Raw genomic sequence first — 72,089 nt, 5'->3', positions numbered from 1 at the left:
AAAATATTGTGGAGATACTGAAATTTTGAGTCTTACCAAACTGAGATACAACTTCTAACTTGGATATTCCTGATGGATTGACCCTTAAATTTTTAAATGGTTTTGAAGATCCTGTAGCTTTCTGGTTGTAGTGGCAGTCATTTTCTCAAGACTCCTCTGTACTCATGAAAGTAAACTGGAGTCCGAGCAGCATTCACTTTGGATGGGCTTTTGAAAATGTTTCCTGCCATTTTTACAGAGGTACCATGATTTATGGTGTTTATGTCACAGGTATACAATGTCCCAACATCACACTCACCGCCAAAGGGCCTCTTTTCCTCTTTCAGTGCTTTTTTAAAAATAATTTTTTGTAATTTGCAAGCTACTAGAGTATCCTGCCCACACAGCAGAGCCTAGCAAGCTGCCCGTGGCGTATTCGATATGCCAAAAACAGTAACAACAAGTCTCACAACAGAGACGTTACTGGTGCCTGTTCAAGCAAATTGATGAACAACTGGATGACAGACAGTGCTAATTTGCAGGGAAATTTTAATAGGCATTATTGGAAACATCCTAGATACATACATACCATGTTTTATTATTTAGCAGATATCACAAGTGGTTTTCATGTTGTTCATTTTTATCATAATGAAGCCATTGAATAAAAGTCCCAAGGGAGGACAATAATAGTATTTACCTTTGCTGTTATTGTGAGAAGTGTAAAATATGATTTAAAAAAAAGAGTAGTCTGGAGCACAAGAGAAATTCTCAATCAGTCTTAAGTTTGAGTACATGTAACTTTTTTCCATGCCTAAAGGTTTATTCACAACTACTTATAATGCTCAATAATGCCATGATGAACAGCTTGCTACATAAGGAAATTTTTTGGATTATCTGCCAGAACAGATTCTTAAAAGCGTCATTAGTGGTCAACTTATGGCTAGTTTCACGTGCTTTGCTTTCCCAGAGCACAGAGCCTATTTTGCAACGTACTTTCTCTGGGTAAGTGGTTCCACTTCACTATCTGTTGTGTCTATAATTTATTGGCTGTGCAAAAAGTTTCTGTACCTGATTTTACTATTTAACTTTTTTTTCCATCTTAAATAAGACACCTACTTACACTTAAGTAAGTCACCTATTACTTAAATAGAAGATGGGTCTAGGATAATATTTACACTTACAAAATTATTTGGCATTAACATCAACCATGTGACTTAGGTCCCATCACTATCATTGTTGTAATTATCATTATATCCCCATTTTACAAATGCTAACACCAAGATAGAGATTAACTAACTTGGCCAAAGGCACCAGTAACAGATGGACGAGGCAGATTCAACCCAGGCCTTCTGGTTCCAGCATCCTTACATTTACGCTCGCTGAGTATTCCTGTTTTCTCTTTGGCACACTATGTGGTCCTCTCCACTGCCCACTCATCCTCTGAAGGCTGGTGTGCTTTTAATTAAGTGTTGGCCAATGCCCACCAACAGATGAATGGCTAACGAAGACGTCTGCTTATTCAATGGTGTATTACTCTGCTATAAGAAAGGATGAAATCAGGCCTTTCGCTACAACTTGGGAGGAACTTTACTACAACTTGGAAGAAACTTTAGGGGGCCTGTCAATGCTAAGAGAAATATACAAGGAGAAAAATCACAAAAGGATATCACTCCTGTGTGGTAAATAACAAAGCAAAATCTGGGTATACGTGGTATGCAATGAAAACAGCCTTTAGCTTCTGACCACAGAATTGAGGTTATCTAGCAGGGTAGGATTTGAAAGGATCCCAGAGGAGGGGTACTGGTAGATTGATTGTGAGGCTTTGGACCTTTGGACCTCTCATACACATTGACATTCCTATAAACCAATCTTATCTCAATTAAAAAAAGCATCTTAAAAGTCTGTTTGGGGAGAAGGAAAGAGAGACAGACAGACAGACAGACACACAGAGACAGAGAGACAGTGAGACAGAAGAAAGTGCCTGCCATGGAAATATACTGGAGGGCAAGAAGCGAAACTGGGGACATTAGTGGTGGGAAATATTCACTGGTGGAGGGATGGGTGTTAGAACATGGTATGACTGAAACCCGACCATGAACAGCTTTGTAACTGCACCTTAGTGTGGTTCAATTGAAAAAAGAAGTCTGTTTTGTTTATATTAATCTTTACATGGTTATTAGAAATCTAAATAAAGAGCTTGAACAGGGAGTTGGAATCTAGAGTCCACACAGGTTCTAGCATTCTAATTCTCTGCTGCTTTACAGTAAGCCACTCCAAAAATCAGTGGTAAAATCCTGCTTTCTTGTTCCCTTATTCTCACGGGTTTCATGAGTCAGAGTCTCATCATGAGTAAGACTTACCCATGTTCTGTGCTATTTGAAGACAGCTGGGAAAACTCAGAGTGAGGCCTGGCCTGAATGACTCGGGTCAGAGCTAGCTGAAGGCTTTGTACCTCTCTTCTCCAGCCCTCAGGCTGAATGCTTCCAGGACTGGCTCCACTGGTGCTATTGACAGGAATAATACATACATGTGGCCTTTCCATGTGCCTTGGGCTTTCACACAATCTAGGGGCCAGAGAGTAGTTGGCTTTGCTCACTGCATCCCTAGGATGCAAACGCATATGTGTGTGACTGGGACAGGAGTAGAAAATGCATCCGCCCACTGTGATCTGGGCTCAAATTCACATCAATCACTTTCAGGGTGATGGACTGTCTTTCTCAAGGCACTCACAGGTCACCCCAAGTCAAGGAGAGGGGATATACATACCACCTGCCAATGGCAGGAGTGTCAAAGAACCCACAGTTGGGGCAGATCTCTCCCCAATCCTTGTCTTCCACCCACCACCCCCTAAAGCCCCTGCCTGTCAGGGCAGGCCTAGAAGAGCCAAAAAAAAGGTCACTGTCAACTGAATTTTTAAAAATCATCTTCATGAGAGGGGCCAGAGTGCTAGTACAGTGGGTAGGGTGTTTGCCTTGCATGCGGCTGAACCGGGTTCAATCCTTGGTGTTCCATATGGTCCCCCAAGCACCGTTAGGAGTAATTCCTGAGTGCAGAGCCAGGAGTAATGCCTAAGCATTGCTGGAAGTGACCCAAAAAGCAAAAAAATAAATCATCTTCATGAGAAGGGCCGGAGCAATAGTACAGTGGGTAGGGCGCTTGCCTTGCATGTGGCCGATCTGGGTTCAATTCCCATTGTCTCATATGGTCCCACAAACACTGCTAGGAGTAATTCCTGAGTGCAGAGCCAGAAGTAACCCCTGAGCATCGCTGGATGTGACCCCCCCTGAAAAAATGATCTTCATGAGAGAGATTTTTTTTTAAAGTCAAACCACAATAGGAAAGGAAGAAAGCAAATGTTGGTACTAACAGTGCTGGGAGGTAGAAAGAAAAACTGGAGCTTTCAGTTTAACATGTGGCCACTCTAAACTGGTCATGTTTAGGAAAGAGCCTCAGCAAGGCTGTTCTCCTGTACTTCCTATCATTTCGCTCTGTCTCTTAAGCATAGCTTGGGCAAACCCCTTAGCTTTACCAACATTTTTGACACTAAGAAGAGTTTCGTTTCTGTGTACTCAAAACTCCAGGATGGACACTGCATGAAATAGAGGTCCCGTTTGTTGAAGATTGAGGAGCCTTTCAGATAAGATGTCAGCATTCTGACTTCTTCTGCAAACCCAAATATCTGGCCCTCCCGAACCCGGGCTGCATTACGGAACAGGAACGCAGGAGAGTTCGCCCTTTGGACAGCCAGTCTTCCAGCCCTCAGCCCTTGATCCATAATTCCATTAACTTCCATTGCTTGTCCTCATGCTCTGCCACTAGCCCCTGGCACTCGACACGTGGTCTTTCCTCTCAGACTGGCTCTGCGTCCCTCCTTCTTGGTGGCCCACGTGCAGTTCTTACTTTGCTGCTGAGCCTCTCTGTCAAGGCAGGAAAGCAAATGTCGGCTCACCTCTAGAAGGACCATTTGTAGCCATTCCTCCACCGGAACCTGGGTGAGGCATTTGCCAGTCACCGCACCACCCAGACACCTATCCTTCCACACAGTCACAGACGTTGGCCCTTGTCATACAGGCAATCCTCGGATGGCTCTATCTGCCTCTTCTCTAGAGCATAACCTTGGCCATAAGTAGCCAAGATGGCTGTTCCCCTGCCGCTCTCTCAGGCTCGACTATCCCTAAGGGGCAAGAGAGTACAGTGGGTAGGGCACTTGCACGCACCCACATGGATATGATCCCTGAGCCCACCAAGAGTGATCCCTGAGCACAAAGTTAGAAGTAATCCCTGAGTACTTCTATGTCCCCCACACCACCCCCTACTCCCCAAAATAGATTCTCCATTGAGGACAGGGGCCACCCTCTTCACACAAATCCCCTCCCAATTCTGATGAGCACACATCGAGCTCCCGAAAGGGTCCTCTCCTACTTAGCTCTAAGAACATGTGAGAGCATTCATGTTTTGGCAGCTCTAAGAACATGTGAGAACATTCATGTTTTGGCAGCCCAGGCTGGCCCCTCCTCTCACCCTACAGCCCCTATTTTACGAGTCATTCGCCTGGTGTCCTCTCTCAGCTATATAGTCCTGTCTAGTTTGATAAACATTCTTCAGAGAACCAGGTCTTTTGGTGAATCCCATAAGCTTTCTCTTAAGGAAATTTTAAAACTTTTTCCACTCAGAAATCCCCAGAGAAATTTTTACATACCTCCAGGTCCATAAAGTACACAAATTAAACACTTACTGATAAATAGAAAGTTTAAGATGGCTGTTTCTTGACCCTCACATTCAGCTATGTGACATACGTGGTCGCAACCCACAGCTTGAGAGATAGAGAAGCAATGGCAGCACCATGGCAGGCTCATAAAAGAAGCCAGGAGAAGCTAGGCCTAGGTTTCGGTTCCAGAATTCCTGGAATTGAGCACTGATACCTGGAATTGAGTCATGATTTCCCCGAAGTGAGATAGCTGTGGTGAGGACAATGAAGGGTTACCAGTCAGATGCAGGTAGGGAAGCGCCCCCTATGCAAGCCTTATGTAACTCTAAGTACAAGTGGTAGAAAGCCCCTCAGACTGAGAGCAAAAGGGTGGTCCACGGAAAGTCTGTTATATAATGCTATGGTATAAAAGCCCCTCACTTTTGAGACTTGAGGCCGCTCATTTCGAGAAGGCTGCCACTGTGCTGATGAGCCAGGTGAGGACCCTAGCTCGAGCTGACCAATAAAGACCTTTTGCTTATTGCATCACAACTTGTCTTTGTGTGATTCCTCTGGGGAGATCTCAGCCCCGTTTAACAAGCTGAAGAAGTGAAGATCTAGGATAGGGACCAGAGAGTCTGGGCAAATGACTGACTTTGCCATCAACACAGGACTTGCTTCGATGTGTCTACAATGTTTGTTTGGTTTTTGTTTGATTGCCGGTGGCTCAGGGCTTCCTGCTGGCCCCATACTCAGGAACCACTCCTGGCAGGGCCCAGGGGGCCCCATAATGTAATGCTGATCAAACTCAGGATCAAACAAAAACAAAAACAAAAACTCAGGATCAGCCTCTACAAGGCAAATAACTTACCTGCTGGACTATCTCCCCAGCCCCTGAATATGTCTATGCTGATATCTGTATCCTCAATTTTAAGGCCCGAGCTGATATCCCAAAACAACAGAAACCCTTTCTGCTCCTGCTATGTATATATACTTTTTTTTTCTTGGATTTACCAAGGTTAGACATTCTAGTTGGCACTCTTTGATAGAACATTCTACAATGATGTGAATGTTCTATATCTATACTGTGCAAAACAGTTGCCACAGCTATATATGGCCATTGAGAATTTAAAATTTGACTGCGAAATTGGATTTCTAACATGATGCTATTTTAATGAATGTAAATTAAAATAGCCTCCTATGGCTGGTAGGTACCACAGTGAATGGCATCTTTCTCTTTAATCAGACTAAAACAGATGGGACAGTCGCTCCTGATGGGAACTTTTCAACACAACTTCATTTGGTCCTTACTACAACCGCACAAACTTCCTATTTTCCCCGCTATTATTTATCACCTAAGTAACAAATAATTTGCAATGTCTAATCAATAAAAACTACTTCATCTCCTTCAGTTCTTCTTCCCAGATAACTGACACCTTATTTAAAATAGCAACCTCTATTTCCTTCAGCGCTTATTTTATGCATGCTTAGATTTTTTTTTTTTTACTAAAACACCGTGATTTCTAATTACTCATGGTTGAAATTTAGGCATACTATGTTCCAGCCCCAGTCCCATCACCTGGGCTAATTTCCTTCTACCAGGGTCCCCAGGTTTCCTCCCAACCTTCCTCCCCAACCCTGTCCCCCAGCCTGTTTCCTAGATCACACCTTTTATTTTCATTTATATTTTTTTTATTTGTGAATCACCGTGGGGGTACCGTTACAGACTTACAAACTTTTGTGCTGTGTTTCAGTCATACAATGATTGGATACCCATCCCTCCACCAGTGCCCATTTTCCACCACCCATGGTCCCTGCATCCCTCCCACCACCCCCATCCCAATACTCCCCTCAAACCCCGCCCCCCACGTGTCAGGGCATTCCCTTTTGCTCTCTCTCTCCTTTTGGGTGTTGTGATTTGCAGGAGAGGTATTAAGTGGCCATCATGTCCAGTCCATATTCTACTTTCAGCCCGCCTCTCCCATCCCGAGCGGGCCCTCCTAGCATCCTTTACTTAGTGGTCCCTTCTCTATCTGAGCTGCCTTTTCCCCCAGCATTCAATGCTGGCTTCTAAGCTGTGGAGTAATCCTCCTGACACTTACTCTCTGCTGTTTTTGGGTGTTAGTCTCCCATTCTGTTACTTTACATTCCACAAATGAGTGCAGTCTTTCTATGTCTCTCCCTCTCTTTCTGACTCATTTCACTTAACATGATACTTTCCATGTTGCTCCACCTATATGCAAATTCCATGACTTCATCTTTTCTAACAGCTGCATAGTATTCCATTGTGTAGACATATCAAAGTTTCTTTAACTAGTCATCTGTTCTCAGGCACTCGGGTTTTTTCCAGATTCTGGCTATTGTAAACAGTGCTGCAATGAACATGTAAGTGCAGATGTCCTTTCTACTATACTTTTCTGCATCTCAGGGATATATTCCCAGAAGTGGTATTACTGGGTCAAATGGGAGCTCGATTTCTAATTTTTTGAGAAGCGTCCATACTATTTTCCAAAAGGGCTGAGCCATTCGGCATTCCCACCAGCAGTCTGTTCATGGTTGACTTCTATCTTCCATGCATCATAGATCACACCTTTTAAAGTTTGGTCGTTGTGCTTTGATCTCCTACTTCAGTGTTGCTCTGTGGGTTGGCTATACAGCTGTACCACCCTTCTAACCACCGATGTGCCCAAGGCCGTTGACTCCTGCCACCTCCACCCATTACTTCCCGTCTGCCTCTGCTTGCTAGCCTCTTTGATTTCTTTCCTTCTCTCATTTTTTATGTTTCTTTTTCTTTTTTTTTTTGATGATTGAATCATTGTGAGTTAGACCCTTACAAAGCTGTTCATGATTAGGTTTGCTATACAGTATTCCAACACCCATCCCTCCAGCAGTGTGCATTTCCCAACACCAGACCAGTGTCCCCAATTTCCCTCCCACCATCCCCACCCCAAGCCTGCCTGCCTGACTCTCTCTCCTCTCTCTCTCTCTCTCTCTCTCTCTCTCTCTCTCTCTCTCTCTCTCTCTCTCTCTCTCTCTCTCTCTCTCTCTCTATCTATCTATCTATCTGTCTCCCCGCCCTCCCACCCCCTTTGGGGGCACTGTTTTGCATGCAATACTGAAATGTTGTCATGTAGATCCCTTTACCTACTTTTATTATATGTTTTTTTAATTGTCTAATGTATCTATGCTTTTCTGTTCTTTTGTTCTTTTATTCTGATTAGAACATACGCCTGACTAGAACATATCCTGACTAGAATACACCCTAAGGCTGGAGCGATAGCACAGCGGGTAGGGCATTTGCCTTGCATGCGGCCAACCTAGATTCGATTCCTCCATCCTCTCTCGGAGAGCCCAGCAAGCTATTGAGAGTATCCCGCCTGCATGGCAGAGCCTGGCAAGCTACCCGTGGCATATTGGATATGCCAAAAACAGTAACAAGTCTCACGATGGAGACGTTACTGGTGCCTGCTTGAGCAAATAGATGAACAACAGGATGACAGTGCTATACAGAACATACACCCAGCACAGGCATGGTCTTTGTCTCCCTCCCTCCTTCCCCCTTCTCTCCCACTACCCCACTCTTCTTCTCACTCTCCCCTTCACCCCTGGACAGAGCACTGTAGGATACCTCTTAGAGATCACCATATTTCTTTTGTGGAGGGCGGAATCAGGTGCACGCCTGGCAGTACTCAGAGGCTATTTCTGGCTATATGCTCAGGAGTGACCCACAAAGCGCTCAAGGGACCCTATGCAGTGCCAGGAGCAGCTACATACCAAGCAAGTACTTTAGCTCTTGTACCATCTCTGGCTCCACCTTTTTTAAGAGGGCAAACAGGGGTGTTCAAACAGTGCCAGAGATCAAATTTCCGTCTCTGGCATGCAAAACCAGCCCCTTGAGCTGTCTCTCCAGCCCCTTGCTGGATTTCTGTTAAATTCATGTATGTGCTGCCTTGAACCCAGCTCACATCCTGTTCCATGAAATACCCGCTGCTCTGCCCAGCTCCTTGTGGGTGTGAAAGTTCTCTGAAGTAAGTGAAGGTTCTCTGAAGTAACTGACAGTTCTCTGAAGTAACTGAGGGTTCTCCGAAGTAACTGAAGGTTCTCTGAAGTGAAGGTTCTCTAAATCTGAACTCAGAGGTTGAGTCTAAGGAGATTTGATCTGGTCCACATATTCCAAACAGAATGTGGGGATCCCTCAGGCAACCGAGAGAGATGCCACAGGGATGGCATGAAACTGAGTCATGATAGTGTAAAAAACTAAGGCACACCGACGGGCATGTGCACTCTCGGGCTCTCTGGGTGGCTCTGTCTCACCGCCCACGCTTGGTGCTCTGGAACCGCTGTGTATGGGCTGGATTGGGACGGCTGTTGGCCAAGGACAGGCGAAGGAAGAACGAGGACCAAGCTGGTTGCTGATTAGTTACCGTTTATTCAATCTTCCATCTTTCCCATCTCCCACACTCCCAGCTCCGGCCTCTCTCTGGATCAACTGCAGCATCTCTCACTTCTCTCCTCCTACTTCTCTCTCCCACCTCTAGGCTACCCCCAGCCAGGTAGCAAAATCAACATAAGAAAGCCCTTCCTGAGGGCAGGGCATTCCAAAGCCCTTCCTCACTCTTAAGGTTTTTTTCCTTTCCTTAGTCCAAACACTTATTAACATCCTAATACTAGTTATTTTTGTATGGACATAGCAAGAGATACATTGAGGCTTGTAGGGCAGCTCTCCTGGCAACATCTTGCCAGACTCAGACCACAGCACTCAGGCCAGATTAATCATTCCTCACCCTAGCAGGGTCCAAATCTAGTTATCACTGTTTGGATCATGACAACATTTGTCCATGATCAAGCTCTTAACTTATAGTTAAGCATTAGGCACTTTGGCCAGGCCCATCTCGATGCCAGGGTAGCACACAACTCACCGCTTGTCCTGGGTCCGTCTCGTCCCTCATCGGGACCCTGCTTTTGGGGGTGCTAGGAAGTAAGGGAAGCTGAGGCTTAGGGTGAGAACAGATGCCCAGGAGGAAAATATCATGTAGAGTCAAATGACATAAGGTTACAAAAGCACAGCATTTGCTTAGTCTTCCTGTGTCCATACAAAAAGGACATGGCTCTGAATAAACTATGCAAAGGACTCAAGGAGAAGAGAAAAACAATATTCACACGTCAACAGAACACTAAGAAAGAAGCTACAAATAAACACAGAGGAGTGGGAGCACTGTAATGGGAGTAACCCAATAAACCTAAGCTACCTGAGGCTATGTTATCCTACAGATAGGACGTTCGAGAACTCATGAAAATGTGCTCAATGGATGAAAAAAACTCAGTGCAATCAAAAAGCAGGTAGGGCATGTGCCTTGCACAGGGCCAACCTGGGTTCGATCCTTGGCATCCTATATGGTATTCTGAGCATGAGTGAACCCTGAGGGTAGAGCCAGGAGTTAGCCCTAAGAACCCCTAGAAGTGCACCCCCCAAAATCAAAAAGAGCATATTAATAAATTAATAATTTCCTTACTTGCTCATTTTGGTGAAGCTAAAGTGGTTGGTTGGTCCAGTGCTTCTATCAACAATGTACAAGATGCAGCATCCAACAACTCACAAAATACCGTGTTTGTAACTACCTGGGTGGAAGCCCACATACTAAGGCAGGCTGACCAGAGACTCTCTCCTCCGGCCCGGTCGCTGACAGACTCCTGACCCAACCCTCCCCACTTAGGGAGGCTTGCAACAGCTACATGCGCATCAGCTGGCTCGGAGTTGCATAGAATGGGGACAGAAGAATGGCCAGAACTAAGTAATTTTCTAGAATGACTCAACATCAAAGCCAGGCTGCAGAGCTAAATAGAACTCCTGAACTCTGGTTCCACGCTCCTGCTTGTCCTCATGGTCCTTTGTTTTCTAAAAGAGCTTTCTACTTGCACCCAAGTCATACCCTAACTGGGAGTTTGATAAAGTGAGCCCAGAGTGACTCAGCTGATAACAAGACATGGGATTATCGCAGCATTTGTGTCCTGGTCTTGAAAAGAAAGATGCTTTCCAACCATGGGAGCAGTTTTCTGCAGGGAAATGTTACTTTCATCCAAGTCAGACCCTGAGTGTCGGCACTGTGGGAAGACCCCAGTGACACGAGGCTGGGAAACCTCACGGAAACCATCCTTTCATCCACTTCCCTGATGGCTGCCCAGGCCCACCTCCTGGAACTTCTTTGTGCACGAAGTATCCACGGGTGGAGTTTCCCCCACCCCCTTAGACTCCCCTTGAAAACAGAGAGGTGCTAGGAAGGAAGTGGGGCCATAAATGGGTGTCACAGAGCAGGCCTGGGAGCCCCGTCCAGTGTGAGCCGCCAGCATTCAGGCTGGGCAAACAACCCAGCATATGTCAGTGGCCACCGGCACCTTCCCTGGCTTTGGAGGAAGAACTGGAGAACAGTATGTGCAGCTTCAGCCACTGTCGAGGCAGCTGCCTTCCAAGGGCTTGTACGATTCCCACTTGTAGTGTGTGTGTTGGCGGGGGGGGGGGGGGGTGCGGGGGGACCAGCCTATCACCCAATGCCTCGACTCTCGTCCACCCCAACCCTCATTCCATGCTGCATTCAGACCTACGGAAGGAGCATGGATGGGGCTGGGGCACATGAGCTCTGAATTGATGTAAATCCACAGGAAGAAAAAAACTATCCTGAAGCACCCCGGAGGCTCAGGCTGAAGCCTGGAGGGAGGGAGCACTGCAGACACAAGGCCCCTAGGGGGAGCCCTCACTCAACTGGTTTGGGGTGCCAGAAGCAACTGGGGAAGCCGCAAATAAAAAGGCATGATGGAGCCTAAGGATGGATGAACTTTCCCCACACCCCCTCCACACCCAGCGGTGCTCAGGGGAGCACCTGGGTTCCCAGGGGCGGCTGTGTGCAAGGCAAGCTACTCACCCACTGTACCGCATCTCCTTCCCACCATTCCTACTGTGTCGCTTCGTTATGACCAGAATATCGTGATCCTTGTTAATAAAGTCTTCAAACGCTGGCAACCTACCTCATCACTGAACAGCTTCCGACAGGTTCTACGGTCCCAGGAGGCAGGAGGGAATTCGAGAGGGGAAAGGGGCAGAAATTCACTTTCAGTCTGATTAAAAACTAACTCAGAGTTCGGTGGCTGGAGCGATAGCACAGAGGGGAGGGTGTTTGCCTTGCTTGCAGCCGACCCCGGTTCGATTCCCAGCACCACATATGGTCCCCTGAGCACCGCCAGGAGTAATTCCTGAGTGCAGAGCCAGGAGTAACCCCTGTGCATCGCCGGGTATGACCCCAAAAGCAAAAAAAAAAAAACTTCCTCTGAGTTCGAGTTAACTTGCAGTTATGCTGTCCTCAGGGGGACGAAACCACCTACTCTCCACTGACAGTCCCAAGGAGGTAACCCTCAAGAAGCAGAGGCTGGCTCTGGGGACAGACGTGAACTCACAAATGTGACACAGGTTGTTCTCCTCCAGGCTCTTGGCCCCGGTTGATTGGACACAATGGTGAAGCCCAATGTTGACAGAAAGGCAGAGCAGCAAGAAAGCAGAGAGCCTTCTGGAATCCTGGTTCCGGCAGGAGGGGCTTTCCTTCTGGGGGCTCCTGGTCTCTGGATCTCAGTACCTCCTTGGCACTGCGGGTACTGAGTAACTCTGGTACTGAGCAATCGGAGGGACATGTTGGCTCAGCCAGCCACCAGTCTTGGGATTTACTGACCTCCAGAGTCTGCTCTCCCAGGAAGTCTACTTCTTGAAGAGAGAGAACAAGGAGTAGGGAAAAATCCGCTGTCTTCTAGAATATTCTTGGAGCAAATTTATGGGGCTGCAAAGCCAGCCTGGCCTTCATGAGCAATAAGAGCTCCACCCGCCTCCTGCGTCCACGGAGTCACCTCTCTCCTCTTTATTTCTCAAATGATCCAACACTCCTCCTGGACGTTAGCTGCTGCCTCCTCCCCTCCTCACACCTCAACAAGTACTATTTATATGTGGTGTTCCTAAAAGGCCTGACTGGGTGGGGGCTAGGGCTCCTCAGCAGTGCTCAAGAGCTATTTGGACAATCCCTATTCGTCCTCAAGTCTTTTTCAACTTCAGCTGACATCCCAACATTTCTATATATAACCATATATACACACTTCAAACATAACCAATAGGTCTTACTTACATCATTGGGAAATTAAAGTGACAAATTTAAAATTACTTTTAATGTTTTATTTTATATGAACACATATAAATACCAATTTATTCATTCACAAATGTATAAATACTTGTCATTTTCACAAAATGATACTTTGTAAAGCAATTTTATTAACATTCTCCGAAAAGGGATGTAAACCTGGTTGATCATCCTGGTTGATCATGGCAAGTTTTACAGTTCCAGAATTTGGGGTTCAATGAGAGTTTTTCTTCCTTCAAGAAATTATTTATGATGTGAAGCTTCCCATCCAAATATTTTCTTATAAAATGGTGATCACAGATACATGGGTGAGGAAAATGTCCCACGAGCTGCATGCCTCAATTTTCAGAAAATTAAAGTGCTCGTTTTCCTTGTATTCTATAGTTTGTGTAAAATATATGCATTAACCATTCCAACTCCTCTATCCTCTTTGTCGGCGGGTGGGGGCTATGCCTCACTGTGTCACGCGTAACTTCTGGTGTGGCTCCAGGACGTTATATGCTGCCAGGACTGAAACCTATCACTGCACTATCTCTCTGATCCCAAGTCACAGCTCATTTTTAAACCCCCAAAATAAGCTTTTTTTCCTTCTTCTACTGGTGGCACAATGTTACGATCATCATGAAGTGCAGTAATCACCTTTTTTTTTGCTTTTTGGGTCACACCCGGTTACTCCTGGCTCATGCACTCAGGAATTACTCCTGGCGGTGCTCAGGGGACCATATGGGATGCTGGGAATCAAACCCGGGTCGGCCGCGTGCAAGGCAAACGCCCTACCCGCTCTGCTATTGCTCCAGCCCCAGCAATCACCTTCTAAATCCTTTCATATTTGTTAAGAGCAAATTCATCCTCACAGCGACCTTGCGACAACTCATTTCCAATTCCATCTTCCACCATGGTGAGCTGTGCATTTTAATTTGGGAGGGGGGGGGGAGAAGAAAGAGACAAATACTGAAATCAACCAAAAACCAGACATGGGGATGATCTGCTGCAACTTAAATCTCAACAGCAACACTATTTTCCTTCTTTCGGACAGAATGCTGTGGCATGCCTGACAGACGGACACAGTCAGTCCCAGGGAGGAAGAATGAAAAGGGCTAAGACGCCAGGCTTCCCTGTGCCAGCGGCCACCTCTCCCAGGACTACCTATCCTGATGCAGACTGCAATCCTTCCAAGTCTGGTGAAACTGCACTTCTCTGACGCTCTCGCCTTTAAACTCTTGTAGTCCCCGCACTACCACAAGGGACAAAGCATCTTCTCACATTTCTTCATCGTTGGCTAAGGTTTCTCCACCTGAGCCTGAGTCACACCTCGGATGGGTAATCCCTCGTTGCAGAGACTGCATTATAGGATGCTTAGCAGCATCCCTGACCTTCATGCACTATTTGCCAGATCCTGCGTATCCTATCCCACTCTGTGTCTCTGGGAAGTATGTATCACACCTGCAGAGCCATGCCCAGGTGAGACTCACTATCCTGGCCCAAAAGGCCATGCTGTGGATCACCAGTGAGCCCTGGCTTACAGTCTGATTATAAGGTGAATGTAACATGGCAGAGTTGACCCAGGTTTTTAAAATGTAAGGGCTGATAGCATATATGGTATTCTTAAGAATTTCTACATCCCTATCCAAAGATTGTCACTGTCACTGTCATCCCGTTGCTCACTGACTTGCTCGAGTGGGCACCAGTAATGTGTCCATTGTAAGACTTGTTACTTTTTTTGGGCATGTTGAACACACCACGGGAAGCTTGCCAGGCTCTGCCGTGCAGGCTAGACACTCTCGGTAGCTTGTTGGGCTCTCCGAGAGGGGCGGAGGAATCAAACCCGGGTCAGCCGCGTGCAAGGCGGACACCCTACCGCTGTGCTCCAGCCCATCCAAAAATTGAAAATAAGTAAAGCCCATCCAAAGATTGAAAATAAGTAAATCCCATCCAAAGATTGAAAATAAGTAAATCCCATCCAAAGATTGAAAATAAGTAAATCAGGAGAAAGATTTCCTTAAAAAGTTAAAAGCTAGGGTTTTTCTTTCAGATATGATAAGCAACTCATTTATAACTCCCGGTTCAAGTACCAGGAATCACATAACCGCTAACCAAAAACCTGAAATTAGTAAATTCACTTAGGTGGTGAGAAAGTGGAAATGAGATATCTGACTAGTAAATTAGAAGCAATTTTAGAGGCTTTGCATTGATCAATAGCCACCATGTATAGCTTTCCTACATCTGACAAAGTGTACTCAGAAGAAAGGGATTTTTTCTTTCAGACATAATAATCAACTCATTATAACTCCTATTCAAGTGCCAGGATCACAATGACCACTAATTAAAAACCTGAAATTAGGAAATTCATTGAGGAGAGAAAATGGAAATCAGATTCTGACTTTCCTCAATGAGAAGCAATTTTAGAGGCTTCGATCTGTCGAACTATTGATCAACACCTACTATGTATAGCTTTCCTACACCTGACAAAGTGTATTCGGGAGAAAATGTACATTAAACCTTTTGAACATGTGCTTTGGTTTTGTTTGGGGGGTCATACCCAGAGCTTCCTCCTGGTCCTGCTGAAGGATGACTCTCAGAGACGCTCCGGAGACCCTGGGTGGTGTCAATCACTGAAGCACGATCAACCGTGCACAAGTCAAGTACCTTGTCCTCATGCCCGTAGACTATTTCTTCAGGCCTTAAAAGTTTGCTTTAAATGAAATATGATCTTAGTAAGTTTAGTGGTTTTATTGCAGTGTTCAAAAACTGTTATGAAAGAGAGCAAAAAAAATAGATATTATATTTGTTTATTTTACAATCAGTCTGCCATCCTTTACCATTATGGCTTTAAATTTTCATTCTGCCCAACAAGTTTCAAAGAATAGTTTATTACATGCCTTAATAAAACATTTAAAATACTTTACAAATTCAAAATAGATGTTTCATAACTGAAAAGGTTCACCTGAGAATTCATTAGAACATTGCCATCTGACTTTTTTCCCAAGTTGTTAATGTGGCTAAATGTCCACATGCAACCTGTATCGTCCACTACATCAAATATATTCAATTCCTTATTTAAAACTGGTTAAGTATTCCGCTACAGGAAATGCCTTAAAATTTATAGATGGAGAAACCAAGATTTATATCCACATTTTTTAAATATAAAAATTTAACAAATTATTTACTACAAGCTATAGAATTCATAATGAAAATAACAATTTAATGCAATATTAATTTACTGAGTTAGACATAACAGTTCTTTTTTAAAAAAAATCAATCAAGCATTGAGAAAGCCAATTAATAAAATAAGGAACAATGATCACATATATATATATATGATATACAAACTAAAAACCACCTTTCCAAAATTATGCATGAAGGAAAAGATATACACTGTATACACATAATCCTGTCATTTGTCTTAGGCAGCCTCAAAAAAAAAATACCTGAAACTATTTTTTTTTAAGAAAAAACTTCTTTAGAAGTTAAATGTTAAAATAGGCAAAAGTGTAATGTTATGCAATTATCTAGAAAACATTTCCACCTATGGCCAAAAAAGACAAATGTCTTTTTTTGAAAAAAATTCTGTCACTTCGTATTACAACTTGAAAATTATGTAGGTATGAGGTAGTGTACTTGTATTACATGCTGGTTATTAAAATTAATGCTATATTTTAAGAAATATTACACTTGGCCAATAACCAGAATATCATCAAAATAAACCCTTAATGCTAAACTTATGTAGAATTTATGTTTGTATGTAGAAAGAAATTTAAACCAGGTGTCTTAAAAATCATATTTAAACTCTCGAGACATTGAGGGTTTACCATAAAAATAGTTGGTAACCTTTCAAAGCGGTTATTTACAGTAGCCATTAAAGCAAAAAATCATTTGACATTAGCACATACCAAACTGATATGACAAACAGTTGAGTATACACTGAGGTAGGAAATCAAGAATTCCATTGGCTTGTATTGATTTTACATTTTGTAAACCAAAAAAGTTTTTTATATTATTTTATATTCTGAAGTTAAAAATTACAAGTATCAAAGAAACAGCTACATGGTTTTTATATATATATATGTACACACACATATATATACACAATTTTTAGTATAGGTGTATCATTATGGAATAATCCTTCTCCCTGACAAATTCTTGAGAATTCCTATGAAGTAATAAGAAAATAAGCCCAACTAGTTTTTCTTGCAGTAACTAAGAGCAGAGATTATAAACTATCCCCCGGTCTCCTCACTTCAGAAAAAGATAACGTTTGAAAGACTCAGTCTGGCCCCCCGATGCTCTCCGATGCTCACTCCTGCGTGGTGGAGAGTGGATCACTGTCCCCCACGACAGCTCCGCAGGCTCACCCCTAAACTCCGGGTACAATCAAGAGTGTTTCTCACAATTGTCTGATCAGATGAAGTGAAGGCATTTCTGACCCAAACACTACCAAGGACTCTCTCCTGTGCTTTAAAAACTAGGGTAGCAAATGTTTCTGTCAATGCAAAATATGCATTTTCAGCTGTTGAAAAGGTTCCAAATTTTGACTCTCAGAAGTCTAATCTAACAGCAGAATGGCTAAAAAACCTCTGTAAAATATTATGGGACAGATGATAGCGGTTGTATTTCAAGTACAGGAGTGAATCAACCCAAAGACCGATTTTAAAATACACAAGTCACATTGGTGTGTGGGTCCTAGGACATCAGAGTCGAGGAAGAGAACTAGGATCGAGTCTGATTTCCAATGACCAAGACCAAATTCCAACCTACTTCACAAACCTGCATGATCACTAGAGGTGCATTTTCATTTACCATAACGTGGTGGGTTTGGTTTGAACAAGTGAATTACGAGACTTCAAAATAGTGAACTGCGACACCTGATAGACCTAGGCCCTCTTCCTTCCCTGGGATCTGGTGTTCTCACCTGGGCGCTGTCCAGAATTCTAAAGCCTAAGACCCTTGCCAGCCCTGCTGCTCTTTCCAAAGACATGAAGGTGACTGCAGAGAGAAAGGAGAGGACTCATCTGGGCCCCTCACGCAGCCTGCCGTGCTGAGAGAGAGCAGGATGACTCCCAGGGCAGTTTAGGGAGGACGGTGCAAACCAATCAACCACTGATTCGGGAAGCAGCTGAGGAGCAATGATCTCTGAGGCTGTTATTTATTTTAACTTCAAGATCCTATTTTGCACACTGACGTCCCACACCAACACTCCTGAGGAGCTGAGGAATAGAACAGACCTTAGTACTCGCTTAGTACTTCCTGGGGAGAACTTTTCCCTTACACGGGGATATTGCAAAGGGTCACACTAATAAAACTTGTGTAGGCTACTTCTTTAGCAGGAATTATCTGGAGATACTTTAAGTTGTGAAACCATTTATTTTTCCCATAATGCCGCTAGCTTTCATTCTCATGTTTATTTTGAATACTGGGAAAAGTTATGACTAATGTTATTCTTTGAAGCACGAGTTTTAGAACCTTACTACATTTTCACGTGTGATTTTTTTTTTTTTCAGTATCTAGGAAGCGAAATCAAGACATCAGGTTGAATTCAGAGGAATTCCCTTAATAGCAAGCCATGAGGGGGGGTTAAATAAAAAACAATATGGTTAAGAGACAGATGGTTATATGGAGCGTCCGAACAATGTCAAAACCTGAACAGGAAAATCAGCCGGTCTGAAGGAAATGGGTGCAAGTTTACTCGTCAGTAGTACATTTATCAGTCATCTGCTGACAGAAATCCGAGATGCTGCCGCTGGGCCGACACTGTTCCACAAACCCGGCCTGTCCAGTGCTGGCCGCGGGCCCCGGCTCGCTGCCCCCGCCGGTGCTGGGATAGCCCGGGCTCTGCTCCCCGGCGGGCGGGGGCGCCGAGGGAGGCCCCTCGGGTAAACTCAAGACAGACGGGAAGGCAAGCTCGCCATCGGTAGTACTCTTCCCTTTCTCGGAGATGAGAAATGACAGTGGGCAGTCGGAGGCCGAGTACTTGGCGAGGATCTGGATCTGCTCCTGACTCAGGGCCGCTTCTTTACAGACCTGCTGGCAGAGGCCGGTCAAGTTCTGCTTGGTCTCGCCCAGGGTGGACAGAATGTGATCTCGCTCCTTCAGCAGGTTCTCCTTCTCATTTTGCTGTGAAGGCGGGGCAAGAGAGAACGAAATGACTTCTATTAGTTTATTAGTGGCAGACACGGGCCTAAGGGGATCGAACACAGCTACAGTTCTTCTCACTTTGAGTACGATCACATTCCTCCTCGGAATTCGGAAATCTTCCGATTCTTAGCAATGTCATCGAGGCGCACACATTATTTCTCTTGGAGGGTCTAGGGTAGCAAGCACCCCTACTGCCAAATTCTCTTTACACTTCTAAGAAAAACACGTTAAAATATCAAGTCATGCAGAAGGTTAGGATGAAGACTCCACACAGCCTATCCTCTGTCTGTGTCAAATTCTTGGCTAAGAGATTTGTGATAAACTTGTATGGGTTTTCAGAGCCTTCTAAGTTTTCGAACTGCAGATAAACAAGTGGGGAACTTGACACCTGGGAGATCCTGAAACAATCAGGGTGGACACAGGAAGGACAGCGGAGCCCAGGGTTGAACATTGCCAGAGTCATAATGCCAGTGGCTGATCACTGCAGCGTGAAGAGCCAGGAGATGGGGGTGGGGGAAGGGGGATCATTTTTTTTTTCCTGGTGTGTCTCACTCCTGGTGCTGTGATCATTAACTGTTTCCGCACACAGGAAAGCCTTTTGAGGCAGTTTCCAAGGGTTTTTCGGGTTTCCCCAGTTCCTGCCTTCTGTTCTCCCACACAGGCCACTGCTGACACCTCATTCTTTTCCCTCATTCTTCCTCATCTACCCCCGGACTGCTTCGTGTCCACGCTGAGCCAAGCCAGCGAGTGTTCGGGCCATTTCTGTGCTGGGTCAGCACAGGCTGACGGAAGAGCAAAGGTTTCTCTGGAGAACCTCTGACAATTCCTGGGTTTCTGATTGCTGACGGGTTCTAGAAAGCTGAGGCTTGTCTATTATCATTTAGATTTATTTTTAAGTACTTATTCTTGGCTTTGAGGTTACACAGCAGCAGTCAAAGGCTACTTCTGCCTCAGTGCTCAGGGGTTGCTCTGAGAAGTACTTGGGGAACCCTGTGGAACCTGGGCCTCCTATGTACATGATGCACTCACCGCACGAGACGACTGTCTCTTTCCTATTTTATCCTTGGGGGCGGGGGTCACACCCAGCGATCTCAGGGGTTACTCCTGGCTCTGCACTCAGGAATCACTCCTGCTGGGCTGGGGGAACCATCACCCGGGTCGGCCATGTGCAGGGCAAATGTACGACTCACTATACCATCTCCCTGGCCACAAAGTGAGGAGGTTTTTATGTTGCTGTTTTTTTCCTGGAACAAAAATAGCTAAAATGGTAAAAATAGCTACAAGGGTGAAACACTGTTACTATTTTAGTTTTTCTGCAAAACTGAATGAGAATCTACTAGTATTCTACTACTACCTTAGTATTTTAAGGGCAATATGTTTTAAGAAAATGTTAAATATAAATTACATTTTAATAATGTAAAGTAGCCTGATTTTATATGAAATTTGTTCAGATTTTTTTTTTTTGCTCAGATTTTTGTAAACATCTTGTTTTGGAAAAAAATTAGGGTTATGTGATATGTAGATAAGTTCATGTACAAATGTGCAGATATACACAAGAATACACAAAGCAATGCTCAATGCTCAATAAGTACATTTCTCTTGAGAATCTGCCAGTTGTAAGCCAAGGGGATGGGGTGGGAAGGTCTACAGTGGGTCAAGGATGAGCAAAGTGCCAGCTGCTACCCTCAGGGAAGAAAAGAAAACATCCATACAATCAGCATCTACTGCTTTTTCTCACACACTGATAAAAGTGAAAAACAAAGCTTTCAGAATAACAAGTATGTCTCCTCACTCACAACAGGTCTTAGAACTCAACTAGAATCGGAGTATTTGTCTACACAGCAGACAGGCCTTCAACAGTGCTACATGAAACAAGATTAAGAGAAAGACTAAAGAGCTGAGCTTCCTTCCTCAAATCAGAACAACTTAACTTACAGATATTAGAATCACTGTATCACTGTATCACTGTTGTCCTGTTGCTCATCGATTTGCTCAGGCAGGCGCCAGTAACGTCCCCGTTTGTCCCTGTCGCGTTCAGGGTCAGGGGAATTAAGCCTATTATTGTTACTGTTTTTGGCATACTAAATACGCCACAGGCAGCCTGCCAGGCTCTGCTGCGCGAGATTCTGATTGTCAGGTATTAGAAAGATCACAAATATTTTATAACTTGTATATCTGTACATAAACCACATGATCCTTAACTGTCCTTACACTCCAACCAAAAAAAAAAGGATACCACTATAATCTACCCCATAGCACAGCGGGTAGGGTGTTTGCCTTGCACGCGGCCGACCCGGGTTCCATTCCTCGCATCTCTCTCAGAGAGCCCAGCAAGCTACCAAGAGTATCCCGCCCGCATGGCAGAGCCTGGCAAGCTACACGTGGCATATTCGATATGCCAAAAACAGTAACAAGTCTCACAATGGACACGGTACTGGTGCCCGCTTGATTGCCTGTTGAATTTTGATGAACAGGACTACAGTGCTACTATAATCTTTAAGTACACACCTTCTCCCTAGGTGGCTTACCTCTCTACAACTAAAAACAACCGGTAAACCCTAGAACACATCCATGATTATTCCTAAAAAGTAAATGGTCCCATAAATTCCTTGCATTTGAAGCCGCCCCCTACATGGCAGCTAGCTGGTTTTTCCATTTCACTTTAAAAACACAAAATTTACTACAACCAGTTTTGCTAAATAAGTTTAGTTAAATAAATCAGTTTGGCAAAATAAATAAAAATAATTCAACTTAGTCACTTCATGATATATGAGCTCCTTCCCTACCAGTATCTTATTATGTATTTCTAAACATATTTTTATTTTCTTATTATGCAACTGCATAAATCTTACGCTTTAAGTACTGTAGCCTTAATCACAGATCATTAAAAATTGAGTATAATCCATACTCTGGTCCCAATTCAGCATTTTTTTAATAGCAAATTTACATCTAGAGCTACATTTTAGCTTCTAGTATGCAATATTTATTCAAATTTAGTAAGTTTTTTTTTTAATTCTAAATATAACCGACCCAGTACAAGATAAGGAATGGAAGAATGCAGCACGAAAAAAGCCATGTGATAGTGCCTTTCTTTAAGGTTAAAGAATACTCAACTGTGAGGAAATGGTGACCAGTTGCTGCTTCCAAAATGCCTCTGAGCAGGTGACTCAGAGAAATACCTAACTGTCCCTTGAAAATGTACATCAAAGAGAGTCAATTTCACTTCTAAGAGAAGCAGAATTAAAAGCTCACAGGAGACACCAATTCTCACTATCACAGTGAAAACACTAAATTCTTTGCTGAGGTTCTGAGCTGGCAGACACCCAACACCTACCCCACTTAGAGAAGGGTGAAATCCAACAACACATACCCACAAGAATTCAATAATACCTGACAGAACGTACTCCCGATCAGCTATGTCACTAGGAGAAATCTATCGTAGTGACACGTCTTCTTAAGCATGGAAACACAGCTCGTAATCACCCACCTCTGCTAACTACATGTCCACCAGTACAGGCCAATTTGAACAGTCTGTGCTAAAACCACACTGAATACTAAGTACTTTAAGCAATTTTGTAGACCCAACCAATCAAAACAAACAAATAAATAAATAAACAAACAAACCACTGGTAGTTAACAGAGTGTGTTAACACTTTCAGAAAGTGACAATCTTTATTTTTCAAAGAGGGAGATATCTGTCATACTCCTTCCTAGTCTCAACTATCTATACTACCACCGACAGACTTTCACTAGAGCATCAATACTGCCAGTAATTCCATCCAAAGAAATTTTTAAAACGCTCCTGAACATTACCCAGTAATCAGGGTCTTAAGAATACTTGATAAAGTTCATGACTTCATCCTTTCTAACTGCTGCATAGGGATGGGCTCTCAAACATTGTATGAGGGAATAACAAGAACAAAAATGTGTGAATTTGTAACTGTACCCTCACTGTGACTCACTAATTTAAAAAAATTTTAAAAATTAAAAAATTTTTTAAAAAGAATACTTAATAAAGCCCATGTTCGGCCTTAAATTTTTCTTTCTAGAGAAAGGGCTCCCCTTCTTAGTCCTACTTAGTAGCACATTTTCTGCCACTTTCACCTGGGAAAGCTGTGACAGAATTCTAGCCATTTAATTTTTTGTAGATTTCAAGTAGCTGCAGACAATCCAATCCAACAGTCTAAAAGGTAAGATGCCATACTCCAAGACACTTAAGTGTGCTATTTGAAGAAAAATAGCAAGGCAGCCTACCAGCACTACCAGTCACAGGTATGCACTGATAACTACCTCCCCCATGAAACAGCCGATAAATATTACTTAATGCGACTTTCATTCTTTGGTCCTAACAATTTAGTCATTCATCAATCCATAGTTTTATAAAAATGTATTTTACTTTTTTATCATGCTTCCACTTATAAAACATCTGGTTTCTCTTCCATGTTTTTATACCCTTAAATATCTTCACCTTTTTATACTTAGGTTCACCTTTTGCAATTAAAGCATAATACATCATGATCACGATCACGAAATCCCGTTGTTCGTCGATTTCTCGAGCGGGCTCAGTAACCTCTCCATTCGTCCTAGCCCTGAGATTTTAGACGCTCTCTCCATTCGGCCTTCCTAACGGGGCCTGCTGCACTGGAGGCTCTTTCAGGGTCAGGGGAATGAGATTCAGCTGGTTACTGGCTTTGGCATATGAATACACCATGGGAAGCTTGCTAGGCTGTCCCATGTGGGCAGGAAACTCTTAGTAGCTTGCTATTTTCTCCCAGAGGGAGAAGTAGGTTTTAAGATAAGCTTTGCGGCCATGAGCTTCTGGGAGCTGTTGATGGGATTACACACACCTGGGTTCCTCTGCCGGTACTTTCATGCATGAGGCCTGTCAGAACGTGTGGAGAGGGGCCTCGAGCATGGCTGTAGCTAGGTTCCGGTGGTCTTCGGCCGCCGAGAGCTCTGCTCGGGGTGGGGAGGGAAGCTGCAGCCCATCCCCTCCGAGGGCCCCGGGGAAGACAGCCAGGCGTGCGGGCAAGAGACTCTCTCATAATGCATATATTTATATATTTTAACTTAGGAATGCATAAAGATACAGTTTCCAATTTTCTACATTGTTGCTATTTTAGGGGCTGAAGCAGTAGCACAGCAGGTAGGGTGTTAGCCTTGCCCACGGCTGACCAGGGTTCGATTCCTCTGCCCCTCTTGGAGAGCCCGGCAAGCTACTGAGAATGTCTTGCCTGCATGGCAGAGCCTGGCAAGCTACCTGTGGCATATTCGATATGCCAAAAACAATAACAAACAAGTCTCACAATGGAGATGTTACCGGTGCCCGTTCGAGCAAATCGATGAGCAATGGGATTGACAGTGACAGTGATAGTTGCTATGTAATTGCCATTCATAGCTGGAAGGCTCAGGATTAAAAACTTGTCGCAATCACAATTTTCAATTTTAACCAATGAATAACCAAAGTAAAACATTTTCTAGGCAATGTTTCCCTCTGGCCTCTGGCCCCATGTGGAGCTGAGCCAGCATTATCAGGTGTCCTTCAGGACACAGCTGGCTTCCCGACTGCTACAGAAGCAGGAGTGCCAATACGTTAGTTCCTATGTGTTTTGAGGCTAGAACAGACAAGCAGACTCAATAAAATAAGGGTTCTTCTCCTCTCATCTAAAAATGCTCCACTCAGGGGCTGGAGCAATAGCACAGCCGGCAGGGCATTTGCCTTGCACGTGGCCGGCCCCGCTTCAATTCCCAGCATCCCATACGGTCCCCCGAGCACCGCCAGGAGTAATTCCTGAGTGCATCAGCCAGGAGTAACACCTGTGCATTGCCCGGTGTAACTCAAAATAAAAAAATAAATAAAAAATAAAGATGCTCCACTCATAGCAGCATGTAAATTTTTCCCCTTAAATAAAAGGTCTAGTTGGCTGTGTTTTAGTATCAATAAAAGCTGGGGCCAGAGCAATCAGTCAGTGGATAGTTTGCCTTGCACGTGGCTGACCTGGGTTCGGTCCTAAACACCCCACATAATCCCCAAGCCAGCCAGGAGTAATTCCTGAACGCAGAGCCTGGAAGAACCCTTGAGCTCCACTGGGTATGGGCCCAAAACAAACACAAACAAACAAATGAAAAAACAAAAGCAAGTTACTCAAGTCTACAATTTATTTAAACAACTAAAGTATTCGTTTTTAGAGACACCACAGTGCTTATAAAGAGCTTCCTAATTATGCAACCGTCCAATTACCTCTACTTTGTTCATCATTAAAAATAAGTCCTCGGAAAGCATTCTCAACATTTTAGTAGGACTGCTATGGTAAGTAGGTAGAATACAGCACTGATGTTAAAAGAAAGCTAACTTAATTTTTAAAAATGACAGAGAACTTGTTTTCTGAAAATGGCAACTGAAACTCAATCCAGATCGCCTGGGGGTTACTGGGGGTGATGGGGTCTCGGCCACACACAGCTGATTCTAATCTGCCGTGTTCTAGTTAATACTAACCAAGTCTACCCATGTCTGAAGAAGTCAACTAATCAATTTTTTGAAATTAATACATAACCGAATATTTTATCTGACTTATACCCATAAGGGAATGGAGGGAGGGATGGATTTGAAAGGAGAGAAGGTAGAAGTGAAATTTAAACAATAAGCCACTATACACTTACCAGCTTCTCAATCTCGGACTCAAGGTTCTGTATACAGTCGAGTTTTCTCTTGCGACAGCGCTGGGCAGCAATTCTGTTTTTACTTCTTCTTCGAATATCGTGGATACAATCCAGTTGCTCTGGAGTCAACTTGTGCATTTTCAACAATGATTGAAAATCGTTTCGAGAGAGAGAAATTATTCGTTGGGCATTAAATGGCAGCTTTACCTAAAATGTGAAACAAACATCAGTAATTGTTTCTGTATCTTGCAGTCACACTCAAATTTGGGAAGAGGGAAATACATCTACTTTTCAGAGAATTAATTTTGGACTTAAGAAAACAGACTAGTCCTGATTTCTACATGGTACCTTCTGCTACTCTATGATAGAGAGGGTTTAGCAAAATGTGAGTCATGATAATTTTTCTTTATATCAAGCATATTAATATAAGCATGAGTGAAAGGAAAATTTAAGTTCTTTTCTCAGGATATATTAATTCCCCATATCATCAAACCAAATCCTAATATTTTAACGCGATTTTATTCAAATAAAAAAAATCTACTATATTCTTTGATTTGTAGCATTGTGTAATACTGATTCAATACTGTAATACTGATTTTTAAAACATTTCAGAAAATTTATTTTGCTGTCAAGAAAATGGTAATTTTGTATAACTTATTTTAAATGTTACACTTTCACTTGTCAATGTAGAAAAATGAAAAACTTTATGAATACATTAATGTCATTTTCTATATATGTAAATTTGAAAAAATATATTTATAAGTAACATAAATATGGGATAAGTTAATGTATCATTTAAAATGCAAATCGTGAGCTGGAGAGCTACTACAGTGGGTCAAGCACTTGCCTTGTGCGCAGCTGACCAAGGTTCCATCCCCACCATCCCTTACAGTCCCCTGAGTATCAGTATTAAGTAGTTACTTAATGCAGAGCCAGGAGTAATCCCAGGTGTGGACCAAATAAATGAACTTAATTTAATGCGAATGGTACACTGGTCGGCTTCTTTGGCAACTAATTTGGCTTGTCATTCAAGTTTAGAGAAATTAGTTACATAAAATGTTTTAAGATGTTCATACTACTGTAGACTTTTGCATTTCTAACTCTTTCACTGTTTGAAATATTGTAAACGTCACACCAAAATTCCACTGATATGCATCAGTTCATAAAAAAGCATACATATTTCTTAAAGCACCTCTTTCCAAAGGCAGAGTAAAGGCCTCTTTCACACTTTCAGATCTGTAACAACAGGTAGATAACATGCTAAAGAATGAACAAATCCTTATTATTCAAAGTATCATGGTTTACCCAAAATCAGCTATCTGGTAAACACAAACTTACGTTCACCAAGTCCCCTAACAGGCTTGGTACAATTCATTCCATACCCTCTACTTGTAACTCAAGCTGGATTTACAAGACACATTCCTACAACTTGTCACAGCTAACTCACCGGTGTCTACTATTCCCAGGCTTAGGGGACACTTGCGGTCAGTGAACAAGATGATACACGGTGCTACATTTTCCTAGGAGTTACTATGTAGTAATCACAGAATCATTATGCCTTTTCCTCTTGGGACACAGTGTTTGACAAAGTTAAAACCCAATGTGTTCCACTACTCCATAATTGACACCAACATACCCACCCTGAAATACATGAAGAAGCCCACACACCATCACACTCATCTGGTACTGATGCCAGGTTTCATCCCCTAACGCCCTTCCCGAGCATGCTCATACCCTACGGCACGTAAGGAGCTGCTGACACTGAGTAGGAGCCAATTACAAGCCATCAGACGCAATTCCTGTCCCCCTCACCTCACACTCTTGTTCTCTGGCCGAGTAGGATTCGCTGTCTCCTTCAGTGTCCGTCTCAGAATCGTCTCCCAGGCTGATCACACATGTGTAGGGACAAGGTTCCTGCTGGGGCTCGGAAGCATAACCATCGTTGCCAATTTCCAGATTGCTCGAACAGCCCTCGGTGCTCAGAGTGCTGATAAAAGGGCAGTTGACAGAACTCAACGTGGTGAAAGTCCTCTGCCCGGGCTCTGGGCTCTCGCTGATTCTGATGCCCAACCAGGGACACTCGGACCGTTTCTGTGGGTAGATGGGTTCGGAACCCTCTTTGGCCACCGCAGGGGATAACTGGACTTGGCAGTGGGTTTCCGTGCTGCAAATGTCACTCCAGAAGCCTTTCGCTAGGTGCTCGGCCACTTCCCGCTCCACGCTGCTCCGGTCACTGGAGGCGAGGCTACCATCTTCCCTGGGGCCAGGGTCCGATTTCAAATGTAACTCCTGACTTTCACTGAATAATTTCTCTTCTGGAACGTCTGTACCTGATAGAGGCTTCTCTGTTAACACTGTCATGTTTTGCATACCAGCAAAATTCAAGTCACCGTATTGGTCATACGTGTGCAAGAGGGACAGAGAATAGAGTCCATGCGGGTCTGCAGAGGAACTGTGGGGTAGAGGAGCCACCTCGGTTTGCTCAGACGGACCCTGAGAAGCGGGATCTTTCTTCTTGGCTTCTTCATGTTCCACTGGTAATTTTGTTTCTTCACATTTTAAGATCACCTGCAAATCTGCACAATCTTGGACGCCCCCGAGACATTCACTCTCAGATGTCTCATTTGGCGGGACACACGAAGTGTGAACATCTTTGACAACGGATTCCACAGGTCGAACTCTGTCAGTTCCAAATGCTTTCTGGAATTTTCTGTATTTGGGGCATAAAGATGGCAGAGCCAGAGCAGCATCCTTTTCTAAGCACATGGATTCACATGTTTGACTGGCACTGTCTTGGAGAGGAAGTGACACTTTTGCATTTCCTTGATACCTACGAAGTTTACACTGAGGCATCTGAACATTTTTGTTTTCCAAAAATTCCTCCACTTCATCTATTTCCAATTCCCTCTGGTCTGAAAGGGAAAATTTAAGGTCTGTTTTCTGACAGCGCGATGGGAAGCATTTTATTCTTGGGCATTCTTGCTGGTCAGCAGTGGAGTCCGAAAACTTACATTTGAGAAACTGAAAGCAGGATTCCTCAATATCACGTACACCCAAAAACTCTACACACTTGCACACCTCATCCACATTGTCCTTACTCAAGAACAGCTTAGCGGTGTAGGCAAACTGAATTAAAGGTTCAAATCCTTTAACTGTCACCTGTGAATATACAAAATAAAAATAAATACATCACCTAAAAAAAAAGGAGAAGGGGGAATGAGAAGGAATCGAGATGGCATTTACAGAACAGGCATCAGAAATGTAAACAAAGAGTCTAGAAAAGCATACCACATCCCCCACTTTATAGACTTCACTTTGAAGGTAACCTGGTTTAGGAATATGAGTCAGAGACATAAACATAACCCAAAGTTCCCACATTAGTGGAAATAAATCATCTGTGCAATAACACAGGAAGAATATAGCATGCAACTCACATGGGATCAAGTGAGGTTCCTGTCTGTACCTCAGCACCATGCAGTTCCTAAATTCTAAACAATACTAACTACTATAATGTTCAAATACAATGAAGGCTAGAAAACAGTATTTAATCCACTTAGAAGGTAGCTCTAACCCACAGGAAATACACAGTAAGTGATAACTATTACCTTATCAGTTATTTATTTACTTATTTTGGTATATTACAAAATACTATTCCAAAATTACCTTGTAACTGTTTTAAACCTTTAAAACATGACCTATGCCCTCAGCACCACATGTTATGGCCCCAGGAATAAGAACAAATAAAAAGTGATCTACTCAGACTGAAGAGATGGTACAGGATGGAGGGGCCTGCCATGCATGCAGCAGACACCAGTTTGACCTTTGGCACCACATATGGTGTCCCCCCAACACTGCCAAGAATAATAATCCCTGAGTGCCAGTCAGAAGTCAACCCTAAGCACTGTGAGGTGTGGACCAATAAGCACACAACCAAAAAATAATCTAATCATACTGTATTGCAAACCATAATGCCCAAAGTAGGGGGGGAAGAGGGAGAGGGAGGGACAGAGGGAGGGAAAAAGAGGGGAACAAGGTGAAGGAGGGAGAGGAGGAGAGGGAGGAAGGAGTGGAAAAGGCAGGCTGGTGGAGGTGGGTCTGGCAGGAGAGAAAATGGGAGCACTGGTGGGGTGAAGGAAAGGATGCTGGAACATATATGACTGAAACCTAATCATATACAACTTTGTAACTGTGTATGATTCAATTTCTTAAAGGGGGAGTATAAATAATCCAATCTTATCAACCACTATTTCGGTGAAGATTAAAGAATATTTAGGCACTGAAAACCTTTACAAAGGAACACCTCTACACCAAAGCTGCTACCTCTACAAAGCAAGGCACCTCACTCTGGAGGAGACACAAAACATTTCAAAACCCTAAGCAGACCCTGTAAGATGATGACTTTTTTGGTATAACCTCCCTTAAATTAAAGAAAAAAAAAAAAACTGAACACTTAACTTTAAAATGACTACCTAAAAAATTGGCACCACCAGCAAATACTTGTTGAGGATTCAGGGAAATTGGACCACACAGACACTGCTTGTGGGAACAGAAAACAGTACTGGAACTCTGAGGAACAACTGGGTAGTTTCTTGTAACTCTACACTTGTTACTGTCACTGTCATCCCATTGTTCATTGATTTGCTCAAGTGGCCACCAGTAACGCCTCCATTGTGAGACTTGTTATTACTGTTTTTGGCATATCGAATATGTCACAGGTAGCTTGCCCAGCTCTGCCATGCGGGCGGGATACTCTCGGTAGCTTGCCAGGCTGTCCAAGAGGGGTGGAGGAATCGAACCCGGGTCAGCCATGTGCAAGGAAATCTCCCGACCTGCTGTGCTATCACTCCAGCCCAACACTACAGTCACAACTCTAAAATGTCCCAGCAGTTATATCCCTGGCCTTCTATCCAGAGAACTGACATTCACACAAAGCCTGTACACAAATTGTGATAGCAATTTTATAATTTTATTTGAAATATGCCAAATCTGGAACGACCCTGATTGCTCCTGGATAGCTAAACGGTTAAATAAAAATGGGCCCTTTAGGTGCCGGCAAGAAAATAAAGACTGGAACCAGTCATTTTCCATCACAGAAAAAAGGTGCAAAGGGAGAGATCAGAACACACCATGGTCTGTCCAGATGACCTCTCCAAATATCTACCGCCTACCACCTGGGCCCTTTTTTGGTCATTTCATCAACAGTAACAAGAGCAATGAATCGAATTATTTACCTGCTCAACTAATACCATAAACTGGCATCCAAATTTAATAATTTAACATGTTTAAAAAAAAAAAAAAGATGTGCTGTTGCAGAACCCAAAAAACTGCTCCCCCGACCCGTGATGTTTAATTTTAGCTTTATAAACCCTAAGCGATGGAATTCTGTTCGGCTCGGGGGAAAGCAGGGGGGTGCTCGCTTACGTCCTCTGGCAGGGTGAGGTGCAGCTCGGCGTCGGCCTGGCCTAGGATCCGCGAGTGGAAGTAGGTGCTGCACGCCGCGAGCACGGAGCGGTGCGCGCGGAAGCGCCGGCCCTCCACCAGCACCGTGACGTCGCACAGCACATCCTTCTTCCGCTGGTCGTCCAGGCTGAGCAAGACGTTGGCGCTGTGCACCGAGGACTCGTAGGCGAAAACCGAACTCTCACTCAGAGACATTCTGTGTAGCGGATGGTGCTGGGAAACGCAGTGAGCGCATGCTTCTGATCGGCGTCAACCCTGCAAAGACATGCGGGAGAGTTCACTCCGGGTGCAAGGCGGTCAAAATGGTCTTTGAAGGTAATGTGGTACTACATGACACCTTCAAGTGAAATCTTAAGAGTTGGCATGAAAAAGGCAATGAAAACCAAGCAACAAAATAGTTTCTGGCTGCAAAATCAAGATGTAAAATTACTTCCATTTTGTACACAAATAACAAGCTAGAAGAATCAAGAAATCGATCCATTTGCAATCACAAAAGAGTTAGGTACATGGGAATGAAAGAAGGTTTAAGACCTGTTCACTGGTAACTCTAAGACACCTTTGAAAGAAATAGAAGACCCGAGGAAATGGAAAGACTGCTCAGAAACTACAAGAACTGACACTGTAAAAACAGCAATCCCATGCCAAGGAACATAGAGATTCAGTACAATCCCCGTCAAATCATCTTAAGCAGGTGAGTTTTGACGACTCATTCAGTTTTTCTCATCTGCATAGAACCACAGCAGCTCCTAAAGAGCCCAAGTAATCCTGAGAAAAACTGAATGAGTCGTCAAAACTGATTACAAAACTGAAATAATAAAACCAGTGTGATACTGTTATGAATACAGAATCACAGACCAAAGTTCAAAGCCCTAAAGCAAAGTCACATGTATATACTACACACTCTCTCTATTATATATATGCATATATATGCAATTTATATATGTGTCTGTCTATGTACATATGGTTAGTTAATTCTTGACAAGGAGCAAAGAGCACAAAATGGAGAAAGTCTTCAGTAAATATGCTAGGAAATTGGATAGTCACATGTAGAACACGGAACCTTGATCGCTATGTCACAAGGTTGAGAGTGGTCATCACCATGCATAAATGCTAAGTCAACATGGGTAAGAGACCCAGCTATGGGTCTGAAGCCATAAAATAAAGAGAAACAAACAGAGGTGATTCTCCAACCTCGGCTCCACAATCTTGGCTTCAGTGATGTCCCTGGGGAAGTCAACACTAGAAACCAGGGAAACAAAAGCACAACTGAACAAAGAAAACAGTAACTAAAAAATCTTTTCTTTTGAGCCAGAGAGCTAGTACAGAGGGTACGGTGTTTACCTTGCATGTGGCCAATCTGAGTTCGATCCTGGGCATCCCATATGGTACTCCCAGAACCACTAGGAGTAATTCCTTAGTGTAGAGCCTGCACACTGCCAGGTGTGGCCAAGAACCAAATATAAAAACCTGTTCTTGAGTAAAATAAACTGCCACTAACATGAAAAGCTTCTACTGAATGGGAGAAAATAGGCACATATCATTCATCCAACAAATGGCTAATATATATAAAGAGTTCAAAATCTCAAGAACAAAAAACAGATCATATTAAAAATATAAGGGCAGGAGAGCTAGATGCTTTGGCAAAAAAAAGAAGTCCAGAGGGTAAATATGCACCTGGAGGAAAAGCAAAAATAAGAAAATGAAAATGAGGTTTCCCCATATCCTGTGAGAAGGGTCTATCGGAGGCCAGAACCACAAGTGCTGCTGAGGACATGGAGACAGAGAGACAAACCCTCCTGCAACGTCCCCAGTGGGACCATATGCTGGTTCAGTTCCTCAAAAGATCTAAAATAGATCTACCACGTGCCCCAGCAATCCATTCCTAGATATTAACACGAAGAATGCCAATTTAAAGAGATACGCACTCCAGTGTTTACTCCATATGTTACTTGGCCGACACTTAGAAGCCACCTAGGTGCCCAATGGCTGCGGAGTAGGTACGTTAGACACGGCAGATACACAAACGAATTATTAAGCTACAAAAAAGATGAAATCGTGTCCTTTGCTACAACCGAGATGGAACTGGCGAGAGTCACGCTAAGTGAATCAAGTCAGAAGGAGAAAGACAGCGCTGAATGATTTCATTTCATACGTGGAATAGAACAATCAAAAGCAGGGGAATAGACAATCCAAACAAAAATAAGGCCTTGATTCTAACTGTAAAACCAAGGGTACTAACCAGAGGGAAAGGGGGAAGGAGGAGGAATACAGGGGAGGAATGCAATGGAATTCGGACAGATACAGATTCTTTTGTGAGGGATGCACGGTATGGTGATACGCCTTGGAAGAGACCCGAACTCCGGAAACACGTAGTTTATTAAACAAAATGACCTAAATGAAAAATTTATAAATGGGTTCCGAGAGCTAGCACGGTGGGTATGGGACTTGGCTTGCACAAGGCTGACTCGGGCTGAAGTCCCAGCACCACATATGGCGCCCCCAGCCCCGCCGGGAGAAAGCCCTGAGCACAGCCAGGTGGAGACCAAACCCCGCTCCCCACAAAAGCTTCAATTAGATATTGGGGCTAAGTTTTCTATGTAACTTTAGGGAAAGGCTTCATAAGGCGAGGGAGAAAAGAACTGACATTTTAACAATAACCACTTCAGGGTTCTCTTAAAGAGAGATACTTTATAATGAAAAGAGCACAATAAGCGAACTTATGGGACTGGGAAATGCCTCCGTGACATCCCAACCCTACTGCTGTGGGACAGTCGGTCAGCATGGGTACACGAGGTCACTGGCGGCAACTCTGGGATGGGCTCCACAGTTCAGCGGGCACATGGTATGGCACCATTCTCTGTGCACCGTTTCTCAACCTCTGACAGCTGGTATGTGCAGTTGCGTACCTCGTATGTAACAAGGACACATTCCACAGAAGGCTCCTCCAACACACATAAAAACAAAACTCAGATCTGTCAGGCCACACATTTTAAGAGTGAGTCTCTGTATATACAGCAAGGCCTTATTGGACACTATGAGATGAAGGCAACAAGCAAAACCATCCCATTGTGAAGAACACGCTCTACCACATGGAGAAACGCTTGCTTCTCTCAAAATGGTAAGAGAAAGTTACCCAAAGAAGCTTGAATTTTTAAGCACATGAATAATCGTAGAAGCGTCCAGATAGTGATTTTGATGGAATACACATTTCTGGAAAAAAAAAAAAAAGAGTAGCCCCCCTTCAAGTACTTCAAACATGAGATTATTTCCTAGAAGACAAGGAGGCAAGGAATCAAGTTTAGAGAGAAGTTCCCGTCTTTCCCCTGGAGAAGGCAGATCAGTGCCACCACTGGCGGGGGCTGCCCTCTGTGAGAGCTTGGTGCTGGACAAATCTCGGCCCCTGAGGCCACCGCCCTATTGCCCTGTGTCCCTCAATCTGCATCTTGAGGCAACCTGTGACATGAAGGTGCCACATGTGCAGCAACAAGTGTCCCATTTCCAATATACTCTACAACAAGCAGGAACGGATCAGAGATTCGAACAAAACCAGCCCAGGCCTGGCCCCAAATTCCCCCCCAACACGCGATGGCAACTAGGAATTCTCCTCCTCGTGTGTGCTGGGCTTTAGAGCCCTCCACCGGCTGAAATGTTAAATCCCTTGGAAGTGAAGGAAAATGAAAGCTCTTCCGAGGGGCATGCGGCCCTCAACTGATCAGACACTGATGGAAACTTCAGATGCAAGTCCCATAACTAACCTGATTTGAGGACTGCACCATACAGCAGGAGCAGGAAGCTCCTCTTAGTGACTGGCCTTAGCATTTCAATGGCCAGGACCATAAAATTACAGCCAGAATTGGGAAGGCCGGTCATTCAAAGAACGGCAGAGCTTGGAGCGAGTGGAGAACTCGGCACAGCACCCAGGCCACTGGCTGCCCTGGCTTTGAGCCACGGGATACCAGGAATCGCAGCTGACTACTTTTCCCTCCTGAATTCCTGCATGCACCAGCCCCCACCTTCCAGATTCTTCTCTAATATCTGCGTGGTAACCTTAAAACTGTGCTCATCTGAAATTAGTCCAACTTTATAATCTGATCATTCGGAGCATGACACAGCCAAGAAAAGCAGCAAAGAATGCATGGATCCGCGCAGCAACGGCATTCAAACTTGGGAGTGCCACCACTGCTGGTCAACAGTTCTGTGCGTCCCTGCCTCTTTCTCCACGACAGCCTTGCAAGCTCCACTTTCCCCTCCAGCAGGCCACCGCAGCTGGGAACCAACCTCGGGACCCAGGCCTCGCCCCTCCTGCCAGCCTCCTCCTCACAAGAATCCATGAGTGTGGATCCATCACTGACCCCAACGACCTTCTCTAGTTTCCAGGAACATCTCTTAAGCCCCTTTCTGCAGGGATGTCTAAGCAGTCTCTCTACACTGACTCCTTCCCATGGCCCTTACTTAAGTCACTCCAGAAACTATTCTAAAAATACCGCTAACAGCAAATACTCCATAAACTCAAGTCTACACCAGGCACTGAACTAGGGTGATAGGACAGCTAATATTTACAGCTCACAGGAGCCCTGAAATGAAGGCTCTTAACCCCCGCCCTACCTTTCCAGATGACGATACTGAGGCACAGAGAATCACCTTGCCCAACTTCAAAGACCAATGAGAGGGAGAAGGGAAATGGGTACCAAGCTTCTGACTAATCGCTACGGTGTCTCCCATTAGCCAGGATTTGCTGGTAACGGAGTATGGTGACTCCCTTCAGTACTCCGGGGATCCAAGTGTTAATGACCAGTTATGCTTCAGAGTAAGGAAAGACGCCTCCTTGAAAGAGGAATCACATTCAACAGGAGAACCTAATGAGTTTTTGGATCCTAGGTATCTGCTGCAAAAGCAACACTCCTAGCGAACAAACACGACATATTAGCTAATAGCTACTATTCCTGTCAAGCACAAAAGTCTCAGCCCCTCCACATCCCTCTCTATTCTTATTCCCCCGTATCAAAGTTATTTCCCCTTGCCAAAAAGCCTACTGTGCATTCTAAACTTCCTAGGATCAATTCTAAATGCCATGCATAGCCTCCAGATCTACAGTCTGCTCTCTTAAAAACAAACCCCAACCCCCCCCCACACACACACCAGTCCTCCCGCCCCCTCCCCCCCCCCCCCCCCACTCAACTTCCCTTTCCCTATCCCCTCTCTCCCCTTGGGTTTCTTTCCTACCCAGTCCTCAGTTCCACAGTCGGAAAAGTAGCACCTTCTGGCCTCGGCATAAATACCACAAAACTGTGACTTATTTTCTGTCAGCAGATACGTGCTTCTGAATGCCTGACTTGGCACTTTTGGTGCAAATCCAAAGTCCAGATCATGTATATCCGCCAAACACAGCCAAAGTCAACTCTTTGGACAGACGGAGACAAAACTGCCAAGCTCAGGCCTGCGAAAAGCCCCAGAGGAGCTGCGCCTGAGAAACAAGCATCAAACAGGAACCACGGCTCATCCGGCCGGGAGCAAGGCAAGCAGCCCTGGAGAACCAAGTCTGGCCCTACACCACCTATCTGACCGGCCTGCGGGCGCGAGGTGACCTAGACCTGGGGCTCTCAGCCCCAGCCGCTTCATAACGGCGCCCTGGAGCCAGGAGAGGCTCAATGAAAGCATTCACTGCAAGCAGGAGCCCCAGGCCTCAGTCCTGGCATCACACCACGGGGTGTGACACAATCCTGTGGCAAAAAAGAAAAGGAAAGCTGTGCTGGAGGTTTATTTTCCCCTTTCTGAAAAGCACGTTAAGTGGGAGGTCAGCAATCCATTGTTACCCAGTTAGGTAGCCAGTGAGAAAACCAGGAAAAGTAACAACAAAATCCGAAAAAGAACAGGACACACTTCTCCAGTAGCTGCCAGTCAGGGTCTAGTAGTTCATTAAAAAGGGGAAAGAGAGAGCAGAAGAGATAGTACAGCGGGGAGGGTGACTGACTGCCTTGCACTGGACTGACCTGGCAAGTCTATCTCTGGCACCCATATGATCCCCCAAGCACCACCAGGAGTGATCTCTGTGCACCACTGGGTGTGGCCCAAACACCAAAAAAAAGGGGGGGGTAAGAGCATACACACCCAACCCATGAAAGTTACAGACCTAAAATTCTGTTAATTAACACCAAACTTATTTTTATGCACTTTATTGATTTGACCTTTCACTTATCTAATACCAAATTTAGATCCCTATGTTGCACTTTAATAATTTTTCTATAGTCTTGAAAACATATACTGTTATTATAAGTGAAAATAAAGGATGGCTGGCCTCTGGAGTGCTGATTCATACTGTAATGCTGATAAAGGATGATCAGGCATTTTAAAGCTTCCTGCACCTTAGTTTGGAAATAACTTCCTCTTTCTGCTCAATACTCACAATTTAAGCTTTATTATGGTTACCACTTAAAGTTTTTCATTTCAAAATGATAAAGAAGATAAAATAAGATGCTTGAATTTATCAAATTTTAAACTTCTATAAGAATTACTCAAAAAAAAACTCACCTTTTTAAAACCCTACGGTGGGTGGAATATACAATCATAAAGCCATCTACAAATGCATTCTCAAAGAAATTCAGAAGATAATTATGTGTAAGGACAGAGATCCGCATGTACAGAAGTGCCATGATCTCAAGTTCAAGTCTCACAGGACTTCTCGGTTCGTTAATTCTCAGAGTTGAAAAGCATATCTACCAAGGTTCACTTCAAAGGAAAAGGCCACCATCACTCATTCTTTCTTCATCTTCACTCAACAATCATGAATGTTCTTTCCACAAGAGCTCACAGCAGACTAGGTGCTGTGAAAATACAAATGAAGACAGCACCCACAATTTGAAACGGGGATCTGGGGGAATCTAGAGATGTCCAAAATGAAAATGCGGGAGGCGGCAGAGAGTCCAGGTGCAAGCCTAGCACCCCTGTACTGCCCAGAGACCCCAGGAGTGACCTCAGAGCACAGAACCAGCAGCAGGAGGAAGCCCAGAGCACCACTGAGTGTGCCCCCCCCCGTTCTCCCACCCCCGCAAAAAAAATACTGTCTCACATTGAAATAATTACTAAATCACTTAATAAAAGAAATTAAACCATAATAAATCTTTCAGCAAAAATAAACTACTGTAAATCTTCAAACAAAAAATATCCAGTCAAATCACTCCTGGCCATAATGAATGAATGAGAACAATCATTTCCAAAACAGTTAACCAACTTTCTTCGCCTTTACATAAACAGCGGCCTCCCTCTCGGCCTGCTCCTTCCTTCAAACTTGCTCTCAGCCTTCTTCCTAAGGGCCGACTGACTGGGACTTTGGCCTTTTCCTCCTGTTTCCACCCACCCACACCTCCATCAGGTGGCAGTTGGTTTTTCCTCGATTTCAGGCCTACGTCTTCAACAGCTCACAAAACCGGCCAAGTCTTGCTGACGACATCCTCTTAGACTTCTAAGGTTTGGAAATGTCCCAACTCAGTCCTATCACAAGATACCCAGAGTCTGAGTCCTCCCCTAAAATGAGGTGACCCTTCTCTTCTAATTTTCAGGTCACCAGCTAAAAAAATCAACAATGCCTTTATCTAGTTAAACCTCTGGCTTTCCTGCTTACTCCCAATTTTTTAAGACCCTTCACCATAAACATTGGTGGGAATTTAACACCTTGATGACTGTGCTTCAATTTGTAGGAACAAAAGGACACTGGGTGATGTGTCAATAGAGGTAGGCACACGCATCAATGTGCTAATAAATCAGACAAACTGAAGTCAGCATGTTCCCTAGTTTTAGTATCTGAGCCACCTGCTAAGAAGAACCAAGAAGAATAATTCAACTGATCAAGATCTGCCATTTTCTTTAATCTTCTGTAGATTTTAAATACCAGTTATACTCAATAAAAAATTTTAAAAAAATAAATAAAAAAAATAAATACCAGTTATAGCATCCTTTCATTAAATTTCCTAAATCCATGTCCAAAACTTTAAATATGACAGAATTAAGTATAACTCTACATTTCCCAAAAAAAGTTGAATAAAAACAATGGGGGGGGCGAAATTTAAATTGTGTTATCTGCAAAGGTGCAGCACCAAAAAATTATACCACATTTTTTAAAAGGCTTTTCACAAAGGCATTGGGGACAGTATCCTGAAAGAAATCATAAAAGCTGTATCATAGCTTTTTAAAAATTGAGTGGAGCCATCAAAAAGAACAAGAACAACCAGTGCTGGTGCGGATGTGGGGAAAAAGGGGCTCTCTTTCATTGTTGATGGGAATGCCTACTGGTTCAGCCTTTTTTGCTTTTTTGGGGAAACAATATGGGCATTTTTTAAAAAAACTAGAAATTGAGCTTCCATATGACCCAGCAAAACCACTTCCACTTCTGGGGATATATCCTGAGGGTGCAAAAAAGCACAGTAGAAATAACATCTGCACCTATATGTTCAGTGCAGCACTGTTCACAATAGCCAGAATCTAGAAACAACCCTACTGCCCGAGAACAGACAAATAGTTAAAGAAACTTGATACATATGCACAGTGGAATAATATGCAGCTGTTAAGAAAGATGAAGTCATGAAATTTGCTAATAAGTGGATGGTCATGGAAGTATGATGCTAAGGTACAGTAAGTCAGAAAGAGAGGGATAGACATAGTAGGACTGCACTCATCTGTGGAATATAAAATATCATAATATGAGACTAACAACCAAGGACAGTAGAGACAAAGCCAGGAAGATTAGTGCACGGTTGGAAGGCAGCTGGGACTGAGAAGGGATCACTAAGTCAACGATGGCTGGAGGGATCGCTCAGGATGGGAGATGTGTGCTGAAAGTAGATAAAGGACCAAACGTGATGGCCTCTCATTATCTGTATTGCAAACCATAATGCCCATAAGTAGAGAGAAAGAGGGAAAACTGTCTACCATAGAGCCAGGGGAAGGCTTGGGATGGGGCTGGGGGGAGGTGTATACTGGAGACATTGGTGGTGGAAAATGTACATTGGAAATAAATAAAACTGGGTGGAGCAAAGATACACTTTTGCAGTCTTTGTGTTACTACACTCTGTGCGGTTTCGAGGTTCCATACAAAAAAATTGGCCTTTTCTCCTCATTTACTTTTCCTAATATTAAGTAGGTATTTAACCATGTACCTTTTATATTCACTCACTTCAGTATCACTGTATCACTGTCATCCCGTTGCTCATCGATATGCTCGAGCAGGCACCAGCAACGTCTCCATTGTGAGACTTGTTACTGTTTTTGGCATATCGAATATGCCACAGGCTGGAGCAATAGCACAGCAGGTAGGGCATTTGCCTTGCATGCGGCCAATCCGGGTTCGATTCTTCTGCCCGTTTTGGAGAGTCCAGCAAGCTACCAAGAGTATCTCGCCCGCACGGCAGAGCCTGGCAAGATACTTACTTTAGTATCTCACCTAAAACTGTGACATGTGACACTAAATTAAATGAGAGGTAAAAGTTTGAGTGGAAGATCAGAAACAAAAGGTCTTTTGCTTCCCAATCAAAAAAATACAACTTTAATAAATCTAGGTAGTAAGTTATATCCTCAGGAGGATACAAAGAAGGAACACAGGAAATCCAAGCTCCAAAACCGAAACAAGAGTAACAGACTCCACTGCTGTGAAAACTTGACCGCAAAGAACTCAAAAAGTCTTTTATTTGTTTAATTTTGCATTTACTTGATTTAATTTAACTTGATTTAATATTGCTTAATTTAATTTTGCATATATTTAATTTTGCAGTTACTTGATTCTTAATAGAACTGTTACATCTCAACAGAAATGACTTACAATATTCTGAATTAGGAACTCAAATTGGCCAAAATAACTTCTTTATTGAATACCTATGTTCTATAGCATACTTAGACATGCCACTATTTTATTTACTTACTAAACATATCAACATGTTGTTGATATGTTTCAACAATCAAGTGCATCTAAATAGTGAGCAAACTATTTAACACACATATACATGCATGAAACCACCAACAATACTACAACAAAGAAAGAAAAAATGTCTACCAGTCCTTATATACTACATGTTCCCTTGAGTTCTTCTCTTCCCAAGTTTTTAGCAATAATTAGTTTTATGTCACTTAAGATTAATGTTCATATTCTATGCAAACAGAATTACACACTGTGCCACTCCTTTTGAGTTTCTTTCATGCAGCTTAATCACAATCATGTCTTTCCATCAGATGCTTGGGTTATTTTCTGACAAAAATAGCCCGTTGTATGAACATACTGCTATCTGTTTAACCATTAACTGTTGATGTAATCCGTTATTAAGATAAAGATGGATGATTCTGCTTCCGGTTTGAGATTTTTCTAACTAAAGTTCACCTAACGTTTGCATGGACATATACTTCATTTCTCCTGAGCAAATTAATACCTGGGGATGAAAGAGCTGTAATAAAATGTGTTTAGCTATGAACTATTAAACAGTTTTCCAAAGCAATTGTATCATTTTCCAGCTATCAGCAGTGCAGGAGATTGTATTTGCTTTACATTCTCAGCAACCCTGTACATCTTTATATGTTAGATACCGTAAAAATGGTGAATTTCACCAATGATACTGGGCATCCTTACAAATACTTTTTAGCCACATGTGAATCTTCTGTAGAGTACCTAGTCAACTCATCTACTTTTTCTTAATTCCGTTTGTTTTTAAATAATACTGAATTATGAGCGCCAGCAGAATTTTTAAGATTCAACTAATGCTTCATCAACCAGAGAACAGACCTCTAAGAATAAACTGAGTCTCCTAAAGAATGTGTAAGGCAGCTCTCCATTTGCTTACGTCATCTTTATTTTGGTTTTGGGGTCACACCTGGCAATGCTCTGGGCTTACACCTGGCGGGGTTTGGGGTCCCATGTGGAATGTCAAGGATCAAACTTGCGTCGGCCGCATAACAGTGCCTCATCTGCTGTACTATCCTGAAAATTTTCTGGGAATATTCTTCCTAAAATATTTCTGGAAAATATTCTTTCCTAAAATATTTCCTTATATATCCCGAGGAAATTGCTATCTCATCATTTAAAAATGTGTTAACTATCGGTTCTGTAGGATGAGCGACTGGTGGGCAAAAAGGGTGGACACAAACAGCAGCAGTTACTGTTCCATACGGTTCCTCCGGAGACTCAAGGAAAAAAGCAGCAAGAACCTCAAAACTTCCCTGGCTGGAATTACAAAATTCACTCAACCTCGCCCAAGCTAGCCTCACTCTTCTATCACTTTCTAAATATTTACCCCACATGGCCCCTTCGACCCCACCCCATAACCAATGGACAGCAGGGTGAGACGCACGCTCTGGCAGAACCGCACCAAAACCAGCAAGCCTCGGAGAGGTCATTGAGGGGAGACCATGCACATGACACCGCCCAGCCTGCCGGCTTCCCTGCCAACTGGACAAGCGACTTCACATCTCTCACACAATTTCTTCTTCTTTTTGTAACAACAGTACTTTTTGTGGGGAGAACCAAATGCTAAGTTTATATATGTAACACACACATACACATACACACACACACACACACACACACACAGAGATCACCACCACCACCACCCCCGCCTCTCTTGGGATGGTGCTTGGCATTATAGTAAGTGCTTAGAGGTTGTTAGCTATTATTTGAATTTGATGCAAGAATTACTTTTGAGTGACACAAGGGACAGGGAAACTGTAGGGAAGGAAATGGAATCACATACTAATTAGCTTCTCACTGCCCAATATTGACAAAGGTATAAAAACATAAATACTGTAATTGGTTTTCACCTTTCAGAATAGACAAATAATGGAACACTGGAAATAACAAAACAGAGTGCAACCTCACCAAATTCAAAGTAACACTGGCAGGCGAAAGTAAAGGAACATTTCTATATAACTTATAATGTATAGAACCAAAATGTCTTACATTAATAAGACCCCCCCCACACACACACAAAAAAAAAGGGAAAAAAAGCCTCAAAATACCTGGAGTTGTAGTTAGCTTCAAGAGAAATGGAATAACATAACATAGATGATGTAAAAGTAAACAAAAGTCCCATCCGCTGGAACAGGAATAGCTCAGACTCATAAATAAACTGGAGTATAAACAAGGTAAAAAAATGAAACAACAGAAATGAGTGAAGATGTATATCATCTACAAAACAGAAATGGGGGTAAGGCAGAGCTTACGTAACAGATGATCTTACTTTATGATAAATGTTTTTTTAAACCAAGAACATGTGTTCCTTGACTAAAAACAAAGTGGGGGGAAAAAAGCTTAAATAGCAAACAAAAACACCCAGTAAAATTCAGTCAAGCCTAAATTTCTGACAGTTTGACTGTGAGGCAATTTTCTGAAAATTATTCAGAACATTACTTAGTAAAAATCTAAAGGGAAAAAAATCAACCTTAAGCTTACAAATTTTACGTTATTTTGACAAAATAACCTGAGTTTAAAAAAAAGTACAACTTCGTGTCTGTGAACAACGTTATACACACTGTTGAATATTTTATATGGGCAGTGGTACTAATTCAAATAGTCACTAAAGATGTATAGATATCTTCTAGAGAAATGAGTTGTTTAGCTGTCAAATCCTAGCACTTGCTCTCTGAGAGAATCTCTCTCATAATAAAAACTTTACATCTGCTCTATGAGAACTGATTACTCAACCTATAAGCTTTTTCTTATGAAAAAAAAAATTTGCTTGAGAAAAATCAGTAAAATTGATAAAGTCTGTAATCTTACCAAGAAACAGTGCAGAAAAAATACACAGCATTTTTGTATTTTGTATCATTATACAAAATACACTAACACTGCTTGAGATGGCTTCACCTTCCGTTAGCCTCTGTCTCTGCACGAGTCTCTGCTCCCCGTCCAAGTCAGAACTCCTCTCAACATTTGCTGTTAGACATTTCTACCCTCCTCTCTGCCCAATTTCATTTGAGTTCACTAAAACTCAGGACCCTTCCCCCCACACTTTGTAAACTGTGACGTCATTTGACCAATGACCTGACATGCCAATCGCATGTTTTCATTCTTCATTGTACCTCAGTGACATTAGACGAACGGCTCATTCCCTCTCTGACATCCTTCCTTCTTGTTCCCTGGGATGTCACAACTGATTTCCCACCTACCTCAAGGGACGTCACTTGCCCATGTTCCTTGGCAGCCACAACTTCTGACGAGTCGGGGGCTGAGTCCTGCAATTCCATCTCCTTCTTCCCCACACACCGTAGGTTGACCCTACGGGCTCCGAGCAGGCGCAGCCTGAACACTCTCCTAGTTCCATCTGGTCCGATGACCCAATATTCTCTTGAAGCTCCTGAGTCCCACGTCTAACTGCGTACTCAAATTACTCCTCATCCGTCTTACAAAGATCTCATGTTTAACATGCCTCCAAACCTCTGGAAACATATTAAAATATTAACAATGCTTACAGCTAGGTAAGGTAACTCATGTTCCTGCAGTCAAACTTTTGTTTTGTTTGGGGACCACATCGAGCAGTGCTCAGGGCTTCTCGCAGCTCTGCACTGGGAAATCACTCCCCCAGCAGTGCTCAGGGAGCCGTGACGTAGCAGGGATAAACCCAGCCTGCCTTCAGACGAAACACTAAGTGTTCAGTCCTGCATCAAAACCTTGATCATAAACTTGAATTCTTCTATCATCAGAAGTATGGGGCTGGAGTGATAGTGAAGTGGGTTGCTTGCCTTGCACAAGACTGAAATGTTGAATAACCATGATACAAAATATCTCACTATGGTTGTTCAGAGGAAGTGAAAAGTCTAAAACTATCAACCGAGGTCAGATTTATACTCAGTAAGTTTCCGAGTTGAAAGAAAAAAAAAAAAAAAGACAAAAGTAGTAACAGAAAGTACCTTCCAAATCCCAGCCACTTCTTAAACATCATCTTACTCCAACTCCTAATAAAACCAGGCCACAGTTACAGTGGAACAACTAGAATACTGCATGAATCGCAGATTTGGAAACTTCATTTAAGAATGGATTCTGAATTACAGTACTTCACTAAAAATGACCTCACCCAGGGGGCCAGAGAGATAGTCTAGCACAGAGTGCTTGCCTTGCACGCTGCAAACCTGGTTTCTGGCCCTGGAGCCCCAGAAGGTCCCCCAAGCCTGCCAGTAATCCCTGAGTGCAGAGCCAGGAGGATTAAGCCCTGACTGAGCACAAACAAACAAAAATAAACCGAGCGTTCTGAAATGCTAAGTGCTACAAAAATCCTGAAGTGTGAAGAGAATGGGCTAAGAGGTCAGAGCTGCTTTCCTTCCTGGCAGGAGTAACTGCACGACGCAGGCTTGAGTCACCCTGTGTCTGTGACTCCAGTGGGAGCCTGGAAGATTCCCAGTCCTTCTCCTCAACGAGTTAACCGTTCTATTCAGCGAGAGCACCACTATCGGAGGTAAGCATGTCCAGACTGAGACAAGGGTCTTCGAGGAACATAAGCCACCTGAAGCTTTAAGATAAAATTGTATATTCCCCTTTCCTTAAGTAGTGAGAGAATGACAAGGAAACTTTGGAAGTGCTTCGCATACTAAAGGAACCACATTACTTACATAGGCTAAGGTTTTAGAGCAGGAACTTTTCATTAAAAAAAAAATGTAAATAAAGCATTGATCCGATTATTAAAGTAACACTTGATGTTAGTGAACAGGATAAGATACAGGGATAGGGCGAGTCACCTCATTCCAAATTCAAAGACAACCACATTTTCTTCTACTCAGTAGATGTCTGTGCACAAGGAGGTGGCACATGCAGAAACTATACTGCTGCTTTCCCAATATTCACTGACCCCTTATTTTCTAACAAACTTTGCTTATTCTCCGCCGGAGATCAGGTGTTGCTAAGGAAACAGATCCCAGCCAACCCATGATCTGATCCACTTAAACCAAGGCAAAGAGGTTCTCGTCCCTGGCCCTTGACAGATTAAGACAGGGATTAGTTTGATGTGCAGTGTTAGCCCATGAGCAGAAGGACATTAAGATGCTTTGGAGAAAGGTTTACACAAGAAGGGACATTCTGGGGTGGCACTGTGGGGGCTGGGCAAACTCACTCTTTTTCCAGAAACTTAGTCATATTAACTTGTGACACTTGAACTTGTGGTAATGGTCTTACATCCACAACAGGAACTTGTGAGGGATAAGAGAAAAACTCTGTCTAAATCTGTTCTTATTTTTAAATACACACACATACCCAAACACACAGTCTTCCTGACTCAATTTTCCACTACTAACACTTCTCTTTACTCTTCACAGCCAAACTTCTCAAAGACTTGTCAAAACAAGCCCCGCTAAACTATGCATCCATCACCGGCTTCTGAGACTTCTAAGGCTTAGGATTTCCCCAAACTAAGGCTTCTCATACTCTGATTTCAAACCAGTTTCCAGGTCACTGTTATAGCAGCTTTAAGACTGTAACTTGTGAAAAGTTCTGTATTAGACCTTGGCATATAAAGACCTAACCGGGTTTAATAAACCAAGGATAAACATAATACCTACGTAAGCATGTTCTGCAAAAATGTTATCCTTGCCCTCCTCCCTCCCCCCGTCCTGAAGGGACTCTGAGATGACACCCACACACGGTCACCGTCTGCTTAAGCTCCCACACGGCCATGATCCAGAGACACACAAACGAATCTCGGACCCGGGCCACTCCAGCTGGGGGCAGGTGCCGTCCCTCCACCTGCCCTCTAGGAATCCCAGCGGCCGCATCTTCTAGAACTCAGCGAGAAGCTCCGAGTATGGGTGGTGGTGGTGGGAAACGCCAGGCCTCACGGGACAGGGGAGGAGTCGTCCTTCTCCTTCCCCCCACCCCCCCGCCCCCGCCATGGGACTCTGAGATGACCCCCCCACACGGCCACCGTCTACTTACTTAACTCCCACATGGCCATGATGATCCAGAGACACACAAACGAATCTCGGACCCAAGCAACTTGCTGCAGCGATCTCTCCAGACCCTAATTATTAAAAGTTTAGAATTCCTAGAGCGAGAGCGGCAGTGCGACATTATATTGCATCCATGACAAGCAATACAAAACACATTGTCTAGCACTGCCTTCTTGGCAGGTATGAGGGTGGGGGGACTGGGCTCAGATATCGAAGGTAACCAAAGCAGAAAAAGAGAGTACTGTGCAAATTGTCTGCCACACAGGCAGGGGAAGGGCTGGAATGGGGGGTACGGATACTGGGGACTTCGGTGGTGGAAAACGTGCACTGGCGAAGAGGTGGATGTGCAATGATTGCACGATCGAAGCTCAAACATGAAAGCTCAGTTGCTGTACCTCACAGTGAATCAATAAAATGTGGGGAAAAACGTTATAATGTATTTAGCAGCCCTGCCACCTACTACACAGACCGAGAGCTGCTTCCGTGTTGCTGTGTAAGTATTGGAATGGGCAGCAGGCACAGAAAAAAATAGAAGGGAGGGGAAAAAGGTGCCTTGAAACGTGAAAAACACCTATTTATTCTCTTGTCTCCGGCGAGCTGAGAGCTGTTCAAAATCAGCTCCAGAGAAAAGGGGGAAATACCCCCATGCCAGGGTCTGGGACGCAGCGGCGGGGAGAAGCCAACAGTCTGGGGGCTCTCCCGAACACTGCAGCGGGCTCGCTCCAGACCCCCTGGGCACTTCTGGGACTGGAGCAGACAAAAAACCTGGCCCGTGATGACTGTTGTGACCAAAGAACCAAACCCCAAACACCCCTTTTAGCAACCTCAAGAGACACAGCTGGAGCTTGTGGAGTCCTTGTGACAGTCCTTTACCACAAAGCGGCTACTAAGTAGACACAACTGAGGCTGCCAGACTCATCTCTGACAAGTCTGACTTCTCTAGATGACAGCTGGAAGGCAGGCAAAGAACCCTACTCCACCGGGGGCGAGGAGGAGGGGTCAAAAGAACTAGGAGCCTTTTCTTCTTACAAAAACAGTAACAAGTCTCACAATGGAGATGTTACTGGTGCCCGCTGGAGCAAATCAATGAACAACTGGACAACAGAGCTACTTCCAATTTAAGTGAGAAAGCCTATCTCACGAAAACCCCAGGTTGCACCTGGAACACTTCTCAGAAAGTAAAGAGCATTAGGTGCTTTGAAAACAGAGAGCCCTAGGATGCTGTAATAACAGCTTTGCGATATTTAAAGGCAAAATACACCATAATGAAACTACTGATCTCAAGAAGAGGCAAAATTACAACCTTAAAAAAAAAAAATTACAACCTAGTAAGCTTGTTTAAAAATCTCAAAAATCTCTTCCAGCCACATATTTTCTTTCCAGTCACATGTTTTGTTTTGTTTTGTTTTGTTTTGTTTTAACAAACTCTGCCGGATTGGGAACTTTCTTCAGTGACTTAACTAATTTCCAAAACTTCCTAGTACACTAAGAGGAGTAATCAGATCTCAAGGATGTGAAAACACTCCCTCTAGCCATTTCTTTAACAGGGGTCTTCCTTGGGCAAAAAAAAAAAAAGCATTGCCTTTACACTCCATGCAAGCCCAGATTCAAACCCCAGCCTCCCATAACAACCCCCCCCCCCCACACACACACACCCTGAACAGCATTACCAGGAGTGATTCCCCAGTGCAGAGCCAGGTGTGGCCCTAAAACAAAACATCTCCCCTGGGGTACTTAGAGGCAACCAAGTCAGATGAAAGAGGTCAAAGGCAGAGGACAAAGGGGAAAACATTTTCTTGACCATAATGTTTAGTCTGTAGCCTGGGAGATCAAAACTGCTAAAAACCTTGTTACAAAGGAATCTTTAAAATAATAATAACCCCACTACACCAAACTCTTTATACTGTGATTCTCCCTTCAGGGAGGGGTCGGGAAAAGGACTTCAACTGTCCCGCTAAGATTCTGATCCAAGAGTCTAAAAGTATGACAAAGAAAAAAACAACTACCAGACAGAAGTCGGGAGCATCTGTTTAATTAGTCTCTTACTGCATGAAGAAAATGAGAACACGATTTGCACACAGATCCAACTGCCTTAGGAAACACCCTCTCAATCAGAACCCTGCAGCCCAGCCTCACCACATCCCTCGAACCCCAATCCCCACCCCTACCCCCACCCCCACCCCTCCACATACAGGTGGGACAACTCTATTTCTTTGTTCCTTATGTTCATGAAGCAATTTTTAATATTCAACCTAATTTTCTCTAAATCTGACCCTAAATTTTAAAAAAAGGATTTTTTAATAAGGCTATTAATAAAATGTATCAGAAGCACCAGAGAGTCATTCAGTAATCAGCAACCCAAAACATTACCTTGCTCAATTCAATCGTGAGTCAATTACAGGCAAAATGAAGCCAGGACACTTCTTCTACCCTGGGAGGTGAACTCAAGCTTTGATTCCACACGCTTCCTTAATACATCAACGGTGAAAGCAGAACTCTAGATAATCAAGAGTTTTCATCTCACCGCACAAAACATAACTGCAGCAGTAAACACATAACGTGCTCTCCCTACAACAGGTTAAAAGTTCCCGTTTCTAGTGCTGGAGAGAGAATACAGTGGGGAGAGCATTTGCCCCGCCATCCCATATGGTCCCTGGAGCACCGCCAGCAGTAATTCCTAAGTGCGGAGCCAGGAGAAAACCCCAAGCATTGCAGGATACGGCCCAAAAAAAGCAAAGCAAGGGAAAAAATTCCAAGTTTCAACATCACAGAACTGTACAAATCTCTATTACACCACCAGTGCAACAACACCCTACTGGACACACAGCCACGGCACCTTCAGCACCCACAGAAGACAAGAATCATCTTCATCAGGAAACTTAGACTCTAACTGAATATTTTATATTTAAAAAGAAGTTTGTCGGGACCGGAGCAATAGCACAGCGGGTAGGGCGTTTGCCTTGCATGCGGCCGACCCGGGTTCGATCCCCGGCATCCCATATGGTCCCCCAAGCACTGCCAGGAGTAATTCCTGAGTGCAAAGCCAGGAGTAACCCCTGAGCATCGCTGGGTGTGACCTAAAAAGCAAAAAAAAAAAAAAAAAAAAAAAAAAGTTTGTCACCACCTTTCTAAATTAGTAGTATCAGAAGCCATGTAATAAATATATCCACTGTTTACCACGAACAGTTTGTGTATCTTAGGACACACACCGACCATTCGAGGAAAATACGACATTTACAGGCAGGCACATGGACATGTCCACTGTTTCCAACCAAGAGATCTGGGACCGGGCTGAGAAAGAGTTCTGGGGACAGGGAAGGAGGACAGGGCAGGGGGACAGGGCACCACACCTGCTGGGCCACAACACCCTCTGCTCAAAAATCAGGCTACAGAATGAGTGGCAAGTGTTTTTATTTCTTCGAAAGTCAATGGAGGCTGTTAACGCCACTCGTGAAAATCCTGTCGCATGTGCCTGGCCTTCAGAAGCTGGCGTTAGTTTAAAACCTGCTGACCTCATCAGATGTCCATGTGATCTGGTGTTCCAGTCGCTGCCACCCGCAGCCCAGCCACAAGCTCCGTCTCCTCCAGGATCAAGGGCTGTGCAACACGACCAGAATTCTGTGGCACAGACACCACCACCCCGTAGCGTCTAACCACCGAAGGGCGACTGACAAGGTCTTCATCTCTGTGACCCAGTTTCTCAAATTGTGGGTCATGACCCCATGCAGAGGGGCATGCAAGATTTTTACAAATGTACAAATGTGCCTTCAGATAAATTTATGATTTAGTACCAGAGCTAACGTCTCTTGGAGACCCGGGCCTGTGAAATCTACATACCCAGGATCATATGAAAGTTACTTGAGGAAAGAGCTTAAGCAGTCCTGATCCACGAGACAGTTTTTCGTATGCTTCACTCCCACCTTAAAATGAGAAAAATAATGTGCAGGAAAAAGATAACAAGGCAGGAAAAGAACAGTTCTGCTTAAGCAGTGCGGCTCCACATCCCCCACCTCAAACACTTTGCTTACCGCTTTTCTGTCAATTGTACAATCATCAAATCCAAGTTTAATGAATCACTATAAATTCCAACAACTCTGTCAAAGCTCTGCCGTGAATAAGCCAGAAGCCCCGACCTCACGGCTATGCAAGTATATATATTATCTGCACCCTCTGTAGTGTTTACTCGCTCCAAGAGCCCTGGATTCGGACGGTGTTCAAATCATCCACCTCCACTGAGAGCTTCAGCAGACTACCTGTCACAGGGTTAAGTAAAAAGCTCCAGAAATCACCTACCCTGGGTGTAAAATAGACCCTCCACTTAACAATGCCCTTAGGACATTGGAGTTGAAGATTTAAAGCGATTTTCCCCCAAACAGAGCACTAGTCAAAATACTAGGTGGGGGCCCCCAAACCACAAGCATCTAAGAAAAGAGCATTGTGAGAAGAACTGGTCATTTCAAAGGCATTTACCACTATTACTCTGACATCATTTCTCACAGTACAGTAGTGTCGAAGGCATGTGATGTGGCCTTGAAGGAGTAACAGACGGTAAATACTGACCATCCCCCGGCAGTTTGATTTTCTGAAGAAAAAAATCGTATTCACCAGAGGATGTTTTCCAACAGATTCGCTGAACATGCACTCATTAACCCTTGTTAAAAGGGTATTAACACCTGACAACAACCCCCCCTCCAAAAAAAAATAATAAAGTCTTCAAGGAGTAACAGCACAAAGTACTTTCAAAAACAATGTTTTAATAGTGATTAAATTGTGATTAGTGTTATACAGAAATCACACTTCAAAGGGTAGATTATTTTTCAGGCATTCCCATATCTTTTTTTATGTCTGTATTTCAGGCCATACACATAAAAACCAACCAACCTGACTGGACTCCAAATTTGGGGGGAGGAAAAAAAAGACAGTATCAATTGTAATGGCAGGGTGACACTTTATTTTTTATTTGTTGTATTTCCATCCCAGACACCAACAAATAAGAAACACTCAGATTTATACTTCAAGTACAGTATATGAAAAATTTCATCTTTAATATTACATATGAAATAAAGTACACAATTATTAGTAACATTCTGAAAGAATGACTGCTCCTAAGAAGAAATTTTCACTGTATCACTGTATCAGTCATCCCTTTGCTCATCGATTTGCTCGAGCGGGCACCAGTAATATCTCCATTGTGAGACTTCTTGTTACTGTTTTTGGCACAGTGAATATGCCACAGGTAGCTTGCCAGGCTCTGCAGGCAGGATACTCTTGGTAGCTTGCCAGGCTCTCCAAGAGGATTGGAGGAATCGAACCCCAGGGTGGCCGCATGCAAGGCAAATGCCCTACCCACTCTCCTATCACTCCAGCCCATAGAATAAGAAGAAATTTTAAGTCTACTTAAAAGCACTGCAGCTATGGGCAAGGATCTATCACTCCAGTCCATAGAATAAGAAGAAATTTTAAGTCTACTTAAAAGCACTGCAGCTATGGGCAAGGATTGTGTATACAACATACACAGCTATGTATGTCAAAGACAGCGGTAAGCAAAAGGGGCATGACATTCCAGAATTTGCAAATGCCTCTGTATCTGTATCTTACAGCGAATGTCTTTTTTTACATAAAGTGAAACTGTAGCTATGTAAGTTAATATTTTCAATGAGTGAATCATTTTGCAACTTTGCATCTCACCTTAGACTTGCTCTTATAGTCCCCCAGTGTCTAATATTCCCCCGTCCAAAAGAAAAAGAAAAAGAAAATTCTGATTAATTTCTAGTCCCAAACTTAGAAACACAAAAACAGGTTTACACAAATTCAAAATATCCAGGTCTGACAGTGCAGCGGGTAAGTGCAGGCCTTGCATGTGGCCAACCTGGGTTCCAGCATGCACATGGCATATGATTCCCTGAGCACTGCCAGGAGTGATCCCTGAGCACAGACGCAGGAGTAAGCCCTGAGCAGAGAGGGGTGTGGCCCAAAAAGCAGGAACACCAAAACAGATGCAAAATCTTTAATTACTATTGATAATGGTCTCTAAAGTATCCATAATACTCTCCACACACACACACACACACACACACACACACACACACACACACACACACTCTCTCACTCACTCTCTCTCCCTGCCCCCCATGTTTCATTCCTAAACTTTGTTAACCACCGAAGACTGGAATGCTTTGGGCAAGTGCTAACTTTAAAGCAAGAAGTAACCATCAAGAGTAGAACTGTAAAAGAATGAAACAAATATATATGGTCCACATTCTCCTTGCCCATGTTTCTACCACCTGAAACTACTCATCTATGTGACCAGCCGAGCCCCTCCCCCGCCCACTGCAAACCAAGAGGAAGACTCCAGTGGTATCCTCGTGGAATCTCCACGAACCCCCTCCCCCCAAAAAAAAACCCTAAGCTCACTTTCTGATGCATCCAAACATAACAGAACCCACGAGTCAGAAACCCAAAACACTAGTGGCAGCGCCGCACACATCTGGGCTTCCACCCCGTGGGGAGGTTACTGCGAGCGGCTACATTTCCTCTCCCCGCCAGCCACAAATCAGGTCCCATGTTGCTTAAAGCGCACTTCAGCGCTCCTTGGCCACTTTCTACCATGTGGGGCTGCATGTCCTGGCCAGGAGAGCACGGACAAGGACCCCGGGGCCCTCTGAGCCCGCCTCAAGCGCGGCTCCCTGGCCGTTTACAGTGGAAGCATGTGATGAGCAGATCTGCACCAGCTGTTCCTCATTACCTCCCAGGCTGGGGGGATGACTCAGCAACCCAACTTTTCTAAGGAGTCACCCTACCTTTAGCCAACCAACTGGAACGATGGGAAACCCACTTGACTGTGCCACGGGTTGAACAACACTCCAGGATGCAATCACCAACCCCGAGTCATCGGACCCCAAGCTGACTCACCAGGAGCCCTCTGCAGAGGCTTCCTGAACCCCAAGGCAGGAGTGGCAAGTGCCTACAAAGCCCAGCCCTGCCCCCTGCCACCAACTACCAAGGCCTGGAAGTGCGCGCGGGCCAACCTCTTCCCATTTCTGCGGGACCTGGGGAGCGCCCAAAGGCTCCATCCCAGACCAGGGTCCCAGGGAGGCCTCAAATGCAAACCCTCAGGGCTGCCAGGGGGAGGCGTGGAGAGACGCACAGAAGACACTGGGAACAATAGCATCGCAGGGGCATCCCGTCTGGGTTTGCTGCCCCAACCCCTAAGGTTCTGCTTTCGAGAGAGGGGTCGAAGCGCTGGTCCTCGTGGCGTGGCACCGTGGCTCGTCCCCACCCCGACACACACAAGTGCGTGTCATCCCCAGTCACTACGACGCTCCACCTAGGCGCCGCGCGCCCTCCACGCGCCAGGCTCCCGGGGCACAAAAGCCATACCCCCCTCCTTTCCTCCTCGGTCCCCAGCACCTGTAAAACGGCCGGGCACCAAGGCCAAAGCCCAATACGCATACGCGGGCCGGCCCGCCCCCCCCCCCGAGCAGGGGGTGGAGGAGTAGAGGCGGGGGGATCCCTGCTCAGCGCCCCGACTCTCCCCGCCACTGGGGGGTGCGGAGTCTCGGGGACGGCGGAGCCACAACTCCCAACAAAGGAAAGCCCAAGATCTCCCGGGACCGGCCCCGCCAAGGTGCGGCGTGCGCCCCAGCGGCCACGCACTGGCCCCGCTCCACCACCCACCACGAACCCCGCACCGCCCAGGCGCAAACGGCCCCGCTGGTCACAGGAGAGGCGGCCGCGCCGACAGTCCAGAGGGGGAGCAGGGGTGCGCCGGCCTCGCCGACGGAAGGGGGCCACGGAGAGGTCACCGGCCGGGGCTGGGCGCGGGGGTGGCGGGACGCGCGGAGGGTGCGCGGGCCGGCGCGGCCGCCAGGCACCTCCCAGCCCGCCGGGCCGCGGGCGCGCGGGGTAAAGTACAGCGCGGGCCGGTAAACAACAGCGCGGGCCGCGCGCGCCGCTCGCCCCTTCCGGCGGACGCGGCCACTTCCAGGAACGCGGAGCGCAGCCGCCCCCCGCCGGCCCGGCGCGGTGCTTCCCCGCCACCCCCGCGCCCAGGCCGCCCGCCGCTGCCGCCGCAGCAGCGGGGGGTCCCCCGCGGCCGGACCCGCCCCCCCCTCCCAGGCCCGCGCGGCCGCCCATCCCCCTGCGCCCCGCGCGCACCCGCGCGCGCGCGCCCCGTCCCGCCAACCCGCGAGCCGGGCCGCGGCCGCCCGAACGGCCGAGCCACTCACCGGAGCCCAGGCGCGAGGCGGCCCGACTGACGGCAGCCAGCGAGCCTGACGGGCGGCGCGGGCAGCGGTCAGGTGACTCACTCCCTCCCCGCCGCCGGCCGCCCTCGCCCCGCCGCCCCGCCGCCGCGGCCGCCGCCGCCTCCCCGCGCCGGAGCCCCGCCCCCTCCCGCGGGGCCACGCCCCCTCCCCGCGGAGTCCCGCCCCCGGCTGCTCAACTCCGCTCCGCCGCCCCTTCACGAGGCGCCTCCCCGCGCCGGAGCTCCGCCCTCTCGTTCGAGTCCCCGCCCCCTCACCGCGAAGCCCCGCCCCCAGTAGCCCAACCTCTCTCCTCCCCCTTTTCGAGGCCCCGCTCCCTCCACCCCTTCTCGAGGCCCCGCCCCCGCCGCCCGCGAGGCCTCGAAGCTCCGCCCCCGCCGCCCGCGAGGCCTCGAGGCGCCGCGGGATCCCCGCGCGGGTGGCGGCGGCGGCGGTGGGCCAAACCCACGCGAGACAATGCGAGGCGGGACCGCGCGGGCTTCCGGGAGACGAGCTGAGGCACACAGGCGCCGCCGCTTCAGCGCGTGCGGCATCTTCGACCGAGCACCGCCTGCTGCCTGCCCGCACTCGAGGCCCCTCGAGGACCCCGGGCGCGTCCCCTCCCGGGGGCGGAAAGGGAAAGGCCTTCAAGCCGCCCCGCGCCCCCCGTCTTGCCCCAGACCCCCGGAACTCCTGCTGGGGCGGCGAGAGCCCCTCTGGACGCAGCGGATCACAGCCAGGTGGACCGGGGCCCGTCTCAGGTTCCCCCACACACGGGGCCTGTGGGGGGGTCGGTCCTGTGGGGGTCGCTCGTGAAGACCCCCAGGGACAAGGTATATCTCCTCTGCCATCTCTTAGGGGGGCCTGCACCCGGGTTTGCAGGTGAAGCTGACGGAAGTGCGTGTAGGGTTTTGCAGGACTTAGTCACTGGTGGGCCTACCTTGTAATGGAAACACATCGGGTGACAGGGGTCCCCTGTAAGCTGTGACTGCCAGGCCCTTTGGACCCGAGCGTTCCAGGGGGTTCTGACTGCGAACTCTTACCCAGTCCAGGTCAAGCTTGCATCCTGGGGGGCTTATTCTGGTGTTTATTAAGTTTTGTCCAGTTTTTAAATTATGTTCCCAAGGCAGTAAATGCCTCTAGAAGTCAAAGCACTCTCTCTCTCTTTCTCTCTCTCTCTCTCTCTCTCTCTCTCTCTCTCTCTCTCTCTCTCTCTCTCTCTCTCTCTCTCTCTCCCCTCTCCCCCTCCTCGCCCCCAGCTATGCTGTACTTTTTCATCTAAAGGAAGACTGGGCTACAATGGGGTTATGCCAGCCAATTGGAATGGGTTTTGAATGCTGTGTGGGATAGGTCTCTGCTATTGATCCTGGAGTTCTGGTGCAGAAAAAGACGACTGTGGGTTTGGTGACAGTAGCCGCATAGAGCTTGTGCGACTCATTTGTGAGCACTCCAAGGGCAAATGTCAAGAAAACTTACTAACCTACCTCATTAATAACATGAGGTATTTCCTCTTTTGTGACTGTGTGTATGTGCACTCATAGGTTGTGGAACTTAAGGACACTTGGATTCAACATATAGAGAGAAGTGACGTGGGTGAAAATGTGAGGAAGTGGGTGCAAGTGATGACTCACAAAGAAGTACAATCAGGAAGGGAAGTAGTATCTGGGAAGAATGAAGCCCCAAGGCGCAGGGAGGAAAGAGAAAATGCAACAGAGGTAGGATTCTGATGGCTATTCCAGGAATTCCAGGTTCATGATGAGGTATAAATATTTAGTGAGATGTGTGGAAAGGACTATTGAGAATAGGTCGTGAAAGGATTGGGGTTCGTATCTACTAGTGCATGGTTTTCAAGACTTCTCTTTCCTTCCACCATAAACCTCTAGAACGACATCCTAATGACATTATTCCTTCCACATCTTTGCAGTGTTTTTGGTGCTTTGTCAAAACACATTTCTGGGCTGACTGCAAAGATTCTTATTTCATGGAGCTGAGTAGAACCCAAAGGTCTTCCTTCTTAATAGTGATGCAGATAGTCTTCAGGCCACACCCAAGAGTACTGCGTTAGAGCATATAGGAGAGGCAGAGCAAAAGAATAAAAACCGAAACTAGAAAATGAAATAAACGAAGTTAGATTGCAAAGGACTCTTGCACTACCTATAGAGTTTGGACTTTATCCCATGGACCAAAGGTAGTGTGAAAAGATAGTCATGTGATTGTGTTTTAGAAGCCAGTTCAGGAAACATCATTCACTGCATTTCTGTTGCCTTAATTCTTTTTTTCTCTAAATATTCATTCACTAGTTGTTAAAAATGTGGAGGGTTAAACCTTGAGGTATGACCAAGCTAGTATAAACATGCGGGGGCCAGAGAGCTATTACAATGGTAAGGCACTTGCCTTGTGCATTGCAAAAATAAATAAATAAATAAAGATAAACTGGTTTCATCAACATGGAAAACTGCCAATTGACTTTTTCCAAAAATGATTATGGATTAAAACTACCAAAACTACCTCCATTGGGAAGAACTTTTCTGAAGGTAAATCTATTATTTATGAGAGTAAATACTTCCTGGAACGTAGAGGACATGCATGACATCCCCTAATGCTTATCCAATTTTTGAAGTGAAAGATGAAAATAATGTAGCCTCTAATCTGAGAGGCCCACAAAGTCTAAGATCTGGAAAAGAAAATAAAAAAGAAGAGAAGGAACAAGGCAATACTGGAGCATAAGAACTTAATGGATCAAGAATCAAATTTGTTACAGAAGTGCTATATGCACAGAAGATTTCATGACAACTGAAACATCAGTGTAGGATTCAAGTATAAAAAAGTTTTGCGCCTTCAAAAAACCATCTGGAGGCTGCAGTGAAATAACAACCAGAAAATTTTTCCTACTCTCATTGAAAAAGGTGTTTACTTACCTTATACATTTTTTTGAAACTCATGGACCTGTAATTCTAAGAGAACACTGCACAAGTGATTGTCAATATTGGATGTGCAAAAAGACTGACAATTTCCAATTATTTTTTGATGTTCACTCTTAGGACAGTCCTTTCAAGAAATAGTCACCATCCTATGAAAAGTCCAGTGTGGAACACATGAAATAGGCTTTCCAGTCATGGCCCTGTAAGAGCAATCAGCCAATAGTTAGCCACACATGAGTCATGTGAGAGAGTCATCTTGAGTGATCTGATCTATAGAAAAACCTTCCAGGTAAACTCTGTAAATTTATGACTGGTTTTAAGACCCTAAGTTTTGGAATGATTTTATTAAAGAAAACATCTGCTGGACAAGATGATGGAGTTACATTTGTAAGAATCACAAGAGAATTCAGAAGTTCAGATAAAACAAAAAATACATAAAAGAGGCATTCATTTTAAGTCTGTGTCAAGATCGCCTAATCAGATGACATGAGATTTTCTGAAATGCCAGATTAGTTGTACCCCAATTTTCCCCCACTCTATTGCATATATTGAAGTTGAGAATATGTTATCAGAGCTAATGCTAAAAATTGTATTTGTGTCATAAAGCTGACAGAAGATTTCTAGCCTGGTGTAATTAATCCCTACAGTCCAGATAAGTTTTAGTGCATTCATCTTGAACCTGGGATGTTTGTACTTGGTGCTGAGTCACAAACATACATATCAAGCTTCAGCCATTGTCACATGATTGCAAAGGACAGGAAAAATGCATCTTGACAGTTTTGTTATGCAGGTTATTTTTGCACGGGGATTATAGACTGTAACACATAATTTTTTAAAGTTTTATTACAGGAGTTAAATTCTACACTATATTTCAATAAATCTGTTGTTAAAAAGAAAGGAAGGGGGAGAGTGTAGAATTGATAAAACCAGCAAAGGTGCGCTCTCCGCCGAGATGTGACCTGGGTGGCCACACGTTTGTGTGGTCGCTCTGCGGCTGATCGACCACGATCCGGAGGCCAGCTAGACCACTTTCGGTACCAGCAGCTGCTTGCAGAAATGTCTCTAGACTGTGAACTAAGCCAAAGCCCCACACCGGCCGAGGAGGGGAAAGGTCTTCCTTTCTCAGCTTTTTTTTCTCTTTTCAGGGAAAGATGGCGTGGCGTCCGCCATTCATAAGGACCATTAAGGAGGTACGAACTTGGAGGCGTGGGAAGGGAAAAAAAAAAAAGAGGTATGAACTTGCAACAGTGGGACGCATGCGTGATCTCGAGACGGAGGCGATACCGGCACGCTCTCTGCCGAGATGTAACCCGGGTGGCCACATGTTTGTGTGTCCACTCTGCAGCTGATCAACCACGATCTGGAGGCCAGCTAGATCACTTTTGGTACCAGCAGCTGCTCACAGAAATGTCTCTAGACTGTGAACTAAGCCATAGCCCCATGCTGCCCCAGGAAGGGAAATGATGCAATTTCTAACATAAATCTCCCTGGACTTAGTTACTAAAATACTAAAATACAGAAATCCCAAACCAGCCGCGTGACGTCATATCTCTTCATTCTCAGTAATGGAAAACTAATTATCAAATGCTTCCTTCCAAATGCAGCCCTTCAGCAGGGCTGTTTTTTGGGGGGGAAAACGCCAACAACAATAGTGAGTTTTGTGTTGAAATATGGAATGTAATCAAGGTAAAGAGAAAGTGAAGTGAAACTTATCAGCTACGCAGGCAGTGGGGGGGGAGGTGGGAGGTATACTGGGGTCTTTGGTGGTGGAATATGTGCACTGGTGAAGGAACGAGTGTTTGAGCATTGTATACCTGAGATATAAGCCTGAAAGCTTTGTAACTTTCCACAGGGTGATTCAATAAAATAAATAAATTAGAAAAAATAAAAATAAAAAAAGCAAAGGTGTCATAACACTTTTATTTACCCTCTGCTATATCCCACTTCACTCTCTTAAAGCAATGGTTCTCAGTAGAAAACAGTTTTGCACTATAAGACATACCAATATTGAGTGTTTGTGACAGGTGTTGTGGAAGTGACGTTATGGTATCTGCTGGGTAGGGGCCTGAGATGTTGTGAAACATCCTATAAAGCACAAGACAAGCATACATTTATTGCAAATAAGTATGCCATATTTTTCAGTTACAACAAATAATTCTCTGACCCAAAATATTACTGACAAGGTTGAAAAATCCTGACCTAGGACTCCTCATGTTCCAACATGACAACTGTGTATGCATATATGTGTATGTATGTAAATAATAAATGGAAGATAGAATACAATGGAATAAGAGATGAGCTAGTATAGATATACTTACATAGATAGATAGACATACATCACAAATCATATTTTTTTGTGGGGGATTGGGCCACACCTGGCAGTACTCAGGATTTACTCAGGTTTCTATGCTCAGGAATCACTTCTAATGGTGCTCAGGGAACCATATGGGGTGCCAGAGATCAAACCTGGGTTGGCTGTGTACAAGGTAAATGCCCTACTGGCTGTACTATCACTGTGCCCCTCAAAATACATTCCTAATTAAAATGAATGATGTAATGCCCAAAGGAAAGAGAAAGAGTGTGAGCAAAAGAGAGAAAAAGTATCTGCCATAGAGGCAGCCTGGGGATGAGAGTTGGAAGGAGGGAAACTGGGGACACTGGTGGTGGGAAATGTACACGTGAAGGGATGGGTAATGGAATATTGTGTGACATGAACACCTTTCTGTGTACCTCACAGTTATTCAAAGAAATAATAAAATGAGTGACAGAATTATCTATAGCTTCCTAGAAGCCAGATAAGAAGGGAAATTTGATAAATTGCAAAAGAGCTACCTGAGAGAATAGAATGACTACAAACATAGGAAGAAATACAAAAATACACAAGAATATAAAATAGGCATGGGCATAACTTGTGCCCTTTCCCTCTCGCCTCCCATCACAAAAGCCCATTCTATACACAAGGCCACCATCTGTAGAAAGTCTTTTGAAAAAGCATAGAATCATTGGCCTCTGAGATTTAAAGCTGTAAATTAAAACACATTGGGTTAGAGGAGAGATATGTGTATTACCATAATCCACCTTCAGATTTTCTTTCTTTCTCCACCTTCTGCACCCTGTTCTGTGCCCCAGAAAGCAGGGTTCTGGTGTGGCTTCCTCTGCTCTCATTTCTGTTTTCACTTGAATGATGAGAGGCATCAGCCGGAACTCAGCTATCTCTCTGCTCCCTGCTGTGGGGGACTGGGTCTAAATTCCTTTACCAGGCACACGAGACTGAAAACTCTAGGGCCTTCGCAAAGTGGGAAGGGAGGCAGTCTCCACTCCCCACAGTCCCGTACCCTCAAACTGCTGAAAGCCCCAGCAGCCACTCACACGGTCCAAAGACCCCAGCATGTACATGGCCCAGCTTCACATACTCATGACTAATCTCAAGAGCTGCCAAGTCAAAGAATCTTCCCAGTTCTACAGCTCCTGCAGTATGCAACCACATGCCACCTCCAAATTCCACAATACTGACAGCCCAGTAAGAACACAACAAATTAGATGGAAAAGTAGCGTAAAAGTCCACTAAGCCCAATAAACAAAAACAGAAAGCTCAACTAGCAACAAATAACTCAGTAAATCTTGAATGACTTTAATAACATCATTGTGAGATATAACAATTTTCACAAATTTTCTTTTACTGAACTATTTTTTGCCCTTGCCCGCGCCTGACCCGGGTTTGATTCCTCCAGCCCTCTCAGAGAGCCCAGAAAGCTACCAAGAGTCTCCCACCCGCACGGCAGAGCCTGACAAGCTCTCCATGGCATATTTGATATGCCAGAAACAGTAACAATAAGTCTCACAATGAGACGTTACTGGTGCCTGCAAATCAATGAACAACGGATGACAGTGCTACAGTGCTACAGAACTATTTTTTAGTAATTCCATTTGCCCTTTTTGGTAACAAATAATATGTTATTTTGTGCCTACTAAGTGGGCTGGGGGCTGGAGCAATAGCACAGTAGCAGGGCGTTTGCCTTGCATGCGACCCACCCAGGTTCGATTCCTCCGCCCCTCTCAGAGAGCCCAGCAAGCTACCCAGAATATCTCGACCGCACGCCAGAGCCTGGCAAGCTACCCATGTTGTATTCGATATGCCAAAAACAGTAACAACAATTCTCAAAATGGAGATGTTACTGGTGCCCACTTGAGCAGATCGATGAGCAACAGGATGACAGTGACAGTGACAGTAAGTGGGCTGGCCTGGTTGGGAGAGGGGTACTGGGATCATAGTGAAGGGAAGGCCACACTAGTGGTGGGATTGGTGTTCAAACAATGAATGCCAGAACAATTGCATTATGAACATCTTTGCAAACCACAGTGTTTAAATTAGGAAACAAACAAAATAAATTCCTTCACCAAAGGCCCCAGCTTTTGTCAACTAACCTTTACCTAGAGCTATAGGCAAAGCAACATTATTCTAATCATGGTCACACATTTCTCCACCATTAAGCCCAGAATATACCACTACCCCTTGTCAAGTTATCTGCCCTCACTTTTGTATGTTATCCCATAAGCTGACTAATTGACCAGATAAAGACTTCAGGTTAAAAGACTTCAGGTTAAAACCAGAGTTAAAATATTAACATGATAAATTAGTTTAATCCTCAATAGGTTCTTGGAAACTGAAACTCAGGGCAAAGCAACTCAAAAACAATGCCTCCTCCAATATAATTTTGTTCAACGTGGACAAGGATTTTCTTTTCTCATGAAGGTTTATTTTTTTTAAATACTGACTGAAATAACAGTTTGAGTAATTTTTGTGTAAGTGAATAATAAAACAGTCAATCTAGTTCAACCTTTAGGAAAATCAGTATGGCAATTTCTCAAGAAAAAGCAAAATTAGGGCGGGGGGCGGGGGGAGATGGGATTGGGGGGGTGGGAGGGATGCTGGGTTTATTGGTGGTGGAGAATGAGCACTGGTGAAGGGATGGGTTCTCGAACTTTTTATGAGGGAAACATGAGCACGAAAATGTATAAATCTATAACTGTACCCTCACTGTGACTCACTAATAAATAAATTTTAAAAAATTAAAAGCCCCCCCCCAAAAAAAGCAAAATTAGGAGCTCAGGAGATAGTAGAGTAGATCAGGTGCTTGCCTTGCACTCTCTCCACTGTAATAACTCGAGTAAGCCTCGAGTATAGCCAGTGTGACCCAAACAAAACAACTAAAAAACAGAACTCCCATATGAGCCAGTGATATCATTTCTTGGCATCTACTCCCAAAACACAAAAACATTAATTCAAAAGGATTATATGTATGCAGACGTATGTTCATTGTAGCCCTTAGTCTAATAGCCAGGATGTGTTAACAATTCAAATGTTCAAGTATGGATGAATGGATCAAGAAGTTGTGGTGTACTTTATTTCAAACCACAACAGCTAATTAGAGAGAGAAAACAGAAGGGAATGCCTTGCCACAGTGGCAGGGTGGGGTGGGGGGGAGATGGGATTGGGGAGGGTGGGAGGGACACTGGGTTTACGGGTGGTGGAGAATGGGCACTGGTGAAGGGATGGGTTCCAAACTTTGTATGAGGGAAGTATAAGCACAAAAGTGTATAAATCTGTAACTGTACCCTCACGGTGATTCTCTAATTAAAAATAAATAAATTAAAAAAAAAATAAAAAAAAATAAAAAAAAAAAGAAGTTGTGGTGTATATACACTTAGGAAAAGTTTGTAGTTGTAAGAAAAGATGAAAGCATGCAATGTACTGCTACATGAATGGAACTATAGATCATGCAGAGTGAAATAAAAAAGAAAGTAACATAAACAATAATCTCTCTCATAATGGGATATATAAAATATACAGCTTAAGGAATCAACAGTAACAGTAAGACCAGTAACGTCTCATTGTGAGACTTATTGTTACTGTTTCTGGCATATCAAATGGTAACAAACAAACAAACAAACAAAACATCCGAGGAGTTGGTCTACAGAAATAACTGAGCTTAGCTAAAGAGGAAAGGGTAGATGGGAGGAGTTTGTGGAGGTGAGCAAGCACTCTGGTATGGGAGGGTGCTGTTGGAAGGATGTGTGCATGCAACTATTGGTAATGGTATTGTAAATGACAATACCGTAATTAAAATGTGGGACTTTTAAAAAAATATGTATGACAATCAAGACAAGTCGTTACGAAGATTTGGGTTGTGCTTCAGTTCTAGAATAAATGCCTTCAATGCATGAGACCCCTGAGCTTAATCCCTCATGCTACTCTAAAAAGGAAGGAGGGAGGAAGAATTCATCAAAATATGAAGCCAAGGAAAGAAGAGCCCAGATGTGCAATTACAGGCAATCCATCTTGAATTTGCTTGGGCATAAAGGACCCAGTCTTTTATTCCTGGATACTATTATCTGCAGAACATAGGAAGATGGGAATCCCAGGCTCCAGTGGCTTCATGGCTTTATTACACTAAGTTTATCATCACACCCCCCCTTTGATTTCTTTCTAATGATTTGACATCTCACACACATTTGTTTACAAGGAGATAGTTGTATGTGAGAGAACATCAATATTTGGTATACTCAATTGGCAAAATTCTCATTGTAAAACTAGCAAGTTTCCTTTCTAATGTTCTTCCTGCCTCTGAAGTTTTGAGTACACCTCTCTGAAAACCACCCATCAATGATTTGTGGACACTTTTCAGTTTTCCATGTCTGTAAATTCAAAATTGCAAGTTTCACAGGCTCAAGTCCAGGTGTTTCAAAGAAATACTTTATATTTACACTGGTAGCTTCAAGATTGACCTTTAGATTAGAGTTGTTGTATTTGCTCTCTACTAATTTCCTTTTCTCTGTGTCCCTTCTTGATAGACGTTGCTAGTTATCTACCTATTACCCACATATCCTTCTTCCTTTACAAAATACCCTTATTGAGTGTGCTTAAGATTGAGTCAAGACATTTCCCAGACTCTCTTAGCCATGCAACCTAGTTCTTGATAACCAGATATAAGCAAATAAATATTCAATTCAACTTCTAGGAAAGCTCTTGCTTTCTCGTTGATTAAGCACTACATCCGCTGGTATGTGCTTTTGCCTAGAACCTTCCCTTCCTTGAATGACTCCAGGTAGATTTCTTATCTTTCAACCACAGGGATGGAAACCACACAGTAGGGATGATGGGGCAGAATTCCAGAAACACACTCAGGCCCTGAATGGCTTCCCTGGACAACCAAACAGTCCAGGTGGCAGGGTTGACTATTCTAATGTGCTAGAGGGAGAGCAAAAATTAAACAGAACCCTGTCTAATTACACTTCTAGAGTTGATTTTCTATTATCAAAGCCAAGTTTAGTCTTAACCTATATCCTTCCTTAGCTCCTTTGAGGAATCATGCATCCCAGTGTATGTGAGGCTAAATGGGTTTTTATCAAAATACCAAACCTAAACACATGACCTAGAAACTTACTAACAAATAGCCTTGAAGAGGTAGTAGAGAGGCCAAAAATAGATCATTACAAAATTATGATACTATTATTGACTTTTCTGCATCATTTCTATCACCTCTTAGATACGTAAGAGAATAATAGTGCTACTGATAAGCCAGTAAAAATACTCCAATAAAATTCCAGGAAATGACTCTTTTGAAACAGCACAGCTGCCTAAGGGGGTGGGGAGGGGAAAAGGAAGTTAAAATCTTTCAAAACAATTTCACATATTTAAACTCTGCAGAACCTTTGGGAGAGCATGAGAAATTGAATGGAATTATCCTGACAACTGAAATTCCTCCTGTCCTTTTATACATTTACAACCAAATCAAATAAAAACCTGCATCATCATTAGTAGAACACATGAATTGAAAGAGGCAGATTCACTTAATGTAGCCAAAATAAATAAATATATGTTAAATTCATCCACATCCATGCCAGCAGAACTATAAAACTAAGCACATGCTGATAACTTTTATCCATTAGTAAAAGGAAATATCCCTTTAATTCGAGTCATTTGAAAAATTCAGTTAAGCAGAGATCAGAATTAACATTAAGCTTAGAATTCTTAAAGTATAAATTTGAGTTGATTAGAACATTAGCGAATTATCTTCTGTCTAAAGACTTCCAGGAAAAAGAAAACAAACACTATTGGAAGTGTCTTTTATATCCTAGTAGGATAAGCAAGGAAAGTAAACTACTGTTTTATTTCTAACTATATGTGCCCCTTGGGCTCCCCCAAACAAGCCCCAACTTGATTTGATTCTTCATACTAAGAATGAGAAAGGAGGCATACAACAATTGCAAATGCCACCATTATGTGCTGTCATGTGTAAACATTAAAACAAACAATTTGGTCCATCATTAGTAGATCAAACCCAGAGATATCATCCTTTTTTTCTCTTCTTGGTGACAAAAATTTCTCGGAGGTAAATTTGGGGGGATGAAGGTTAAGTATGTTTAGGTCTCTGTTAAATAAAACTTGTTCCCAAGGTCAGACAGGTCTAGCCAACTTCAAGGATAATCACAGCCACTCTAGTGCAAATCAGCTTATAAAAGTACTCCCGTGAACTGGATTCAAATGCAGTTTGATAGTAAAGGAAAAGGATCTAGAATAGGAAGCTATGTATGGGAGATGTATCACTGTGATAGCCTTAGATTCGTTTGACAGGGATGGTAAGAGCAACGAAGTATACTAAATGTTAAACAATAGCATACAGACCAAGAATAATTCAAAATTACTGCCAAGAGTTGGCACGGGCTTTAGAAATGGTGTTTTATATTAGTAATTTATTGGTTTGGAACACATCTTTGAGTGCTATGTTAAAAATAAAATAAAATAAAAATTGTAGCTTTATCATGAATGGAATAAAAATAAAATGAAGCAAAAATGTCATAAAAGTGCAAAAAACAGGAGCTGGAAAAGGATTATGTTGCGTGCCTTGCATCCATCAGAAGCTGATCTGACAACCCATCCCAATCCCCCACCCACGCCTCCAGCCTCGTTTATAGTCCACAAAGCACTGTCAGGAAGAATTCCTGAGTAGAGAACCAAGAATAAGCCCAGTGTCCCACCAAATACTACCCCAAAACAAAGCAAACCAAAATAGTTCAAAAAATTAGAACAGATTTGAATGCATCATCTATCAACCAATATACTAAATGTATGTACATATTCAAGACAATAATTTTCAAACTGTGTTTGTATGTTTTGTTTCATACCGTCTTCTAAGATAAAACAAAGATTATTTCATTCTTAAGATAAGGAATCTGATAGAAAAAGTTGCCATACAAGCTTTTGGAATTAGCTACTAGGCCCTACCTCTATCTCTAACAGTTGCCCCAAGGATACCATAACAAACATAAGTGAAAAAACGAAATCCAGAGACTTCAATATTATTTTCTTACAATAATTAACCTGCTTTCTCCAAAGCTTTATATTATACAAAGCGTAGCTGCAGTTTACATGTTATTATTTGTGATCATTTCTATTAAAAAATCAATATTTATATAATCTATAAATCAATATTTACATGATCAATATTTACATAATCTAAGGGGATTCTTAAAAACAATTTGATGTATAATTGTCAAAATGGCAGATACCTGGGCTCTGGGGCATTGCACCAGGAAGGAAATATGGAGAAAATGGAATGACTGATCAGGAATGACATAGAATAGAAAATTATCAAAAATTCGACTTTCTACTATTTGAATAGCCAAGTTCATGGACTAAATATTTGGTACCAACTCGTCCAATTTAGGGTGGCATAAATCCATTGGTGAGAAATTTGATGGAACATGTTAGGTGGAAATCAATGTAGCCGGCTTTAGCAAAGAATTTTGTCTTCATGGAGCACTTCAAGATAGTGGTTCTAAACACCACAGTCAAAATGTTTGAATCCCAGCTCTAGTAAACCAGTTGTGGGATTTTTCCAATCACCAAAGGAGAATATGCCTTTATGCATTGCCAATGGAATTACAATGTATTTTTGTAAATATTAAACAAGTTATATACAGAGAGCATGTAGGACATTACATCACTGTATCACTGTCATCCCGTTGTTCATTGATTTGCTCGAGCGGGCACCAGTAATGTCTCCATTCATCCCTGTCACATGCTAGTGTAGACCGATGGTGTATTGGGGGCTCTTTCAGGGTCAGGGGAATGAGGACCGTCATTGATACTTTATTTGGCATATCGAGTACACTATGGGTAGTTTGCCAGGATCTGCCATGCCAGCGAGATACTCTCGGTAGCTTGCCAGACTCTCCGAGAGGGACAGAGACTTTTGGGGAGACCTCTAATTGTCTTTATAGCCATTCCCAGTTCTACCAAATGTAAGCTTTTGGTCGACTGGCATGTTGTAAGGATCTGCATGCTGACAAACACGCACCTGCCTGCATCTCTGGGCAGCACCTGGGCCATCTGCAGCCTTGGGTTGATCTCCTTGAGGTTGATGGAGTGTACCCAGAGGTTGTTGAGCAGCTGGCAGAGCAGGACCCTATCACGGAGGGTCTGTGCCAGGTCAAACACCTGCGCCAAGTCCCATGTCACCCGGTGGTTGGCTGACAGCACCCCACAGTGGGTGAGTCACTGCGCAACTGCGGCCATGGCTCTATGTCCGGGCACTGCAACTCGGCCCCAGAGATGGTGTGGCTGTTGTTGCGGTTTCTCCATGCCCCGCCGATGCCATTCTGCCCGAATCTTGCAAAACAGCCAGTGATGTCCATCAGGAATCATGCATAGAATACCAGCAGCGATCACGCGTAGACTTCTATGCCTGATGTGCTGAGCCGAGCACTGTCTAAGGCGAGATGTTGAGCTGGGTTCTGGAGAGCGCGAGGGGTTTGGGCGGCATCAGCGCCATCTTGACAACGTCATGTAAAGATATATATTATATATATAAGGTGTGTGTATATATACATATATATGAGTTTAGAAAATTATTTATTCTTATAATTCTTAAAAAACCTCTTGGCTTCATTAATATTTTGTATTGTTTTTTTACTTCTATATTATAGCTGTTAATTTTTATGATTTGACTCCTACTGTGGGCTTCCTTTGTTCTTTTTTTTCTAGTTCATTTAGATGAGTTTGATTCATTTGACCTTCTTCGTTTAATGATTACTGCCCTTATTGAAAAGAACTTGAACTTAAAACAACATTTACTATATCCCATATGTTCTGATAGGACATTACAACTACAAACAATACAATTATTGATTTTATTGTTATGAAAACCAAGTATAACAATAAAGCACTTCTAAAATACAAACAAAAAATTTTTTTAAAACATTGAAAAAGCAGAGATCAAATCCTGCCTCACCCCAAACTTGCTGATTCTGAGAAGGGATAATAGTATGAGGAAATAAGAAGGCGATGGTGCTGAGGAGTTAGTGGTTTTCAGTTAGGTAATGAGAATGCTAATCATGTATTAGTGTGAAAATATACAGGAGCCCTTAAGTCTCAGCTGCTAAATTCTTTGATGCTACTTTTCAGAATAACGTATGTATACTTAGATAAGAATCTTCCACAGTAAAACAAAACCACAAGGACAAATAACGGCATGGGTCAGAATTACAGCAGACAAAAATCAGTGAACCTTTTAGGCTTCTCAGTCTTCAGATCCACTTGACCATTTTTTATATATTTCTTGAGGTTCTCTGTGCTTTTTCTGCCAGTGGCTAGTATCTGTGGTCCTCTGTCTACATGTGTTACTCTCTGCCCCACCTCATCTCTGTTCTACCTCACATATAGATTCAGAAATTCCTACGATATTGCTTCTTCTGGGTAGTGGTTGCTTTTGTTTGGGGACACTCCTGGGGCAACTGATTCCTTTGGAGAGTCATCTAACAGAGATGTTCTGAAGTTTATAGTAAACAAAAAGTTATAACATTGAAAACATCATCAATTGACTACAAGAATCTGATACCAGTCATCTCAGGTACAATAATAATACCATCTGCGGTATTAGATGAAAAACCAGTGAAGCTGTTTATATAAAACCCTTAACACAGTACCTGGGCAGATAATAAGAACTCAAGGAATGTTACTGTGATTTGGTAGTTGAACCAGGATTCTAATCCAGTTCTGATTAATGCCAATGTCTACTCTTGGCCACAGATGATTATTGACCAACGATGCGAATTTGGCATTTTGATCAGATAATACTGGGATCAATTTAAAAGACTTTAAAACAGAAAAGGATGGCTACAGCTAAACTTTATCTCCAGGACAAACATAATTCAATGACAAGAGTTATAGAAATGTAAGATATGCATTTTTTGCTATTCCCAGGGAAGAAAGTCACATAAGTGTGACTTGTTTACTGCTTATCTTATTTAGAAATATAAAATATGCAATATTCTTAGAGTGTCAATCTTACTTTCCACAGTCGTTTGAAAGAAAGAAAAAAATGTGTTTGTAAAGGAAGACACCAAGACTTCTGCTCAAGGTATAATCAAGATTTGATCAAGATAGTTTAAATTTGAATATAAATATGAATAAATAAAATTTGAATAAGTAGAATAAAATTTGATCAAGACTTTCTTGACCATAGAAATATTAAAACAGTAACAAAAGATTATAAAATTATGGTTTGGGGGCATTGAATTCTGGAAACAGTACTTCCTCAGAGAATGGAAGCAGATAAAATGAATCTCTGAGTACCCCAGATTACAATCTAGAGAGAAAAATACCCAGATCAAGCACAGTGGTCAGTTTAAGTTGAGGAGGTGGGGCTGGAGCTGGTGGACTGGAGACACCAAGGAAGCTGAAATCCTTAGAGCAGAATGTTGAAGAATGGGGATTACATGCGGAGAAAATGTCAGCAATGTACAGAGTTCCCTCAGAGCCTGAAATTCGTAATGGTCATTGTAAGCCTCAAGGAAAATGCATGCAGATGAGGAGGAAAGAACGATAAAAGGGACCAAAAGGAAACAGACTGGAACTCATGAAATACTTATAATGGTTCAGGATACTGCACACCAAAGTGGAAAATCTCATCATTCATGGGTCATTGAGAAGATTATGAAGGTTAATGCTTCAGAAGTGGGGCAAAATCAGTCCTAATGAAGTCTGCACTGGTTTCACTTAATACAACATAAAAGCAAACTTGGAAAGAACCTGTTTATTTTTACAACTTCATCTCAGTAAGGGCTGGAGCTATCATAGCACAGCGGGTAGGGCATTTGCCTTGCACCCAGACAACCTGGTTTGATTCCTCCATTCCTCTTAGAGAATGGAGGCAAGTTACTGAGAGTATCCAGCTCACACGGTAGAGCCTGGCAAGCTACCCATGGCGTATTCGATATGCCAAAAACAGTAACAAGTCTCGCAATGGAGGCATTACGGGTGTCCCCTCGAGCAAATCGATGAGCAATGGAATGACAGTGATGATGATGATGATGATGATGATGATGATGATGATGATGATGATGATGATCTCAGCAAAACTCAAGAGTATCAGTGACAATTTAAAAAATACCCACCACCACAGGTAAAACTCACAATTAAGGCATCTAATTAAGATGATTAGGTATATATAAAACCAGGAGAATATGTCAATCAACGATGATAAGAAAAACCAATAGAAATAGATGGATTTTTCTATTATCTAGATTAGTGCAGAGAGTACAGTTAGTACAGTTAGTACAGTTAGTAATGAATGGTAATTTGTAACTGCTTGAGGACATGAAGGAAACTCTTCTTTCCCACTGAACAGAAGTTTTTTTCCTATTGAAAAGGCAATAAAAACAAATGAAAGACATGATATGCATACAAATGACAGAATTAGTCAATAAAGACATTAAAGCTAATTCTAATTATTTTCCAAATGCCCAAGACAGTAGAGGAAAGATTAAACATTTAAAGTAAATATGCATAAAAAATTAAGTATATATGTATACTATATTTAAAAGACCAAATTTAACTTCCAGGATATAGTCTTAAAAGAAAATCAGATTA

General features: G+C 43.7%; 2 protein-coding genes across 2 annotated transcripts; one reads left to right on the top strand and one right to left on the bottom strand.

Moving 5' to 3' along the window:
- Positions 1–15,612: 15,612 nt before the first annotated feature.
- On the bottom strand, positions 15,613–55,362 carry BACH1 (BTB domain and CNC homolog 1). The gene is made up of 5 exons (XM_055127783.1): positions 55,221–55,362; positions 31,051–31,344; positions 27,442–28,788; positions 25,630–25,836; positions 15,613–18,948 (listed from the first exon to the last, which is right to left on the bottom strand). The coding sequence occupies exons 2-5, from the start codon at positions 31,282–31,284 to the stop codon at positions 18,517–18,519; spliced, it is 2,220 nt and encodes a 739-aa protein (XP_054983758.1). The 5' UTR covers positions 31,285–31,344; positions 55,221–55,362; the 3' UTR covers positions 15,613–18,516.
- LOC129401722 (actin nucleation-promoting factor WASL-like) lies at positions 43,236–59,859 on the top strand. Its single transcript, XM_055124529.1, has 5 exons — positions 43,236–43,265; positions 55,564–55,689; positions 55,778–56,068; positions 56,777–56,950; positions 59,302–59,859. The coding sequence occupies exons 1-5, from the start codon at positions 43,236–43,238 to the stop codon at positions 59,503–59,505; spliced, it is 825 nt and encodes a 274-aa protein (XP_054980504.1). The 3' UTR covers positions 59,506–59,859.
- The last annotated feature ends 12,230 nt before the right edge of the window (positions 59,860–72,089 follow it).

The sequence above is a fragment of the Sorex araneus genome, chromosome 2, assembly GCF_027595985.1.
Source record: "Sorex araneus isolate mSorAra2 chromosome 2, mSorAra2.pri, whole genome shotgun sequence".
NCBI lineage: Eukaryota > Metazoa > Chordata > Mammalia > Eulipotyphla > Soricidae > Sorex > Sorex araneus.
The sequence above is the reverse complement of the archived record's forward strand: the minus strand, read 5'-3'. Positions and strand labels throughout refer to the sequence as shown.

Excerpts from the sequence above, each read along its gene's own strand:
- LOC129401722 (XM_055124529.1), top strand. The coding sequence starts at position 43,236 with ATGTATATCATCTACAAAACAGAAATGGGG. Across the intron at positions 55,690-55,777 it reads CGCGGGTGGCGGCGGCGGCG|CGCGTGCGGCATCTTCGACC; the intron begins GTGGGCCAAACC and ends CCGCCGCTTCAG. Across the intron at positions 56,069-56,776 it reads TGAAGACCCCCAGGGACAAG|GTTGTGGAACTTAAGGACAC; the intron begins GTATATCTCCTC and ends GTGCACTCATAG.
- BACH1 (XM_055127783.1), bottom strand. The coding sequence starts at position 31,284 with ATGTCTCTGAGTGAGAGTTCGGTTTTCGCCTACGAGTCCTCGGTGCAC. Across the intron at positions 25,837-27,441 it reads CCAGAGAACAAGAGTGTGAG|GTAAAGCTGCCATTTAATGC; the intron begins GTGAGGGGGACA and ends TTCACATTTTAG. Across the intron at positions 18,949-25,629 it reads AGTCCGAGATTGAGAAGCTG|CAAAATGAGAAGGAGAACCT; the intron begins GTAAGTGTATAG and ends CCGCCTTCACAG.